Raw genomic sequence first — 72089 nt, forward strand, 5'->3', positions numbered from 1 at the left:
ATAATCAAAAAGTACTGTTACATTCTATCATTTGGTGGAAAATCGAAACATTTCATTAAGAAATGTGGAGGATACAGGCAGTTCTTTATGTATAGTAATTAATGGGACACCCTGTAATATGATATTTCAGGGTATTCAATCGGAAAACCATAATAAATTAAGATCAGGAGCTAATGACGCAATAGTAACTCGTGCCACAGATAATTTGATTAAAAAGATTTATGGAAGCAAATATAAAATTCAATTAGACTTTGAATTGATAAATAATAATGCACCTTTATATAAATATGTAATTCAAGAAGATATTATATTTGAGATAACATTTGCTCCTGTAAATGAAATTGTATTATCTAGCGTTGTTAAAGATATGGGTTATAAATTATCGAATATATGTTTAGAATATGACACAGTAACTAATGAAAATATTGCTAGTACAATTCAAACTCAATACAATCAAGGATTTTCATTATTATATGATTATATTGATAAATTTAAAACTGTAACTATTAATGCAAATGATGAAATTATTAATGAGAATATTAACTTCCCAAGAAGATCGATTAAAGGTATATTAATATTTTTTACCATTGCAACATATTCTAATGGCGCAATAAAGGTAGATAATTATTATAATCCTGAAATAACAAAAGTAGAAATAACTATCGAAGGAATAGCAAATAAAATATTTTGTCAAGGAATGAGAATGATTGATCAATGGCCAGAAATTAGAAAACATTTTATGAATGAAAAAGTAAAATCATTTGAAAATTGTAATATTAATCAAATTGATTATTATACCGGCAATAAATATGCATTATGGTTGGATTTTAGAACAACAGAGGATAATTCATTACATGGTTCTGGGAAAAAACTACAGAACACTAAAGATGGAATACAATTATTTATGAAAAAAAAGGAAGCTTAAATTTCAAAATGCACATTAATATTATATCTGACGCACAATTAAATATTGTAAATTCACAATTAGATAGTTTTCAATATTAGAAATATAAAGTTAAAATTAAGGATATATAAATGGGAGGTAAAAAAAACTCCTAATACTAAAGAACAATATTTAAGAAATTTATATTACAACCCTGAGAGTTCGGTTGCTTATTCTTCTACCAAACATATATGGCGTCAAGTAAAACAAGATAAATTAGATAAGATAATCCCACAAAATTTAGTTAAATATAAAGATATAAATGAATTTATGTTAGAACAACCAACATATACAACACATAAAAAAATTGTTAGAAAATATAAAACTCGTAAAACTATGGTAAGTTATGTAGATCAACAGTGGCAAGGAGATTTAATTGATATGAAAAATGTTAAGAAAGATAATGATGATTATTGGTGGTTATTGAATATAATTGATATTTTTAGTCGTTATGTATGGAGCTTCCCACTTTATAGAAAAGATGCTGTACAAACATCAAATGTTTTAAGAAAATTTCTTTCGGATGATAAACTAAAACCAGAAAAAATACAATTTGATGATGGAAAAGAATTTGATAATTCACTTGTTCATGAACTCTTAGATAATCATAATATTAAATATTTTTCAACAAAATCGGATAAAAAAGCAGCAGTTGTTGAACGATTTAATAGAAAATTAAGAACAAGAATGTGGAAATATTTTACAGCAAATAATACTTTTAAATGGATTGATGTTTTACCAAAATTGATAGAAGGATATAATAATTCTTATCATTCTTCTATTGGAATGAAACCTATTGATGCTAGAAAACCTAAAAATGCTGAAATTGTTTGGAATAATTTATATGGAGCATTTCTTGTAGATGATTTTGGTGAACCTAAATTTAAAGTTGGTCAAAATGTAAGAATTTCTAAGTATAAAAAGATATTTGACAAAGGATACGATCGAAATTTTACTAGGGAAATATATAAAATAAAAAAGGTAATAACAACAAAACCATATGTTTATAAATTCGAAGATTTAGATGGTGAAGAAGTTGATGGGTATTTTTATGAAGAAGAATTGAGTTTAACTACTGAAAATCTAGAACAAGAATATAAAATTGAAAAAGTATTAAAAACAAAAACTATTAAAAGAAAAAAATATTCTTTAGTAAAATGGGTTGGATGACCAGATAAATTCAATGAATGGATATTATCAAGTAAAATTAAAAATATATAAATGAATAAGGAATTATTCATATTTGAGCCTCATAATATGTTAATTTCTGGTGTAACAAATTGTGGAAAAACCTATTTTATATTAAATTTATTAGAAACTGTTTATAAAAACTATTTTGATAATATAGTATTATTTTGTCCAACATATGAATTTAATCAAACTTATGATAGAAATATTACTAGAAATAATAAATTTATTATATTAAATCCTAAAACAGTAAAAGAAAATTTAGAAAATTGTATAAAAATAGCAATTGATACTTATAAAGGATCAAATACATTATTCATTATAGATGATTGTGCAAATTTACATGATTCAAAAGTTAGAGAAAGTGAGTTATGTTATCTAGCTTTTTCTGGTAGACATTTTGGGATAACAACTTGGGTTTTAAATCAAAAATATAATTCAATTGTTAAAGACTTTAGAAAAAACATTAGATTTCTAGTTTTATTCTACAATAAAGATAGAAAATCGATGAAAAATGCATTTGAGGAAAATGATATTATTCCACATGATTTACATAATGAATATATGGATAAGTTGAAAAATATTAAAAGATCAAAAAAACCGAGATCACAGCAAACAAATTGAATGGTCTCGGCAATTAGGAATTAAATCACAAGAATATAAAAAAGCTGTAAAAGAAAAAATAAGAAATAAAAATGTTAATAAAAATGGTGAAAATATTGTTATTTCTACTCCTTCTAATAATAGAATATTTGATAAATGTATATATTTTACAGTTGGATTTGTAACTGTATTCATTTTAATTGGGCGTAATTGGTATAAGAAATCAAATAAAATTCATGGTATTAATAATTCTGAAACAACTGCTATCAAAAATGAAAATACTTCTGAAATTCCAAAATTGACAATAAAAAAAATGGATTAATATTTTAGAAAAAAAGCAAAAAATAATTTTTTTTAATGAATTGAATATCTCACTACTATTGTTTATCTATAGGAGCAGTAATTATAACTGTCCAGATAAGTCATTTCGGATTCTTGATCTCATCTAAATCCTCAAACTGAAAATAAATTCAAAGAAACGACTGGTGGAAATACTATTTCATAAACACATATATTTTATTCTACAATCATTATCGATTTCCACATTCCTCACCGGGCGTTTGAGGCCCGGCAAGTTATGCGTGGAATGCAGGAATCAATAAAGTACAATACAACATCTGTCACTGTGTGTCATTAACAACAGCTTAATGACGCAATTGAAATTCCGGCAAACGTAATGCATTGAAAGTCTATACAGTATGGCTAAACTGCTACAGTCTCATGAATTGAAATATCCGTAATTTCTGATTTTACATCCTTCCATATTCACTTTCTTGATTCAATGGTCTTCATTTTGTTATCTAAAAGATAAATATCTAGCGTAGAATAAAACTAACTTGAAGTTGTAGTTGTAAAATATTAATTACAACACTTAAACATGGCCATTTTGTGGCGCATCTTACCAGGATAAGTTTTACATGTTTAACGTTTCCCGGCGCTTAATAACAACAAAAACAGTACTTACATTTATAACTGTAAACTCCTAAAATTGTTTTTATAGAGAGAATATCCTATGCGTTCCTATGCTCATGTGTGTGTTGTATGTACTGCGTGCTTATTTTATAACTGCTAGTTATCCAATATAACAACAACGTTGTGCAACACCTGTTTGATTGATCAATATTCAAATGAAGCACTCTCTTATAATAAAATGTAACAGATGTTTGACTGTATGATTGTAGTTGTTTATAAAACGACTAAGGTCATTTTGGATTCTAGATATTCATTATTTTTATTTTTTATTTAATCAACAATTTCTAAATCATGATGACCGTCTTCATTTTTCCCATGGTAGATTATTTTAAATCCTTCTAAATCTTTTAATTCCTCTGTACTCAATGAAACCCATTTATCAGATGAAAATACTTTAAATTCTCGTGATGTACTAACATTGCAGTAGCTTAAATTAGCTGATACTTTCCATATTTAGTTTTTATCTTTTCTAATTTCAATATTTTATGTTCAATTTCTTTTGTAACATCAACTAACTTTTTTATTTCAAATTGTTTTTTTGCTGGTTTTATTCTGTTATTTATTGTTGCTAAGAATGGTTTTCTATCTCCCATTTATTAGGGGAAAAAATTACTTGTGGTGATGAGTGGTGTCTCGACCGCTCGACCTCTGATCTGAAACCCACATCTTCCAATTACTGCTATTGTTAAAATTACTGTTTGAAGACCGCGGCTGAATGTGAAGTCTGCGGCAATAAATTAGTTCATTTATACTTGAATTGATAATCGAAGTGACAATCGGCCTGCGGGTTGATATGGGGATGACGACTCGAAAAACATGTCGCCCCATTGAATGGGGCTAAATTTTCGATGTTTACGGCCCGACAGTGCTTTTGTAACGATGATTCGTGAAAAAACACGCGGAGTATTTGTAGATCTCAGTGACCTGAACGATATCATACGGATTGTATCGACAACAGCGGCAAGGTAACAAAGCCTATGTTCTTTTGGTAAAAATAGTGTGGAAGAAAATAATAATAATAAATATAGCTGCAAAGCAGCGATAACGGGTTTTCTGCACAGTCTTAGAATCCTGTTCAACGGTGTATTTCGACAAAGCATTTGATAAGGCACAACATCAGCCATTACTAAACAGGCTATTAGGAAACAGTAACAATGATAGGTCGCCCAAATGGCTCAGCAGTTATCTCTGAACGAAAACTTGTAGCCTAAATCAACGGAACGCCTCATCTTGGAATACGTCGGTAAAACTAGTGGAGTCACGCAAGGTAGTATCCTAAGTTGTCTCCTGTTTAATGTCCTGACAAATGACATACGCAGTAATCCAACATATACCAGACTGAGTAAATTTCCAAATCGACCTTAACACGCTGTTCGACCAAAAACTTAATGTCCAACTTAATGTCCTTAACTCCAAGAAGAAAATCTTGTTCGAATGAAAATAATTCTGTTTGATCGAACAATACGCTTTTTGCTTGAACCAACAATTTTCTTCATTCTGACAAAAAAATGTGTTCGAATAAAAAGCTATGTTATTGTTGAAATGAAAATTTTTTTGTCCCGGCAAAAAAATTTGGTTGAGCGAAAACAATTTTTTCGAACGAATGTTTGAATGAAAACGATTCTGTTCGATTGAACGAAATACTTAATACTTTCGGTTAAGAGAAAAAATTTTTTTCAATATACTTGTTCGAACGAAAAATTTAATGTTCTGACAAGAAAATTCTGTTCAAATTAAAACGATTCTGTTTGATCGAATGATTGTTCGAACGAAAAACCTTTCGTTTGGAAAGAAAAAGTTTGTTCAACTTTGTTCTAACGATTTTTTCAAATTGGTTCAATTGAATAGAATATTATTGGTTCGAACGAAATAAATTTTGTTGCGACGAAAGAATTTTCAAGCAAAAGGTCTTTTGAACGAAAAAAAAGATACTTCTGGTGCTCCGCAGTAACTTAAAGCCGGACGTAGGTTGGTCTTGCGACGCGATGCGATCCTCGTATTGCATTTTAATAAATTTGATTCCTCCTTTACAGTGAACTAAGCTTTAACCTAGTAGAGGCTACTAGCCTATGTAAACCTATGTATATGCGTAGACCTAACATCTGGACAGATTGGTCGTAGGCCTATTGAATAACAACCCACCTAAATATCGTAAATTTTGTTTTGAAGTTCAATCTAATGAGTCCGTTAATAAACGCAACAATTATACTGTCTTTGTTTGAGACGGTAAAGCTCAGTACCGGTAGGGCTAAAGCCGCATAAAACTCGATAAACACTTCAAGCGGCACAGCGAACGATCTCTTTTCCCCCACAGCGAACACTTACTCCGAAGGTCAAGTGTGAGTCCAGCATACGGAAGAGTGTGTTATATACTTGTATTTAATAAATACCTTGTGCATTTGACAATGATCGGTATGTACTGTACGAAATATCGAGTATTGATGGTATTGATATAGAGTTTGAAGCCCGCGGCCGAATGAATAATATGTTCTTTTATTTTGATACCTCTTCGACATAACAGCTTTACTCCGCACTATATATCTCTTCGTCGTGTTTCGTTTAGGCCTTCGACTCCCCGGTAAACTTATGATTATCTTAGTAAATACACGGTTAATTTGGTAAAGAAAAATAGGTATTGTTAAACTAACTGCTTGAAGCCCGCAACCAAATCACTGGTAGTAATAAATTAATTTGTACTCGATTCGATTCTCATGATGAGGTGAAACTCGCAGCTGATCCCCGGAACGACGATGTAGTGACACACGTCGATTCGTCGATGTTTACGGCTCGACAGTGCTTTTAAAATCTAAAGTAGTAAATTTCCAGTATATCGGTAATATGATTTGATGAGGAAAATGGGCTATTGTTAAAATTAGTTTTTAAAAACCGCGACAGAATGTGCAATCTTTGGGTAATAAATTTGTTTATTTATGCCTGAATTGATAATCGACGTGACAAGAAACGTGCGGTAGATTTCGGAAAGACGACATGTCGGCTCATTTGAATGAGGCTAAATTTTCGTTGTTTACGGCCCGACAGTGCTTTTGTAACGTTGATTCTTCAAAATTCGCACGGAGTATTTGAAGATCGAAGTGAGCTGAATGATATCAGACGGATTGTATCGCCAACAGCGGTAATGTAAAAAAACCTATGTACTTTTGACAAAAAAAGTGTGGAAAAAAATAATAATAAATATAGCTGCAAAGCAGCGATAACGGGTTTCTGCCTTGCTGGATGAGGAGCGCCACCTAGGGGTCAGCTGATAACATAGCTATGTTGATTCACATGGGATACTACGCGAAAAGTTCTAATGTACCAAGGTTAGGGGATATGACACCGAGAATAACGAAGATACGGTACTTTTACCATGCCCAAGTGGCCGGGAATTTGCCGGTTAGCATACTACTGAATTACAATCGAAAAAACTGATGCTAGAATGAGTTTTCAACATTAACACCCCCTAGTGGTTAGAATAGGAACTAATTATGTTAGGGATTCGCTGTATCTTATATCCAGGTACATGTATATCAATTTTCAAATGGCTCAGCAGTTATCTCTGAACGAAAACTTGTAGCCGAAATCAACGGAACGCCTCATCTTGGAATAAGTCGGTCAAACTAGTGGAGTCACGCAAGGTAGTAGCCTATGTTGTCTTCTGTTTATTGTCCTGACAAATGGCATACACAGTAATCCAACATATACCAGACCGAGTAAATTTCCAAATCGACCTGAACACCCTGTTCGACCAAAAAACTTAATGTTCCAACAAGAAAATCTTGTTCGAATGAAAATAATTCTGTTTGATCGAACAATACGCTTTTTGCTTGAACCAAAAATTTTCTTCATTCTGACAAAAAATGTGTTCGAATAAAAAGCTATGTTATTGTTGAAATGAAAAATTTTAAATCCCGGCAAAAAAATTTGGTCGAGCGAAAACAATTTTTTCGAACGAATGTTTGAATGAAAACAATTCTGTTCGATTGAACGAAATACTTCATACATTTGGTTCGGAGAAAAAACTTTTTTCAATATACTTGTTCGAACGAAAAATTTAATGTTCTGACAAGAAAATTCTGTTCAAATTAAAAAAGATTCTGTTCAATTGAACGATTGTTCGAACGAAAAACCTTTCGTTTGGACAAAAAAAAGTTTGTTCAACTTTGTTCTTACGATTTTTTCAAATTGGTTCAATCGAATAGAATATTATTGGTTCGAACGAAATAAATTTTGTCTCGACGAAAGAATTTTCAAGCGAAAGGTCTTTTGAACGAAAAAAAAGATATTTCTGGTGCTCCGCAGTAACTTAAAGCCGGACGTAGGTTGGTCTTGTGACACGATGTGATCCTCGCGTTGCATCGCAAGTTTCGGTGCAAGTCGGTTGCAATACGATTGTGTGCGACTAGTTCCTGCCAGTCGCAAGAGCGCGTCGGTTGGTTGTGACAGTCGTGTCGCGTCGCAGAAAGTAGAACACGTACGACTCCATGTGACTGGCGTTGCTGAAAGATGAGGACGCCAGTGATATGACGACTGAGTTTCAAGTCGTCAAAACGTCACGATATGTCGACGTATTCATGTCAACTTGATGCAATATATCGACATAAATATGGCGACTTGTCGAGTTGGAACACGACAACTCGAGGCCCTTTATCGCTTTAATATCACTTTAAAAAAAATAATCTGCCAAAATGACCTCAATATTCGACACTCTATCTACGGAAGCGATAAGCGGCCTTGAGATGTCGCATTCCAACTTGACAAGTCGCCATATTTATGTCGACATACCGCGATATATCGCGTCAAGTCGACATGAATATGTCGATATATCGTGACGTTTTGACGACATATTTCGTTTTCTCGACCATTTTCCTCGCGACAATTTGACATATTCATGACGACTTGAAACTCAGTCATTACTGGCGTCCTCATCTTACATTTAGACATGTCTTCAAATGACAGCTTGTCCCGTGGAAAAAGAGCAAAAAAGCGAAATTTGTTGTGAAAACGTCACGATATGTAGACATATTCATGTGGACTTGACGCGATATATCGCGATATATCGACATAAACATGGCGACTTGTCGAGTTTGAACCCGACAACTCGAGGCCCTTTATCGCTTCCGTACTACCGGTATATCAGATTAATCGACTTCAAAATAGGCGAAAGCATAAGTCTTCATTACGTTATTAATTGGCCTAATTATTCAAAAGCTAATAAAGTGGGCGACAAAACCAAAGAAAATTAATTGTCGCGGGCGATGAAACCAAAATAATCAATTGTCGCGGGCGATAAAACCAATATAATCAATTGTCGCTGGCGATAAAACCAAAATATTGAATTGTCGCGGGCGACAAAACCAAAAAAATGAATTGTCGGGGGCGATAAAACCAAAATAATGAATTGTCGCTGGTGATAAAACCAAAATATTGAATTGTCGCAGGTGATAAAACCAAAATATTGAAGTGTCGCAGGCGATAAAACCGCGACAAAAAAAAATTGTCACGGGCGATAAAACCAAAATAATGAATTGTCGCGTGCGACAAAACCAAAATAATGAACTGTCGCGGTGAAAACCAAAATAATGAATTGTCGCGGGCGATAAAACCAATATAATCAATTGTCGCTGGCGATAAAACCAAAATATAGAATTGTCGCGGGTGATAAAACCAAAATAATGAATTGTCGCGGGCGATAAAACCAAAATAATGAATTGTCGCGGGTGATAAAACCAAAATAATGAATTGTCGCAGGCGATAAAACCGTGACAAAAAAAAAATTGTCGCGGGCGATAAAACCAAAATAATGAATTGTCGCAGGCGATAAAACCAAAATATTGAAGTGTCGCAGGCAAAAAAACCGCGACAAAAAAAAAATTGTCGCGGGCGATAAAACCAAAATAATGAATTGTCGCGTGCGACAAAACCAAAATAATGAATTGTCGCGGCGATAAAACCAAAATAATGAATTGTCGCGGTGATAAAACCAAAATAATGAATTGTCGCGGGCGACAAAACCAAAATATTGAATTGTCGCGGGCGACAAAACCAAACTAATGAATTGTTGCGGGCGATAAAACCAAAATATTGAATTGTCGCGGGCGATAAAACCAAAATATTGAAGTGTCGCAGGCGATAAAACGGCGACAAAAAAAAAATTGTCGCGGGTGATAAAACCAAAATAATGAATTGTCGCGTGCAACAAAACCAAAATAATGAACTGTCGCGGGCGATAAAACCAAAATAATGAATTGTCGCGGGCGATAAAACCAAAATAATGAATTGTCGCGGGCGACAAAACCAAAATTATTGTTTTGTCGTGTTATTTTAGTTTTTTGTCGTTTTGTCATAATGTCGCCCTTTTTTCAATATACTTGTTCGAACGAAAAACTTAATGTTCTGACAAGAAAATTCTGTTCAAATTAAAACGATTCTATTCGATTGAACGATTGTTGAACGAAAAACCTTTCGTTTGGACAAAAAAAAGTTTGTTCAACTTTGTTCTAACGATTTTCTCCAGTTGGTTCAATCGAATAGAATATTATTGGTTCCAACGAAATAAATTTTGTTCTGACGAAAGAATTTTCGAGCGAAAGGTCTTTTGAACGAAAAAAAAAGATATTTCTGGTGCTCCGCAGTAACTTAAAGCCGGACGTAGGTTGGTCTTGTAACACGATGCGATCCTCGCGTTGCATCGCAAGTTTCGGTGCAAGTCGGTTGCAATACGATTGTGTGCGACAAGTTTCTGCCAGTCGCAAGCGCGCGTCGGTTGGTTGTGACAGTCGTGTCGCGTCGCAGAAAGTAGAACACGTACGACTCCATGTGACTGGCGTTGCTGAAAGATGAGGACGCCAGTGATATGACGACTGAGTTTCAAGTCGTCAAAACGTCACGATATGTCGACATATTCATGTCGACTTGATGCGATATATCGACATAAATATGGCGACTTGTCGAGTTGGAACACGACAACTCGAGGCCCTTTATCGCTTCCTTAGATCTTTTATTAAGTAGGATCACTTGACTGATCGCTTTAATATCACTTTAAAAAAAAATAATCTGCCAAAATGACCTCAATATTCGACACTCTATCTACGGAAGCGATAAGGGGCCTTGAGATGTCGCATTCCAACTTGACAAGTCGCCATATTTATGTCGACATACCGCGATATATCGCGTCAAGTCGACATGAATATGTCGATATATCGTGACGTTTTGACGACATATTTCGTTTTCTCGACCATTTTCCTCGCGACAATTTGACATATTCATGACGACTTGAAACTCAGTCGTCATATTACGGGCGTCCTCATCTTACATTTAGACATGTCTTCAAATGACAGCTTGTCTCGTGGAAAATGAGCAAAAAAGCGAAATTTGTTGTGAAAACGTCACGATATGTAGACATATTCATGTGGACTTGACGCGATATATCGCGATATATCGACATAAACATGGCGACTTGTCGAGTTTGAACCCGACAACTCGAGGCCCTTTATCGCTTCCGTACTACCGGTATTTCAGATTAATCGACTTCAAAATAGGCGAAAGCATAAGTCTTTATTACGTTATTAATTGGCCTAATTATTCAAAAGCTAATAAAGTGGGCGACAAAACCAAAAAAATTAATTGTCGCGGGCAATGAAACCAAAATAATCAATTGTCGCGGGCGATAAAACCAATATAATCAATTGTCGCTGGCGATAAAACCAAAATATTGAATTGTCGCGGGCGACAAAACCAAAAAAATGAATTGTCGCGGGCGATAAAACCAAAATCTTGAATTGTTGCGGGCGACAAAACCAAAATATTGAATTGTCGCGGGCGACAAAACCAAACTAATGAATTGTCGCGGGCGATAAAACCAAAATAATGAATTGTCGCTGGCGATAAAACCAAAATATTGAATTGTCGCAGACGATAAAACCAAAATCTTGAATTGTCGCGTGGGACAAAACCAAAATATTGAATTGTCGCCGGCGATAAAACCAAAATAATGAATTGACGCTGGCGATAAAACCAAAATATTGAATTGTCGCCAGCGATAAAACCAAAATAATGAATTGACGCTGGCGATAAAACCAAAATATTGAATTGTCGCAGGCGATAAAACCAAAATATTTAAGTATCGCAGGCGATAAAACCGCGACAAAAAAAAATAATTGTCGCAGGCGATAAAACCAAAATAATGAATTGTCGCGGGCGATAAAACCAAAATATTGAATTGTTGTGGGCCACAAAACCAAAATATTGATTTGTCGAGGGTGACAAAACCAAATTAATGAATTGTCACGGGCAATAAAACCAAAATAATGAATTGTCGCGGGCGATAAAACCATAATAATCAATTGTCGCTGACGATAAAACCAAAATATTGAATTGTCGCGGGCGATAAAACCAAAATCTTGAATTGTCGCGGGCGACAAAGCCAAAATATTGGATTGTCGCGGGCGACAAAAACCAAACTAATGAATTGTTGCGGGCGATAAAACCATAATAATGAATTGTCGCGGGCGATAAAACCAAAATAATGAATTGTCGCGGGCGATAAAACCAAAATATTGAATTGTCGTGGGCGACAAAACCAAAATATTGATTTGTCGCGGGTGACAAAACCAAATTAATGAATTGTCACGGGCGATAAAACCTAAATAATGAATTGTCGCTGGCGATAAAACCAAAATATTGAATTGTCGCAGGCGATAAAACCAAAATATTGAATTGTCGCGTGGGACAAAACCAAAATATTGAAGTGTCCTGGGCGATAGAACCAAAATAATGAATTGTCGCGGGCGATAAAACCAAAATAATGAATTGTCGCTGGCGATAAAACCAAAATATTGAATTGTCGCAGGCGATAAAACCAAAATATTGAAGTGTCGCAGGCGATAAAACCGCGACAAAAAAAAATAATTGTCGCAGGCGATAAAACCAAAAAAATGAATTGTCGCGGGCGATAAAACCAAAATAATGAATTGTCACGGGCGACAAAACCAAAATTATTGTTTTGTCGCGTTATTTCAGTTTTGGCGTTTTGTCATAATGTCGCCCTCATTTGCATATACGTGTTTTTTTTTACGCATGGCCCTTATCAGCCACCATACTAAAGCCTTAAGGTCGCGTAAAACTCGATAAACACTTCAAGCGACACAGCGAACGATCTCCTTTCCCCCACAGTGAACGCTTAACCTAGTAGAGGCTACTAGCCTAGGTAGGCCTATGTATATCCGTAGGCCTAACATCCGGACAGATTGGTCGTAGGCCTATTGAATAACAACCCACCTGAATATCGAAAATTTTGTTTTGAAGTTCAATCCAATGAGTCCGAGTAATAGGGAATATGTTGTTTCAGGCCAAAGGTCGAACGGTCGAGCTCATTAAAAAACAAAACATTAAAAGTAATTAAAAACTATAATATATTTTCATAACCGAGCGCATTTTATATTATAACTAAATATTTATTCTAAGATATCAATAATTTAAATAGCATATTGTATTAAATCAATTGGTCGCTCCACTTCGCTACCGCTCCGCTCCGCGACCAATTGATTTATTTACAATACACAAATTCATATAATCAAATATATTCAAATAATAATAATATTCAACTGAAATACACACGGTTATGAAAATATATTATAGTTTTTAATTACTTTTAATATTTGTTATTAATGAACTCGACCATTCAACCTTTAACCTGAAACAACATATTCCCTATTACTCTTAAAATATTCATATATATGAATAAAATATAAATCATTGAACTTCTAAAATCAATTTTAATAAAAAATTTAGTATTAAAATGGAAGCAAATAAGTACTACTGTCCAACATGTAATATCAATATAGATAAATCCCAAAAGCAAGACACAATAAAACTAAAACACATTTAGAGAATAAATTGAAACTAGATTTACAGTTATATTTAGAACAGTTAACAAAGGCAAAGAAATTTATTGATCAATGGAATAATGATCCAAATAATGAACAATACGTTGAGGAATTTGATATCAAGGATCCGATGTTTATACTAGAACATGATTTTATTTGAACCTATATACATTCAATGTAAAGAGCTATGGAATACATCTATAAATTCACAGCTGTTACAGCTGTTACTATGACGCCGAGACTTATGACTCATTATTACAAACGTGCAGAGAACACTCTAGAACCGGAACCAGATGACGTGGCAAGAAATGAACATACGCTGTAACATTGTGCTCAGGATATTCTATCTCTCGAAACGAAATTAGGAGTTTATAGTTTACAATTCTAAATCTAAATGTAAGTACTGTTTGTTGTAGTTATTAGGGCTATTAAATATGAAACCTTTAGATATATTTAATTGTATTTAGTATATCTTTTAGATGGCTAGAGTTGCCGCTAATATCTTTTAGATTAATAAAACGCCATACGCATCAAGAAGTGATAGAGAAACTCAAGATACTCTTTCTGACTGAGGAATCAACAGCAATGGATATCAAACCAATAGAATCGCCAAAAGATCGTCGAAGAAACTATATAAGAATTTCAAAAACATTATGACTCCAATGATTAAGTTAAACATTTGTTGATGTAGTTAAATATTTACCAACAATTGAAAAAATGTTTGTAATTATAAATTGTATTTATAGAAATCAAATGATGTATTGGAAGAAACGGCCGAACAACTTGTATAATGTATTGTGTAAATCTGTTTGGTGAATTTTTATGTTCGGTCGTTTCTATTCAGAATGAATATATAATTAGGATTAGCGCATGCGCATTAAGCAAAAGCGCGCACGAATGCGCGGTTTGCTCAGTGGTATGATTTAGATATTTCATGTCGGTTGTTTCTATTTACATAATGAATATATAATTATGATTAACGCATGCGCATTAAGCAAAAGCGCGCATGAATGCGCGGTTTGCCTAATGCGAACACGTTTAGATATTTCATGTCGGTTGTTTCTATTTACATAATTATATATTCAATATTATATATTGTAAATATAATTATGATTAACGCATGCGCATTGATCAAAAGCGCGCACGAATGCGCGGTTTGCTCAGTGGTATGATTTAGATATCAAGGAATCGAAACAACTTATCAAAAGCAGCGAGGAATGAAAAAGGATGACGTTGGTCGAAGAAATGGAAGAGGATTCTAAAATATTAACCAATTTAGTAAAAAATACATATAATAAATGGAACCAGAACAACCAGAAATTATCAATATTACAAATAACACTGCTGGTGTTATAAATATATATTACAAGAAGTGTTCTAAGTGTGAATTAGATAAATCATTAACAGAATTTAGTAAGCGTAAGATTAGCAAAGATGGTTTTCAATATTGCTGTAAAACTTGCACTAAACTATATACTAAAAAATATCGAGAAGATAATATAGAACATTATAATTATTATATGGCAGAATATATGAGAGAAAGATATCAAACAGATCTTAATTTTAGATTGAAACCAATGCTTAAGATCTAGATTAACACAATTATTCAACAAAGAAACACATTCAGAAACATTATCTAATTTATTGGGTTGTTCAGATGAATTTCTCAAATCATGGATTATATTTCAATTCGATGATAAAATGAATATAGATAATTATGGGGATTATTACCATATTGATCACGTGTTACCAATATCTAAATTTAACATGAATGATGAATACAATAAAAAACTTATTTGGAATTGGAAGAATTTAAGACCTTTAGAAAAGAAGGAAAACATAATTAAATCTAATAAACTAGATTTACAGTTATATTTAGAACAGTTAACAAAGGCAAAGAAATTTATTGATCAATGGAACAATGATCCAAATAATGAACAATACGTTGAGGAATTTGATATCAAGGATCCGAAATGACTTATCTGGACAGTTATAACTACTGCTCCTAATAGATAAACAAAAGTAGTGAGATATCAAATAGATTTTAAATAAAAAGTATTTAAAAAACAATAACTTCAACTAGCTTGTGAGTTCTATTATATTTTTAATATTTTCTTTTCAAAAAAGAATACTTTATATCACAAATAAAAAATACTAAAAAAACAATAACTAATACTAAAATTCTTTACCTTTAACTAAGCTAGTATTAATGTAAAGAGATACTGGTATCATTTGAAGAATACTTATAATATTTTTTTTTGCTTTTTTCCTCTAATATAAATGTCAAAGAAATCTAATAAGAATAGTATTGATATTGAAAAGACATTAGATGATTTGGGTATAAGTGATAATAAAGATACAGTTGTAACTAATTGTGCTCAAGTTAATTGTAATATTGATTATGAATACTATTTATATTTTAAGCATCATCTAGAACTATTGATTGCCGGTGGAAAAACTAAAGAGTTTTTAACTAAGACTATTACTTTTCAAGAATTAGATGTTATGAAACCAGATAAAGTAATAAAATATTATTATATAAGATTTATGAAGAGGCAAGATTATCCCGAATAAATGATTCTATTTCAGATGGTATTGTCAAATGTTATTCTAAGTTATGTAACCAGTTAATACCAATTGATGATGAAAATAAATTATATAGTGATTTGAAAAATGACTACTTAGTTATGACTGAATTACAAAAATGGGTTGGTTATGCTTCATTTCAATTAGGATCGGTTATGACATTAATTTCTACTGGCGTCATAACATTTTCGAACATCAAACCTATGGAATATAAATCAGGTAAGAACGAAACAGATGTACTACAACCAAACGTCGAAACAGAAAATGAATCAGAACAAAAATTAAAACTAAAATAAATGATCGATGGAGTTAAGAAAAAGGCTAGATCCGAGAAACAAATTAAATGGGCAAGAGAATTAGGTGAAAGATCTTCAGAATTAAAAAAAGCTAAGAAAAAGAAATTAACTGACATAAATGAATTATCTGATATTGATTCAAATAATAATCCATCTGATTCTTCTAATGCTGGAAGTAATTATAAATTATATATTACAATTGGATTAGTAACAGTTATTATATTATCCGGTGTAATATATAAATCTAAATTCAAATCTGATGATAAAGATGATTCCAATGACAATAAACCTATCATACCAGAAAATAAGTCAAATCATAAAGTCATTGAAACTAAATCTAAATTATTATTAATGGATTAAAATAAGATGAAAAAAGAACAATATTTAAGAGATTTATATTATAACCCAGAGAGTGAAGTATCATATTCTAACGTTTCAGAATTATGGAATAAAATTAAATCTGATAATGGTAATATAAAATATGGTGAATTAAAATCATGGTTACAAAATCAACCAACATATCAAATCCACAAGAAAATGGATAAAACTTATTTAACAAGAAAAGTTATGGTTTCATATATCGATCAACAATGGCAAGCAGATTTAATTGACATGAAGAACTTAGAAGAACACAACAAAAGGATATTTCTGGATATTAAATGTTATAGACATATTCAGTAGATACGCATGGTCAATTCCAATCAAAAATAAAACTGGAATAGAAGTAAAAAATGCTTTTAAATCTATATTTAAAGAAGCTATTCCAGATAAGATACAATTTGATGAAGGTAAGGAATTTTATAACAAACATTAAAAAAAACTATTATCTGATAACGATGTAGAATATTTTTCAACACACTCAGATAAAAAAGCATCTATTATAGAAAGATTTAATAAAACATTGAAAACTAGAATGTGGAAATACTTTACTGCTAATGAAACATATAAATATATCGATGTGTTAGATGATTTAGTGAAAGGTTATAATAATTCTAAACATAGTTCTATAAATATGAAACCTATACAAGCTAGAAAAGAAGATAATTCGGAAATAGTTTGGAATAATTTATATGGAGCGTTTGTTACACACGATTTCGGTGAACCTAAATTTAAAATAGGACAACACGTAAGAATATCTAAATATCGAAAAACCTTTTATAAAGGTTATACCCCAAATTTTACAGAAGAAATATTTAAGATTAAAAAGATAATATTAACTAAACCGTTTGTTTATAAATTAGAAGATCTAAAAGATGAAGAAATATTAGGTTATTTCTATGAACAAGAATTATCACTTGTACCAAATCCAGATGAAATAGAATACAAAATAGAAAAAGTATTGAAAACAAAAACTCTTAAAGGAAAAAAGTATTCTTTGGTGAAATATAAAGGATACGATGATAAATTTAATGAATGGATTTTATCTAGTAAAATTAAAAGAATAAATGAATAAAGATTTATTTATATTTGAACCGCATAATATGTTAGTTACTGGTGTAACCAATTGTGGTAAAACACATTTCATATTAGATTTGTTAGAAACTATTTATAAGAATCATTTTGATAATATAATATTATTTTGTCCTACTTATGAAATGAATAAAACATATAATAGAGATATAGTAAAGATGAAAAAGTTTATTATATTAGATCCTAAAACAGTAAAAGAAAATTTAGATAATTGTATAAAAATAGCAATTGATACTTATAAAGGATCAAATACATTATTCATTATAGATGATTGCGCAAATTTACATGATTCAAAAGTTAAAAGTTAAAAGTTAAAAGAGAAAGTGAGTTATGTTATCTAGCTTTCTCTGGAAGACATTTTGGGATAACAACATGGGTTTTAAATCAAAAATATAATTCAATTGTTAAAGACTTTAGGGAGAATATAAGATTTCTAGTTTTATTTTATAACAAAGATAGAAAATCTATGCAACAATCATTGGAAGAAAATCAAATTATACCTACTGAATTACATGATGAATATATGAATAAATTAAAGAATAATAAAGGTTCAAAATTATTACTGAGACTACAATTTCCATATGAATATAAATTTATAAAATAACTATTTATATATCTATGTATTAGATACCCTATTAGATACCTTAAATACTTAAAACCCCCTTTTTTAAAATAAATATTATTTATACAATTTTCAACCAATTTATTTTTATTTTTTCAACTAATATATGAATAAATAATAAAGGTTATTTATTATTACTGAGGTTTCAACATAAATTTAAAAAAGAAATATAATTTAAGGTATTTTCAAATAATATGTATTAGATATGTATTAGATATGTTTTAGATACCTTAAATACCTTAAATACTTAAAACCCCCTTTTTTATTTGCTATTATTTTATACAATTTTCAACTAATATTATTATTTGAGTTAAATATAATTAATATCTTAATCACTTCCACTATCACTCTCCAATTCACTATCAGGCCCTAACAATTTATTCAAATGCTCTACCGAATCTACATCAATAGTTGTTTTATTTTTATACTTATTCTTCACCCTTTTAACCGCATCATCAATAGTTGTTTCATTGTTATGCTTATTCATCCAATCAAATTTATCATTATTTTCTACTTTATGTTTCATAGAATCTTTATTAGTGTTTGCTCCTAATATTTCATTTGCAGTGTTTGATCCTAATATTTCATTAGCATCAGTTAAATCTAATTCATCTTTATTAGGTGTTGCTAATAAAGAATCTTCATATAATTCTTTACCATTTACTTTTTTATTTGAAACAAATTTTGTAACATATCTAAATGGGTGTTCTATAAATTCTCTTAAACCAACACGTTCTATAACATTAGTAATATGTACCTTTGTATTCATATGTTTATTCCAATTTGATGGAGCGTTTGAAAATTCACCTTTACAATAATCACAATAATTTCTATTTTCACTAACGTTTAATATTATTTCATTATTAGATGTAGTAGGTATTACATTATTAGATGTAGTAGGTATTACTGTAGTAGGTAATCCTGTAGTAGGTATTACATTATTATCAATTACATTACTTAAATTATCAACAACACCACTTTTATTATTATCGATTTCTATTAGTTTAGTTTTATAAATTTTGAAAATAGGATCAAATATCAAAGCTATATTACAAGGTATTACATAATATAAACCATCATTATTTTCATGTGTATCGATGTATGGAATATGTTTATATACTTTACCACCTTCCATTTATTATATAAATATTTATTAAAGTTAAAATTTTAATACATAACACTATCTAATTGTGAATTTACAATATTTAATTGCGCGTCAGATATAATATAAATGTGCATTTTAAAATTTTTGATTCCTTTATTCTTTGTCATGAATAATTGTATTCCATCTTTAGTGTTTTGTAGTTTTTTTTCCAGAACCATTTCTGGCCATTGATCAATCATTCTCATTCCTTGACAAAATATTTTATTTGCTATTCCTTCGATAGTTATTACTACTTTTGTTATTTCAGGATTATAATAATTATCAACATTTATTGCGCCATTAGTATATGTTGCAATGGTAAAAAATATTAATATACCTTTAATAGATCTTCTTGGGAAGTTGATATTCTCATTAATTATTTCATCATTTGCATTAATAGTTACGGTTTTAAATTTATCAATATAATCATATAATAATGAAAATCCTTGATTGTATTGAGTTTGAATTATACTTGAAATATTTTCATCAGTTACTGTGTCATATTCTAAACTTATATTCGATAATTTATAACTCATATCTTTAACAACGCTAGATAATACAATTTCATTTACAGGAGCAAATGTTATCCCGAATATAATATCTTCTTGAATTGCGTATTTATATAAAGGTGCATTATTATTTATCAATTCAAAGTCTAATGGAATTTTATATTTGCTTCCATAAAATCTTTTTTATCAAATTATCTGCGGTACGAGTTACTATTGCGTCATTAGCTCCTGATCTTAATTTATTATGGTTTTCCGATTGAATGCCCTGAAATATCATATTATTTCTATTTTCTTTAGTTAACCATAAATCTTTATAATGCATGAATAAATTATAATCATCTAATGAGAAAACTGTTTCTGGACCAATCTTTATTGTTAACTTTTTAATCAAATATCTTCCAACATTATCAACAACATATTTATTATTATTACCGATTACTTTTATATCAGCTGATAAATAAATACTATTTGGAACGTTAAAAGTATTTTGTGTTAATCGATGGATTCTAACATATAAAGTTTCATCAGGATTAATATTAGAAGGGCTATTAGTAATTATATGATGAGATCTTTCTGCTTTAATAGCATTAGATATTCTATGATTCTTAGAAGGATTGATATAACTCCCACTCATTTATTTAACAAAAAAATTAATTATCTATTTTTGATCATGTTTTCTTGATATTTTTTGATATCATATTTACTAACCCAAAAATAATAGCACTTACAACTGTAATTAAAAATAAAATAATATGTTCAGCAGCAAAGTTAATAATGTTTCCTGCAGATTTCAATATAAAACCAACAATTGATGCAATAATTCCTGGCAATGCTGCAGCAGATTTTTTAGATAGTTCCCATAAATATTTTGCTAATTTCTTTAAACCATCCTTAACTTTATCTTGTATAGAATTATTATCTGGGGGTTTATCTGGTTTATTGGGAGTAGGAGTAGATTTTAAAGAATTTGATATTGCTAAACCAATTGTTGTAAATAACATAGTTACAGCTGTTAGAATTGAAAGAATTGTTATTCCTTCAAACTTTAATAATAATTTTATTCTATCTTTCAATGATATTTTAGAATCTGGTTTTATTAGATATCTTTTAAAAACATCTTTTAATCTATTAATATTATAATCATATGATTTTAATAATAATTTAATTTCTTCTTTTTGTAATTCTATGTTATATTCTAAATCATCTTTTTCTTTTTCTAAACGTAATTCTTTTTGCCTATATTCTATTTCATCAATTACTTGATGATCTAAATCAGACTTTAATTGTTCTATTTCTTTATTTTTATCAGTTAATTCTTTTTCCAAATACATGATTTTTTGATCTCTTATACTTTTATTATGTGCAATTTTATCAGATGCAAGTCTTATACTAATAGTTTCTCTAATTGCTTTATCAGAAAATATATCTAAATCTTCTAATTCTTGATCTGTTGCATCAAGTAATCCATTCGGTAAAAGTTTTTCAATTGGAACTTTATTTGATTTAAGTTTACTAGTTTTGGAAGTTTTATTCTGTTCAGAAGTTGTTTCTGTTTCTAAATTATTATCGATTGTTTCAAATAATTTATTGATTCTTTGTTTAAATACTCTTTCATTTTGATTTATTTCTTCTTGTGTTACATCTTCTGGTTCATTACCATTTCTTATTCTCTTAATTCTATCTGGTTTTAAATTAAGCAAAGTTGATTCTGCTAATATTTTGTTTTGTTTTTTATAAGAGATATCAATATAATAATCATCTTTCAAACGATAATAATATTCACCATCTAAAAACTTTAATTCTTGTACTAAAAGTCTAGCGCCTCTATCATTTATATTATATCCAGATTCTTTAAATACATGTTGAAATTCATACATAAATTCATAATTTTCTAAATTTTTTCTTTCTAAACCTGGGTCTAAATTTTCAGTAGGTATTCTCAATCTAATTCTTCTATCATTTTCTTCTGTTGATGGGACTTTAGAACCACTATCTGCTAAATTAGAATTATATGCTGATTCATCATCATTATCAATATTAGTTTCATTAAGATTAGCACCTGCATCATTATAATCATCATCAATATATCCTTCATCATTATTTCCCATGCCATCCAATGGATTATCTTCTACACCTTCTGCCATTTACATAATAAAAAAATTAAAATTTAAAATATAATATTCCTCCGATTACAATTCCTATACAAGTTAAAGCTAATTTAGCATTTTCATGGGATTTATAATCATTATCAGTTTTAATTATATCATGTTGAATAATATCAGTTTTTTATATTTTCTGATGTATTATAATCTTTTATTTTAGAATCATTATTTAATTTAATATTCTTAGTTTTAGTTTCTGTTGATTGAATGTCTTTTTTATTTTTTTCACCTTCCATTAATTTTGGAGCAGTTATAATCTTTTTATTTATATCATTTAATCCAAATGAATTATTTATTGTCGCAGTTTTAATTAGATTATTATAACCAATTATGTTTCCCATCTTTAATACTAAATCATTAGAAATAATTAATAGATTAGGGCCTATACAATAATTTAATCTAATATGTGATTTATCTAAATAATTTTGATATCTTATAATGTTTTCTGGAATCGATCTATTTTTATCATTATGTATGGAATCTTCAAATAAAACTTTAAATTGTTTTTGTGTATCGAATGATGTATTTAAATTTCCAATTATTGGGGATCTTGTTTCAACTTGTGCACCTAAAATACATATCAAATAAGTTCTAATAGATTGATTTATTCTTTGTATACCTGATTTTGTAAAACCTTCATTATTTTCTAAAATGAAATAAACCCAACCATTCTTGTTTTAAATTATCATAAAATGTCGGTAATTTATTGAAATTTAATGTTTCTAAATCCTTAGTTTCTATTTTACCATAACCTAATTTATTACTATAGATATTATACAAACTATTAGATGGTATGGGAAGTGCACAATATTCTGCAATCTTTTTAGGGCAACGAAGTGATCTTATTGTTCCAATTTTTGTTCTAAAATCAGAATTATTTTAAACTTTGATAAATTAATATTATTATCTAATTCTTTAAAATACCTAGATCCTGGTAAAGCGCACTCTAATTCATTTAATATTATTCTTATTTGAAAGTATGTATGAAATCTAAATAAACTTTGAATTAATTTATATTTAGAATTATTCAAATGATCATTCCAACTAATTCCACAACCTGTTGTTGCACAATAAACAGCAAAATTTAATTGGTTCTGCCAATACTTCATATTAGATTTTAATAACCATTGTTTTTCATCTTTCACTTTTTTAAAATTAATCAAATATACATGAAATATATTTTCCATCTTTGCATTAAAATTATTAGTTTCAGTAACATAAATTTCTAAATTAGTTAATGAATCTAAAACTTCATTTCTATATGTAATATCTTTATTAAAATCTATTGCTGGAATATTATATTTAATTGATTTATTATATTGGAAAGCTTTTGGAAAACTATCTACCATTTATATAATTAAAAAATTAATAATTTATTAATTCTTTTAATAATTTATCTTGTTCTTCAACTGTTATATGACCATTTAAACTTATGATATAATCTAGTGTATTCTTTAATTTATTAATTTCTTTTATATTAGTTTTAATTTTTTCTTTATTACTTTTTATATTTAATTTTGAACTTATACCGGTTAAAACACTTGATGATAATCCTAACACACCAATTGATATAGCTAAAGGTGTTAATGGGCTGAATATTGCTAGAAATGTTAATACAGAACTAATTGTAACCGAACCACTTATAATCAAATAATATATAATTTTACTTTTTAAATATTTTTCTTTTTTATCTTTAAGTCACTTTCAAATTCTAATATTTGTCTTTCTAAATATATTTTTAATATAGTTTTATTTATATCATGAGGAATAGTATCAATATTATCAACTTTATCATCCATTTATTTAACAAAAAATAATAAATAATTAATTAGTAAACTTATAAGCAACAAATATAACAATAACAGTTCCGCCTAAAATCCAAATTATTTCATATTTCTTCTGTTCATTACTTGGGGTATAATAATCTGATAATTTAGGTTTGTATAGATGTAATTTTTCTTTATTTGTTACTGCGTTATATAAACTCATTGCATCTTCAACTGATTGAAAATCTCTATGTGAAATCTTCTGATCATATAATTCCTTGTTAATATAATCCATATAGTTTTGCCTCTTTTCTCTATATTCTTCTGCTGCTTTATTGTATTTCTCTAATGCTAAGTTATGTCTTCTTTGTTCTCCTAATGAACTATTTTTATCAATATGTTTAAATAAATAACCACCACCAGTAAATGCTAAAGCGTTAACAATTGCCGATCCTATAATAGTTATAATTGCAGAAGCCATTTATTTAGCAAAAAAAATTATGCATTTATATGGGAGGAATATATTTTTGTTTTTCCAAATAATCAATAGTTAAATTAGATAAAGTAACTGCTAACGTTAATTTTAAAATATCATTTATATCAAATCTATCAACATTAACACTTCCCATTTTAAATACTTTTTTTAATACCATTGAATAACCAACAGTTCCAACTGATAGTAATGCGCAATTATATAATCCAGTTATTATCCACTTATTATCACTCATTTATTTATCAAAAAATTACTATCATCAAAATATTTAGTTATCTTATTTATGATTAATTCAACATTTATTTCATTACTAGTTTCATTTGTATATATTTCAATTATTATTTTTTTAATATCATCGATGATAAAATCTTCATCTAATTCATAAAATCTTAAAGATTCTCTAATTAAATTAGTAATCTTTTCTACATTTAAAGTTTCTTTATCTATTGTTGTTTCATACTCAAATGTTGTTTCATTAGAAAATGCAATATTTTTGATATGTGTAATTACATCATTAATGTTAAATTTCATTTCTTTCTCACGTTTAAAATCAAACCCAAAACATATACTCGGTCCAACAGTTATATTCATTTATATAGGTGAAGAATTACTCTTTACATCTTATAACTAATTCATAAATTACAGGAAAGTTATTCAAATCAATTAAGTATCCATTATGATTTCTAATTTCTAATCTAAAATTATCAAAATGTGGAATACAAGGTTTGAAATCACATTCAGCTAAATTATAATTTATTTGCGTTACGAATTTTTTAACATTTTTTAATGGTAAAATATTTAATAAACCAGAATTACAAATTGTATCTTTAGTTGCTTCGAATGTTTTTGTAGGATCAATTAAATTACAATAAATATAGAAGTGCGTAAAAGGTATTATATTTGGCGTAGTATCAACATTTGAATAAACTTTATTTGGATTAACTCCTAGCATTTTAGCTAATGGTTTTCTTACTATGAATTTATATTGTTCATTAGTTAACTTTATTCTTATTTTATTAGTACTATCAATTTTATTAAATTTAATGTTAAACCCAACAGATTCACCCACTTTTAACCGAGCTCTTCTATTAATTTCTTGAGATAATGTTTCTAAATTATATAATCCTGGTCTTAGAAATAGATGATACCATTTATCCATATTTCTATCATGAATCATAAACAATCTATGATCAAAACTTTTATCCGATACATTATAAAAAGAATTACATAAACTTATATTAACTAATTTTAAATCAACACAATTTTTGAATTCTCTATCTAATTGTACTAATAAATAATGTGATTTATAATTTGTAAGATTTCTAGAATCTAGAATCTGTATTCTTTTAATTCTACCATTTATTTTACATATTTTCTTATTCGAAATCTATTTCATGGTGCCCCTTTTCATTCTTACCTTTGTATACGAAATAGAAATCTCCAGAACATAATTCTTCTAGATCTTCACTTGATAATCTAGGAAATCTATCCGGTAAATATGTTCTGAATTTATATGTATTTCCTTTTAATCCTTCATATTCTAAGTGTATAACTAATTTATCTCCATAGTTATTAGTTACTGTAACAATATCTGTAATTAGATATTTCTTATGGATTGTTAATTCTGTTAACTTTTTGAATTTATAATCTACAGATTTTACATTTGTTATATCTTTAATTCTATCTAGAAATAATTTGTTGTTCTCACTGTGTGTTTGTTTACTCTCCATTTTAATAACATATTTTTATTAAAATTTGATTAACACGTTAGAATTCTTTTCATTATCTCGTTCTCTTTTGTTTCTTCTCTTTTAAATTTTAAGTATTCATCTAAATTGCAACCATAAGCAACTGTATGAATTCCATCATCTAAAATATATCTTTTATCATCAAATGGGTTTAGACTTATCTTTTCAATTTCTTCAATAAACATTTCATGATCTTCAGATCTTAAACATCTCATCTTATGTTTTCTAACTTCTTCATTGAATATACAATTGATGTAATCTTTGAAATGAATATTCTTTTCTACTACACTTTTGGCTATTCCTTTTAACTTTTTAGCTTCATGAGTTTTAGTTTTATATGAATACATTTTAGATCTAATACCTATGAACTCTATCATTTCTTCGCCACCTAATTCATCCTTAAACTTCCCTGGAACTTTTTTATTATCATTGCTAAACAATTCATGATTTTTAGAATAATAACTAAAATCAAAATGGTGTTTTAATGTTTTTAAATCATCAGTTATGTTATCAGTTTTTATCTTTAATATGTAAGAATCGGTATCAAAATATAAGATTTCTATATGTTTTTTTTCCAAAGTGGTTGTAATATGTTATAATAGAATTCATACATTAGTAATTTTGATAATTCTAAAACTGAAGCGCCAACATAGATTGGTTTATTAAATTTCATTGATGTTCTTCTCATCTTAACTGCGGCTAAATTTTCATCAAATATTCTGTTACCAATGAACTTAGGATATGATTGTAAATGTCTAATTCTTTTACCATTACTGACTAACTCAATATCATTTCTATTTCTAATATTTTCACAAGTCTTACCATAGAATGCATTATTCATTAACTTGAAGAAATCTTTTTCGAAATCAGTTTTAGCTTTAGTTCTCTGTTTGGTGTTAAAATCTATATATTTTTTTAACCACTTAGATTGACTAAATGAAATATATCTATGTACTTTTTTTAGAACCATTCCTTGTTTTAGATAAAACTTTAACATTCTATAATGTACTACATAATTATATTTATCTTCTTGAGTTACCATTAACTTTTCTGTATGAATATGATTTTCGGGTTTAATTCTTTTTTGATAATTTGATAATTCTTCATGAGTTACAGTTTTATGTTCTGGGCAGTAAGCTAGATTTCTAGATTTAAATTTTTTATCTTCAGGATATTCTAAATCTACAACAAAGAAGTAACCAGTATCTGAATCATCTGCAATATCTAGGATTCTTTCTTCCAATCAAATTTATCATTATTTTCATTCTGTAAAACTTCAGTTAATTCAAATACTCCATAAGGTTGTGGTTCCATCATTGCCCAACCATACAAATTATTTGCATCTATATATAATAACTTATATCCGGGGTTATCATTTACATTGAAATATCTATCCCCCAATACACCTGAAACTCCTCCTCTTATAGATTTTTCAAATAATAGTAATTGATCTATATTTGTTAACAAATCCATTTTTATATCTGTAAATTTTAATCCACAATCCCATGTTAATCCTGGTGATGAATAACAATGACAAGGATCAATGTTAAAATATTTTAGGTTAACATCTCTAAACCTTTCGAATATATCGGTTAATAATAATACATCTGATTTTAGATATAAATCTACTAATTGTCCATGATTTTCTATTTTGAAATGATTCCAAATATTCAATGTTCTATTATAGACTTCATCTTTAACATATTCATTTTTTAATTCATCATAGAATTGTTCTTTCAATAATTCAGTTATATTGAAATCATTATGTGATTTATAAAATGAAAATGGAATTGCTCCTTTATATCTCATTAATTGAAAATCATCATTATTTGGGTAATGTTGTTTTAATATTTTTAATTCATCATCAACTAATGATTTTGATAAGTTATCTAATGAACTATTTAAAAATCTATATGAATCTATAAATCTTAGACACCCAAATTGGAATGATATATAATTTGCAGATGTTTTAGCTAACATTCTAAATTTATAAGTTGGTATTTTATCTTTTGATCTATTTGAATTTAATATTTCTATTTCATTATTAATTTCTTCTATTTTATGACATAACTGTTTGATGAATAAATGTGCATCATATCCTGATAGATTATGAAATATAACTGGTACAAAGTTAATTTTCTTAGCTTGTAAGTTACAATTCTCATGTGCAGCGCCTCTAAACTTTCCATTCAAATGATCATGGTCTCTTACTTTTTTATCTTTATAATTAAATATCTTTTCACAATAATAACATTTATCTGCAAACGCAAATTCTTCTTTATCTTCTTCTGTCATTATAATTTCTATATTTGTATTCAATAATTTACTAAATCTTATTTCATATTCAATTAATAAGTCACAAAAATGATTGATAACATTTTCATTTCTATAATCATAATATTCACTTTCAATTAGTTCTGGATAATCAGATTTAATATATAACCCGAAAGCAGCAGCTGATTGATGAATCTTTTTAATTGTATTTGTTTTTGGTGGTTCATCTGAAAAATCATTTTCATTAGAATTTAATTTCTTTTTTTTATAATATATTTCTTTTCTATCTTGATCAGTTAATTCTTTATTTAATGATTCAAAATCTCCATATATTACAAATGGTACTTTATTTTTGTAATCATATTTTTTGAATTCTAATATTTTATCTTTTTCATTTGGTAAAACTAATTTACATTAATCATGATTTTCACATAAATGTTTATGATTTAATAATGCACTTTCATTACTGAATCTATGTAAATATTTTCTACATAGATATATTTTACGAGTGTGATCATTTTCTGATTTGAAAAATAAATCGATTTGTTTAATCCACATATAATGATTCTCATAATATAGTATATCTATAACATCATTTGAATCATAATCTTTTGATAGATATAAAGGTTCTAAAGTATAATGTTTTATGTTGTTACCTTTTGTATTTGGTAATTTGATTAAATCAAATACATTTATTCTTAAATTATTATCTCTTTCTATCTTTTGGATGTTTTTAATTATAACAGGATACTTATCTATCTTATAATTATTTTCAAATGGTTTATAATGAGTTAATCTATAAGTATGTTTATTATAATCTTCAACTGGATGTAAACCACTTATTATAGCCCATAGAAAACATTTATCATCTTCATTTTGTACATTTATTACAGCATTAGTTTTAAATGGTAGTTTAATATAACTCGATGCTTCAATATCTGGTTCTTTATAATATGATACATTATTTTCATCAATTGGTTTTGATTTAGTTAACTTATTATATTTTGTGTTATAAACATGTAAAGTCATAAATATTATTTCATCAAATATTAAACCAGATCCTTCAAAATATTTTTCTTCTATTCTAGTTTTTACTTCATTATAACATTTATATAATTTATCATCTATATGTTGTTTAGATATTATATGTTGTGAATGAGAATTTATATTATATATTGGTTTATCTTCAGATTTTATAAATTTAACTTTTGATGAAATACTTATTTTAGGATATTCAACATCAGTAATTATTTTTATTATTTCTTTCATATTTTCTAAATGTTTTTTATTTTCTTCTAATGTTTTTCCTTTATGAAATTTAAACTCGATAGCTGCTGGGCCAATATCACTTTTAAATGCTTCGGTTATCTCTATATCTTTTTTATTATCTAATGAATTAATATATTTTCTTACATCTTCCATGTATGGTCTTTTATTGTTTAATTTATTTTTTATGCTTTTAATTGCCTTCTGTTTCTTATCATTATCTTTATCAAAATAATCTTCACCTAAAATATCATTATTCTTATTTCTAATATGACTTTTAGATTTTAAATGTTCTTTATAATATCTTTTATCACTGAATGATTGATTACATGTATCACATTTATATGTTTCTTTTTCATTCTTAAATTCATCTAATTTAGTTTCTAATACATCATCTTCATATTCTAAATTCAATTTATTCTCTCAATGTGTTTTAGTTTTATTGTGTCTTGCTTTTTGGGATTTATCTATATTGATATTACATGTTGAACAGTAGTACTTATTTGCTTCCATTTTAATACTAAATTTTTTATTAAAATTGATTTTAGAAGTTATTCATTTATATTTTATTCATATATATGAATATTTTAAGAGTAATAGGGAATATGTTGTTTCAGGTTAAAGGTTGAATGGTCGAGTTCATTAATAACAAATATCAAAAGTAATTAAAAACTATAATATATTTTCATAACCGTGTGTATTTCAGTTGAATATTATTATTATTTGAATATATTTGATTATATGAATTTGTGTATTGTAAATAAATCAATTGGTCGCGGAGCGGAGCGGTAGCGAAGTGGAGAAAGTGTGGAAGAAAATAATAATAAATATAGCTGCAAAGCAGTGATAACGGGTTTTCTGCACAGTCTTTGAATCCTGTTCAACGGTGGATTTCAACAAAGCATTTGATAAGGCTCAACATCAGCCATTACTAAACAGGCTATTAGGAAACAGTATCAATGATAGGTCGCCCAAATGGCTCAGCAGTTATCTCTGAACGGAAACGTGTAACCGAAATCAACGGAACGCCTCATCTTGGAATGAGACGGTCTAACTAGTGGAGTCACGCAAGGTAGTATCCTAAGTCGTCTTCTGTTTAATGTCCTGACAAATGACATACACAGTAATCCAAAATATACCAGACCGAGTAAATTTCCAAAACGACCTTAACACACTGTTCGACCAAAAAAATTAATGTTCCGACAAAACCACGGGTGACAAAACCAAAATTATGAATTGTCGCGGGTGACAAAACCAAAATATTGAATTGTCACGGGCGACAAAACAAAAATAATGAATTGTCGCGGGCGATAAAACCAAAATAATGAATTGTCGGGGGCGATAAAACCAAAATATTGAATTGTCGCGGGCGATAAAACCAAAATAATGAATTGTCGCGGACGACAAAAACAAAATATTGAATTGTTGCGTGCGACAAAACCAAAATAATGAATTGTCGCGGGCGACAAAACCAAACTAGGGGTCCAGGGACACCATGCTCACTTGGGAAGTGGTTTCAAATGCTCAACAATCTAACAATTTCAATACATAACGCCCTCTAGTGACCATATACAAAAACCAATGACCTTGAAACCCACCACAATCATAGAACATGTGAGCAGCTATGATTTTGTAATCGATTGTGATAACAAAATATGCCTCGTTACCAATTTAATATGGAAATACTAAGTTATTCTACTATTCAACGCCCCCTGGTGACCATATGCAAAACCCAATGACCTTAAAACTCACCCCAATCGTAGGACATGTCATGAAATACAACTTTGCAATTGAACATAGTAACAAAATATGCCTAGGTACCAATCTAATAAGGAAATACTAAGCCATTCTACTATTTAACGCCCCCTGGTGACTGTATGGAATAACTAATGTCCTTAAAAACTCACCACAATCATAGACGATGTCATGAACTACAAATTTGCAATTGATCATGGTAATAAAATATGCCTTGGTACAAATATAGCAATACTAAGTTATTGTATTATTCAACGCCCCCTGATGGCCACATACAAAAACCAATGACCTTGAAACTCACCAAAATCATAGAACACGTTATGGGCTACAACTTTCCAACTGAATATAGTAACACAATATGCTTAGGTATCAATTTAATGTGGAAAAACTTTTTCCCACCTACGAATGAGTACTGATGACACCAAGATGGCCGCCAATTGCGTCATAATTGGCTGATCAAAGATACCTGTCCCAGGTATAAAACATCCCTCTCTAAAGAATACCCATCAGCAATTGCAATGAGAAATGGCAAACCAGTAGGAAGCCACGTGACCTAGAATTCTGGCCAAAATTGACATTTTTGGGCACTAAAAAGGTCATAGGACGGCCATCTTGAGTCAGATCGACCCAATTTTCTTATGCTGATGGGCCTTTGGTAGATTCAAATATAAACGAAACATCAAGGTAATTGATCAAAGCGTCTTCAAAATTTCCCACGAAAACTTCGAAAATGTTTAAAAAGTGCTGATTTTGGCAAACAACAATGGCTGCCAGTCGGCCATCTTGAATCTGACAGGGCCAGTTTTTGGGCTGACGATGTGTCTAGGGTAGATACATGTTTAAACCAAATATCAAGACATTACCTTGAAGCGTCTTCAAAACTTCCCAAAATAACTGGATTCCGTCTATGGACGGACGGACGGAAGAAAAGTGAACGCAATAGCCCGCTGGGACTAAAGTCCCAAGTGGACTGAAAAATAATTGTCGCGGGCGACAAAACCAAAGTATTGAATTGTCGCGGGCGACAAAACCAAACTAATGAATTGTCGCGGGCGGCAAAACCAAACTAATTAATTGTCGCGGGCGATAAAACCAAACTAATGAATTGTCGCGAGCGATTAAACAAAAATATTGAAATGTCGCGGGCGATAAAACCAAAATAATGAATTGTCTCGGGCGACAAAAACAAAATATTGAATCGTCGCGGGCGACAAAATCAAAAAAATGAATTGTCGCGGGCGACAAAACCAAAATAATGAATTGTCGCGGGCGATAAAACCAAAATAATGAATTGTCTCGGGCGACAAAAACAAGATATTGAATCGTCGCGGGCGACAAAATCAAAATAATGAATTGTCGCGGGCGACAAAACCAAAATAATGAATTGACACGGGCGATAAAACCAAAATAATGAATTGTCGCGGGCGATAAAACCAAAATAATGAATTGTCTCGGGCGACAAAAACTAGATATTGAATCGTCGCGGGCGACAAAATCAAAATAATGAATTGTCGTGGGCGACAAAACCAAAATAATGAATTGTCGCAGGCGATAAAAACAAAATATTGAATTGTCGCGGGCGATAAAACCAAAATAATGAATTGTTGCTGGCGACAAAACCAAAATGGTGAATTGTCGCGGGCGACAAAACCAAAATAATGAATTGTCGCGGGAGATAAAACCGTAATAATGAATTGTCGCGGGCGATAAAACCAAAATAATGAATTGTCTCAGGCGACAAAATCAAATTAATGAATAATCGCGGGCGATAAAACAAAAATATTGAATTGTCGCAGGCGATAAAGCCAAAAAAGAAAATTGTCGCGGGCGACAAAAACAAAATATAAAACCAAAATGAATTGTCGCGGGCGACAAAACCAAAATAATGAATTGTCGGTGGCGATAAAACCTAAGTAATGAATTGTCGCGGGCGATAAAACCAAAATATTGAATTTTCGCGGGCGACAAAACCAAAATATTGAATTGTCGCGGGCGACAAAACCAAACTAATGAATTGTCGCGGGCGACAAAACCAAACTAATGAATTGTCGCGGGCGATAAAACCAAACTAATGAATTGTCGCGGGCGATAAAACCAAAATAATGAATCGTCTCGGGCGACAAAAACAAGATATTGAATCGTCGCGGGCGACAAAATCAAAATAATGAATTGTCGCGGGCGACAAAACCAAAATAATGAATTGAGGCGGGCGATAAAACCAAAATAATGAATGGTCTCGGGCGACAAAACCAAAATAATGAATTGTCGCGGGCGATAAAAACGAAATATTGAATTGTCGCGGGCGATAAAACCAAAATAATGAATTATCGCGGGTGATAAAACCAAAATATTGAATTGTCGCGGGCGATAAAACCAAAATAATGAATTGTCGCGGGCGACAAAACCAAAATATTGAATTGTCGCGGAATGATGCAATCGTGAGTTGAAATAATACCTGAACAAATCGATGCACAGACATTTACTTTATATATCTACTTGAACAATCGAGCCTACTCAGTAATATACTCAGTTTTTACGAAACCTGGAGTTTTTGTTTCAGAGAAATTTGAGTATCAGTATCCGATGCTATATACTAACGTTAACGTTAGTTATCATCGCTCCGTCATGCTAAGTTATACATTTCATGTCAACCAGTATCTACAGGCAGCTGTACAGTGTGTACACACTATATCTGAATACGAGGCTGGAATAACAGGCTCACTTCACGTAGGTTCATGATGACGAGAAACTCGCAGCTGATCCCCGGAACGACGATGTAGTAACACACGTCGATTCGTCGATATTTACGGCTCGACAGTGCTTTTAAAATCTAAAGTAGTAAATTTCCAGTGTATCGGTAATATGATCTGATGAGGAAAATGGGCTATTGTTAAAATCACTGTTTGAAGACCGCGACTGAATGTGAAGTCTGCGACAATAAATTAGTTCATTTATACTTGAATTGATAATCGAAGTGACAGTCGGCCTGCGGGTTGATTTCAGGATGACGACTCGAAAAACATGTCGCCCCATTGAATGGGGCTAAATTTTCGATGTTTACAGCCCGACAGCGCTTTTGTAACGATGATTCGTGAAAAAACACGCGGGCTATTTGTAGATCTCAGTGAGCTGAACGATATTATATGGATTGTATATGAAACAGCGGTAAGGTAACAAAGCCTATGTTCTTTTGGTAAAAATAGTGTGGAAGAAAATAATAATAAATATAGCTGCAAAGCAGCGATAACGGGTTTTCTGCACAGTCTTTGAATCCTGTTCAATGGTTAATACAGTTTTATAAGAGGAAGCTCGACAAACAGTCAATTAGACCTTCTTGAAACCATGGACAACTGAACCAGATGTCCTATTTGACTCTGGAAAATCGACTGTTAGGCGATAATTACTCTTTATGATTTCGACAAAGCATTTAATAAGGTACAACATCAGCCATTACTAAAAAAGGCTTTTAGGAAACAGTATCAATGATAGGTTGCCGAAATTGCTCAGCATTATCTCTCAACGAAAACTTGTAGCCGAAATCAACGGAACGCTTCATCTTGGATTAAGTCGGTCTAACTAGTCGAGTCACGCAAGGTAGTATCCTAAGTTGTCTTCTGTTTAATGTCCTGACAAATGACATACACAGTAATCCAAAATATACAGACCGAGTAAATTTCCAAAACGACCTTAACACGCTGTTCGACCAAAAAACTTAATGATCCGACAAGAAAATCTTGTAGGCTTTTTGTTTGAACCAAAGCTTTTCTTCATTCTGAAAGCTTTGTTATTGTTGAAATGAAAAACTTTTTGTCCCGGCAAAAAAATTTGGTTGAGCGAAAACAATTTTTTCGAACGAATGTTTGAATGAAAACAATTCTGTTCGATTGAACGAAATGCTTAATACTTTTGGTTCGGAGGAAAAACTTTTTACAATATACTCGTTCGAACGAAAAACTTAATGTTCTGAAAAGAAAATTCTGATTAAATTTAAACGATTCTGTTCAATCGAACAATTGTTCGAACAAAAAACCTTTCGTTTGGACAAAAAAAAGTTTGTTCAACTTTGTTCTAACGTTTTTTCGAATTGGTTCAATCGAACAGAATATTATTGGTTGGAACGAAATAAATTTTGTTCCGACAAAAGAATTTTCAAGCGAAAGGTCTTTTGAACGAAAAAAAAGATATTTCTGGGGCTCCGCAGTAACTTAAAGCCGGACGTAGGTCAGCCTTGTGACGCGATGCGATCCTCGCGTTGCATCGCAAGTTTCGGTGCAAGTCGGTTGCGATACGATTGTAAGCGACTGTGTGCGACTAGTTTCTGCCAGTCGCAAGAGCGCGTCGGTTGGTTGTGACAGTCGTGTCGCGTCGCAGAAAGTAGAACACGTGCGACTCCTTGTGACTGGCGTTGCTGAAAGTCGCAACCCGTCGCAAAGGAGCATAGGTCGATGAGTCGTTGCGACACAATCGTCGCTGGCGGTCGCAGTGATAGGCGTCGCAGTGAATCACAAGCCGTCGCAAGGCCGACCTACGCCCTGCTTAAATCATAAGAAATTAATGAAATACCAGTTTCATTTATGATGAAAAAAATCAAATGAAAAGTCTGGCTTATAAAGCTGTCTGCTCAGACGAAATTTTCAAAGAAATCTTCATTTTTGGCAATAAAATTGATATTTGTGATTGATCGTTGCAAGTCACAACCAGTTAATCACTAATTAACATGCATTTTAATAAATCTTTATTCCTCCTTTACAGTGAACTTAGCTTTAACCTAGTAGAGGCTACTAGCCTATGTAGGCCTATATATATGCGTAGGCCTAAAATCTGGACAGATTGGTCGTAGGCCTATTGAATAACAACCCACCTAAATATCGTAAATTTTGTTTTGAAGTTCAATCCAATGAGTCCGTTAATAAACGCAACAATTATACTGTGTTTGTTTAGTAAAGCTCAGTACCGGTAGGCCTAAAGCCGCGTAAAACTCGATAAACACTTCAAGCGACACAGCGAACGATCTCCTTTCCCCCACAGCGAACACTTACTCCGAATGTCAAGTGTGAGTCCAGCATACGGAAAGGAGTGTGTTATATACTTGTTTTTAGTAAATACCTTGTGCATTTGACAATGATCGGTATGTACTGTAGGAAATATAGAGTATTGATGGTATTGATATAGAGGTTGAAGCCCGCGGCCGAATAAAGTAATATATTCTTTTATTTTGATACCTCGTCGACATAACAGCTTTTCTCCGCTATATCTCTTCGGCGTGTTTAGTTTAGGCCTACGATTCCCCGGTACACTAAAGATTTATCTTAGTAAATACACGGTTAATTCGGTAAAGAAAAATAGGTATTGTTATACTAACTCCTTGAAACCCGCAGCCAAATCACTGGTAGTAATAAATTAATTTTTACTAGATTTGATTCTCATGATGAGGAGAAACTCGCAGCTGATCCCCGGAACGAAGATGTAGTAACACACGTCGATTCGTCGATGTTTACGGCTCGACAGTGCTTTTAAAATATAAAGTAGTTAATTTCCAGTGTATCGGTAATATGATTTGATGAGGAAAATGGGCTATTGTTAAAATCACTGTTTGAAGACCGCGACTGAATAAATAAATACGTATGAACTATCGTTGTAAAGAAGGATATATATAGTGTATACCTGAAAGCGCGGCGCGTAAGTCGTGGGTGGCAGCCAGGGTTATGTTTAATAATTGTTGTCGGTTGCCTGCGTTGCAAAAGTATGTTAGAAAAAGCAGTTATAAATTGTTTTTTAGTACATAAAATGAATTAAGAGGTCTTACCGGGCTGCGCTAGAATAAAGCCATACGGCATGTGTAGGACCAGTGAGGCTGATATGAAAAACAAAATATGACAGAATGGGATATATATGTTGTTAATTTTGAGGTTTCTGATTTAATATACTTCATGCTTTGAAGCACGGTATTCGTACGTTGCCGTACAGTACCTTGGTAATGCTGATTAACATATAAAAGCAAAAAAAAGAAAGAAAAAAAAGGATTGTATATATAAAAGTATTGTTGCACAATATAATACAACGGTAATGAAATGGACTGAAGTGCAATTAACGTATTTACAATTAATAATTATAGTTACATGACTAATATTGTTAAAATTCAAGGTTTTTCTGGTATTATATTGTTCACATTTTTAGAAATAACGCATGGGTTAATAGATCTTATCAGGGGCGATGTGACCGTTTAAAATAACAAAGTGCAAGAGTGGCACATAATGTATTATCGCATGTAATGATAAAACTGTACAAAATGGTTGGTGTGTTAGTTTATAAGTATTCAAAATAAGTTGCTTACCGAAAAACTCTATTGGGTTCATTGTAAATGCTAATCCGGATGGTGATGATGGTAAAGTCTATATGGCGGATGGAAGTAGAATGTTTAAGAGATGGGGATTTTACTCAGTATCAAGGGTGACTTTTTGGCCAGGTGTACTGTTATTGTTGCTGGTCAGAGAAAAAAAATAGTGGGTTTTTTTCTCTCTCTACCATCCAGATGTTGAAAATTTATGTGCGTCAGTTACAAGATTGTTATATCATTTATCATAAAGCACCATTTTTATTGCCTTACGGTAAAGTTCAAGAGGTGAAAGTTGTTTAAAAAAAAAGTTGTTCATGGAAGTAAGGGGTACTGATTTTGCACTGTTGCTGGCTGCGGCTCTTTTAAAAAAATCTGTGGACATAAATCTTTGGAAGTGCAAACGGGCTTCAGTATTTTTTTTTGGCGATTGGGGGTCCAATCGTCTGGAGAGGGGGATGGTATTGGAGTAATAAATTACCTATTTAGACAATGGGAAAATAAGCCGGAGTTCGGGGCAGTAGTTCGGGGCAGTAGTTGCGGTTAGCAGGCAACGTGAATACTTACGTCACACATAAGAGAGAAGCATAGGAGATAGGTAAGAGTGATGGGGGTGTCTACGTGAGAAAGCTTGTTATAGCAGCAGCCTTGAGCTCTGGAAAGTTGAGTTATAAATTTAGCGTTCGTAGAAATGATTTACATGGCCAGTAGAACTATAGTAATAGAATAAGACGTCTCTGGCAATGAGGCGAAGGGTGTGGAAATATACGTCACGAGCGAAGGAAGAATAGATATAAAAAGGGAGGGTTTTAAGGCAGTGGGGTCGGGAAAAGCTGGGTCGGTAGAGCTAGGTCGGTTGAGCTAGTGGTTAGAACTAGAGGGGACGTGTTAGGAAGATTGTAAGAAGAGAGTATAAGAATAAAGATCTGGATCGATAGAAGAAGCTAGTTGTAGTTAATTTATGAGAAGAACCCCAAGGAACTACGCTGGTGAAACGCAAACAACGCAGGTGGTCAACACACGTCACCCTGACACTGGAGAAGAGGACCCCCACAACATCTCCTCCACTACGGTTGCATTTGGTGGGTACGCTGGCTGCCACTGTCTACTCCACCTTCTCGTTCGATTTCTTTCCATCCTAGCACCTCCCTCTATTCTCTGCGCTCTCTCCCTTTTTCTTGCTCTCTGTCCCTGCTTCTATCTTCGTCTCTTCCTTGTCTCTTCCTTTGTCTTTCTTCTCTTCTCCCGCACTGCACCTGTAAACTCCACCTTTCTCTTCTTCCCTGCGTAATCGATGCTGATTTCTGGCGGTTTGTCCCCTTCCTCTGTTGTGTTTATCACACAATGCGAGGTGCCATGGCGGCCTCTGGCATGGCGTCGCAGCGTGTCGCCTCTGTCGCCGACTCGACTGCATTTTTTTACATTCGTACTACATCCCATCGTGCGTCACCGCTCCACACTTGCCTTTGCATTATTTTAAATTCTCTTCCTTCAGAAGTGGTCCTGTCAACCGTGACATTTAAAATTTGACTACCATAAATTGAAAATTAACTAGAGCGATTGAGTGATTTTAAAGCACGCGTATTGTTGATATCGCGCGTTGTTGGTAACGAAGATCTTTAAGAAATAGCTTTTCAACTGGAAATTTCCAGTTCAAAATGCAAAATGATCTATGTATTCTCAAGTACGTGCTTATCACCTGGCCATCTAAGCCGTTGTGTCCTGCTAGTATCGGAGCGCTGTCCACACCACTGCCATTGCAGTTGGTTTCAGTTGCGTCGGAAGTAGTCGGTAGGAGTCGATAGGGCTCCCGCCATTTGTCGAGATAAGTCAGGCTTTAGACTTGGTCCAGTTCTGATCACACTGTCTGATACATAGGAATAAATTTACTCTACGTAGTTGCAGTCAAATAAATGCTCAGTAGATAGAAGTGTTGGCCGTTCCGCGTATCGCCTCTTTTTGCCTCTCACGTTTTGCCTCTGTATCGTTATGTTGCTTTTCGACTGTTTCAACAACCAGATTGTTGATAATGCATATAATACGATATGATACGAAATGCCATACGACACGATACCAGATGGTATGGATTATTGTCAAAGCAGATTTTCCAACTGCCATATGGTATGATGAAATAGTAACTTTAAGGTATGATGGATGCATTACCAGTGCAAATCATAATGCAAAATCCAACAATTGATCTTCCTGTCCGAACAATGAACACTAAATAACATCATTTGTAGGATTGATAAACGTATTTTGAATAAAATCCGAAGCTAAATCCGTATTCAAGTAGCTTTAGATAATATTCGAATTTTGAATAGAAACCTGTTGTTTTATCAGTCAGTAGTTTAGCTCCAGCAGTGGCACTTACCGCAGGCTACGAGACCGACTTGTAAACATGTGAGTTTTACAAGAGGCCTTTCCGCATGGTTTCGACCAACATATGAAAATTGAGTCTATTTCGACAAAATCATCAATATTTTCGATTACTTAAAGGTTTCTCCATTTTTAGTACATGAAAACAAAGTGATTTTTGGGGTATAATTTCATTGCTAGTTCTCTTATTTTACAGGGATGTCTCAACACTACTCTACCAGTTCCTATACATTTCTTTGATATGCGCATCATGGAAATTCGGTAAGGCACAATTTATCAAATATTTTGTTTGTTCATCTTGCTTGACATCGTTCGATTCTCGGTTTCCCAAGACGTTGACCCTATTGGATTAATCATTTAAACTTACGACGTGACCGCGGTCTTTGAAGCGTAGTTTGCAGAGCAGCCGGCATGACTCGAACTCACTTGCCACTCAAGCAGTGACATGATTTTCTATTCAAACTTATATGTAGCTATTAACCTTGTGTCTGTACATAGCCCTCAGACGTTCGACAAACATTCACCCTTTTCCCAAATCATGCTCACCCAGGCGTTGTCGTCCCAATAGCAGTTACCATGACAATTTTCTTTTTAAATGAAATTGGGTTTCGTGTCGGAACCATGAACAATGAATGTCCGAACATTCACAATTTGGGAAAATGGGTTGGGTCCAGATATTGCCATCTTCAAAAGATGATTGGCTGAGGGGTTGGTACTAACAGGCATCAGATTGACAGTTGAATAATGTTTTAAGAGATGATATACGAACGGGACTCTTAACTCTCATTGCAGATTCCGTTGTCAGCGTTGAGGAAAGAAGTTTGGACCAGTTTGGCCATATGATGAAAGAATTGACGAAACGTCCGGTTGCAGATTTTAACAGATATGGCAACTATTGTGGAAAGGGGGGCAGTGGTCGTGTCCTTGATCAGATTGACAGGTATTCAGCACCCAACAATTACGATTACATCACATTTTGTATGATCCTGCGATGGACAGGTCTACGCTTATTTTCTCAGTTTTTTAAGCCATTGAATTGCTACAAAAATCTACTTCATGCCAATAGACAGAATCTTCGGCGTTTCGCAGGAATTTACTTTTTTGAGCGGGACGTTCTTTATCTAACACGAACTCAATTTTCGTTGTTAATTAGATTGTTTATAGAACCAAAATGTAGTTTGACTGGTCATAAGTTGTTAGATTGGTTAAAGGACCAAACCCTCAGTGTAAACAAAATATGTCTTCATGTGGAATTGTTTTATTATCTGATGTTGTAATGGGTCCAAAAATCAAATTTTTGCAACAAATGAGGTTCGGTTATAACTTTGACACGAAGTCATGCAATCTACTATGTTTATGTGCAAAATGTAGCTTCATCATGTGGCTAAAATCTGTTGAAAATGGAATTTGAATATCGCGTTCATTTAAGAGAAATCGACGAATTTGTTGCGATTTTTAAAGAAACTTCAAGGAGCATTTTGTTTCATAAAACGGCTAGAAGGCCGATGTACAACGTTACATTGAAGTAAAATTACTGCTCCCTGCAGATGGCCGAGCTCCCGCTGTCAATCAATGTAAAAGGGCATATTCAATTGACGCAGACAAACCGGTCTACTCATCTATTAATCTGCTCGGTTCTAGTTTCTCGTTTCCCACTTATGGGAGAGTGTCTTATATGTTTATTTTTAATTTGATATCCGTAGTATCGATTCCGTCCCCCCATATCTATTTCATTATGCAAATAACCGAAGATTCACTCGATAGGCTACTTCACGGAAGATTATACGCGCACAATCGAATAGGCCCAAACCTCGTGTATATCGGTAACTAAAAACTTGAAGCGAGAGTTTCTTTATTGCAAATGAACTAGAACATGGCGGATTTAGGTTCCAATTTCCGGTTCTGACTAGCGCCATCAAACGAGTAATTCAAGAACATGAATTTGTCGATATCCCGTATTGCCGCGATGATTGCTGATTAGATTTCGATGATAGAAATATAACCACACTCAAACGTGGTGAACGGATAATAAGATAAAATCCCACTATTTACAGATTAAAAGAATTTAAAAACCAGAATTTAACCAGAACTCACCTGACGATGATCTCTAGGGTGAGATCGAAACGTCGTGTCTTTTATATTTTTGATTGAATAAATAAATTCTGGTTTTTAAACTTTTTAAATCTGTAAATAGTGGGATTTTATCTTAGATTTCGATGATGTTGTTCACCGAAATCAGTACATTTTACACATCCATGAAGTGTTCAAGGAAAACCTTAAAGATGCATCAATCAGATGGCACCTATACATTACAAAGATAACATTCTGCGCCCGAGATATTAAGATCCGTGGATCTCTTGTTCAATATGTATATTTCATTTTATTCACTAGTTGGTTTCCTAAATAAGAAGTCCCTTGCTAAAAATTTTCAATATATTTTTCTTAAGGTGCTGTAAAGTGCACGATGATTGTTATGGTCGTATTGGCAAGAACGAATGTAAAAGCAAGAGTTTTTTCGATTTTCTGTCTACTTCGGTTTATGTGAATAAATACGCGTGGAAAATGCAGAATGGTGCCATCGTGTGCGGTACGTATCCAACGAGAAATATGCTTTATCCTGATAAAACATCATATTAACCCTTACGTTGCGTTTTGCGTTTTGAAAATTAGTTTCCTTAAATTCAATACAAAATGTGTGCCTCCGTTTTGAGGGTACAATGAAGCAAACCATTGATGAAACATTTTTGAGTCATTGTTGTAAAAATACATTTAATATAAAATCCCACAATTCGAATAAGAGAGTCCTGAATGTTATCATTTAGTTTTGTTTTATTTGGGCTTTTATAATATAAATCTTTGCACTTGAGAATTAAAAGAGTCTGAACTATTTCCTTGAGGTAGTTTATTCCACATTTCGACTAGATCGTAATAATCATCGTAATTATAGCCACATCCAACTGCATACGCTGCAAAAGGGTTAAACTAATCAATAATAGCCATATCTATCGTATTCTCTTTACATCTATTAGAATCAAGTAATTCGAAATGTGATATGGTGTTGTGTGAATGCGACAAGGCTGCTGCCGAGTGCTTCAAGAAAAATTTGCGTTTTTACAACCCGGCCAGGAAAGCGACGAGTTTGTTGGATCCATTCATCCACGCATACTACTAAAACAACGTAATAGATGTGACCCGCCGCAATAAATACACGTTGAGTCTTCGTCACTGAGTTGATCATTATATATTTTGAAAAAATGTTTCGGGACCTGTAGTTCTTCACTCTCACTCTTCATGGTGACTTAAACTCTGGTCTAGGGTTAGGGTTAGGGGTAACCAACTTGAGCTTTAGATTGGTCCTTTTGTTAGATTGGTTTTTGAATTTAGATGAGTTAGATTCGTTATCGAATCAGAGCGAGCTGGTCTTAAGCTGTTCTATTAGCTTTTAGGCCCTGCAAAGTTGATACCTTATTGTTTCTCATCAAATCGCGAGCAGCGTCACCTCCGAAAGCCATGATAAAAAGAAAAAAAGAATGTCCGAAACCCGCATCAGATTGTTTATGGTCGGTTCTTTCTTTTTAAAATAAAAACACCTGACGCCCGCGCGATGATGCGTTGTGCAGTTTTCGTTTTGATGCAGTTCGCTTTTATCGATAGTTAGTATTGTATATCAGTAATGAACCAGTCAATCAAGAGAAAAATCGGCTCAGTGTTATTTAGTCTATTCAGAGTTTAGATAAGAATGACATTCCCAGCCATTCAGAAAATGATTGGGCATGTGACCCTGGAGATAAATTGCCATTGTGGACTGCATTTGAAATTTTGTAGTTTCGATGTTTTAGATAAGAAAATGAGCAAATGAACGCGTGTCTTGGTTCTGCCCACTTGACCTTCTATGGATCGGGATTCTCGTATAAATGTATTGCACAGTCAATAATTTTTCGGATTTAAAAAGAAAAAACCTCCCGCCCTCGTCTCCTTGGAAAATACGAGTTTATTTCCACTTTTTTTCTGAACAGCTCGTAACTAAAAAATCCGCCCGCCCTCGCCTTGTCTAGAAAAGAGGTTTTAAGGTATCAACTTTGAAGGGCCTTAAACCAGAAAGAGCTTTGAATGATCGCAAGTTGTTAGATTGATAATACGTACATTGTAGAACCAATATGAGCGAAGACTGCTCTAAAGTTGTTGAATTGAACCGAAACCGAAATGAGCTTAGAATGGTTTTAAGAAAATAACAAGAGGCACATGGGTGCTGTTGGGTCTAGAAGATTTGTTGTGTCCTCTGACTTTCCTCTATTGCTGTTCTTACTAATGCTGCACCACTGGGTCTTCCTTTTTTCTCATGAAGATATACAGTGCACTAAAGTATTTCACACTGATCACACTGTTTCTTTTATTCTTCTTCCTACTCTTACATTACTTTCTGTTTTCTCTTCCTCCCCCTCTACCTCAAGAACCTTAGACTTATATACTTATATGTACATTTTTCACATTCCCAAATCATGACCTCACCCCAAACCATGACCTCACCCGCTTCTAACCTTACCCTATTTGGTATGTTCAATCCCTGCTACTTCCGTTCTACTGCCTCCTAAACTACGCTCACCATACCTTGTTAGTCCTTTTATTTTATCAAATATAGCATCTAAATGCACTTCCGTCTTTCTCACAAACTCCCACCTTGTAATCCTTCAGTGTGAGCATCAGCACACATCTAATGTGCGCTATATGCACATACACTATCTACTCATATACAATATTGAATTGAATTGAAATATATCTCTATAACTATTAGCCCTACGTACAGAAGCATTGGTAGATTATATACTGTGGTAAAGCATAAATGGTTAATGTTTTACATTTGCCGGAACATGTTCAATTACGACGATGTTGTTTTGTAGGACCGCAGACTTAAGGTCAATTTGTCGAAAATGAATTTCATTTTTTTGCCGAACGATTGAGCCTACGCTAATTGTATAGTTAAAACCCCCATTTGGGCGATTCTGTTAACAGACGAAACTTGTTTACTCCGAAGTTTTCCTGCGTGTCCCAACTGAGATATATATATCAATCAAGATAAGAAAATACGAAAACCCATTCAATACAACAATATCGGCAATGCATACAAGATTCGTATGAACGACGTACAACTGCAAGGGTAATCTCGACGACTGTTTTTCTTGCAGGAATTCATACTATTAGGCCACAATTGCCGATTAATGAAAACAAAAATAGAACGATTTTTCTGAATGCAAAATCCTTAGTGATGCACAATAGGTGTACGTAGATCATCCGACCATAAACAAACGTACGCATCAAAACGTCGCACAAAGAGCATGCCGGCGTATAGTAATGTCGAGGCAGGCTGGTGAATAATTCAATTCAAAAATATTACTGCGGCGGCAAATAACCATCGCGATATTGCACATAGGGCCAAATCTACGATAAATAACGTATGGATAAGATCTTTGTAGTGTTCGTAAGTGTTCGTTTTTTCCCAACGCGATATTTACGAAGCAAATCTATCTGCCGAGTGCGTAGGGGCCACCGCCTCGCGCGTTTGCAGGAGGCTGGCTGGGAATTTCAATGAAAACTTATCTTAGAATATAGCCGAACCCATGACATTCTGCGAACCAAACAATCCTGGCTTTCAGCGGATATACTGCCGATAGCGTGATGAGAAAAATGGATAACAATAAACAAGAAAAAAAACAGCGCCTGAGAGCGATGGATACTAATCACGAGTCTGTTTAAGCAGTTCTTAACACGGATTTTCGTCCTTACAATAAACTGTCAGTCCGCTGATTGATGATACAACATGGCGCACTTAACAACGATATTTTCCTCTGATAAACAACTCCGGTTAAATTGAATAACATTATCTATCTTTATTGGTGATATGATAATTTTTTTGCGCAGGAATGTGCCCTTTTCTGGCAAATATAATACCTGTCCTGTGAAAATCCTGGCTACGGGGCGTTGAAAGTCACAGAAAAATTGGACCCAAGATCCGCGACAATGCGGACATATCACTACGCGAGTGCTTAATCCCCACTCATCCATCACATAACTAACGAGCAAAATGCGATAGAATAACTTTTTGGACCATTGAATATTTAAAAAAAATCTGACGATGCTATGTTGTGGGAATAATCGAAACATTATGTTTGAGTCATTTTCTGCTATATCTACTTGAGATGATTTTATACCTTGGGTTTGGCCTTTAGAGAAACAACAATGTCAACAGACTGATAGGTACCATAATCAACCATATTCGATCGCAAAAATCGGATGCATTTAAAACGCCACTGTTATGAAATGTTCCATGGTTCGGATACATCTCGGTCATACAATTCGACCAATGTTTACTTGAAGTAACGCAACCAATCAAAATGAAATAGTAATCGAAAACAGGCTAGCAATATTGTCACGCCATCCTATCTTAATCATTGTATTAATATTTGTAGAGAAAAAAACAATTCAAATTGAGTAATTAGTTGTACTTAATCAGATAATTGTGATTGGCCATTGGCACGCCATACAAATTTTGATGCAAAATCTGTAATCGCAGTCATTGGGCAAATAAATTTGATCAGTGTGAACCCTGTTTAACCTGCAAGATGATCGACAATGGCAAGCTCTGGAAATCTTACTTTATCACTTGTTTCGATGGCTTCTTGCAAATTTCTCCATCAGTAGTACTCAGGTCAGAACTCTCCAGTGCTCGTTGCAGCTTTTTGCTAGCTTCTTGATAATTTTCTGTAAATATAAGTACAGCATATAATTTCAAAGTCGTATATAAAGTTGACTATAAAATTAAGTGCTTACCACATCTACGTAGCAAGCGGTATGGAAACACATCTACCCAACTTTCTTCGGGAACAATTGGTTGCCTCACAGCGTCGTTGAATTTCTTGAAGCCAGTTTATATGGAGGCCAGTGGCAAAGACTTCTTCCCGACTCTTCGAAACGCCAGCATTCCGGAATAACCTCGCTTTCCAGGCAATTAGGTCCGTGAAACTCAACTACCAAAAAACCCATAACCTAGAATAAAATTTTGCACAATAAAACATGTGCATCTGTGATCTGGATTCACCACATAATTTAAAGTAAAGAAATCATAGCTTGGCAAATGTGTATAGGGAAGGAAGTGGGTCGAAGCAGGCCTAGTACGTACACACCGTTTGATGCCTTTTTTGTTACAGCATTTAAAACCAACTTGCTTCAACACAATAAACCAGATACAATCTTATCATGAGGCTTTAACAATCACGATGATTGTGGCCATTGTGATTGTGGCCACATGGGCTGAATTAAGAAGGTATAATGACTTCTTTAGGTTGTCCAGATAAGCTTATCTAAGTATCGAAGCTGAAAATTTGCCTCGATTGAGTAGGTTTCACTGATAAAACGGTAGTTACCATTAATACATATATCACCGAAAATCATAACACATACGTACAGGGGTAGGGTAAATTTGAATTTTAAAGCAAAACCTGTAGACGATACCATGGTTTTACATAAACACATGCTGATTTTTTGGCTAAGCCAATCATAGAAAAGACTTAGCTTTCTGATAGGCTGTTTAAGATTGATAATTTGCGTTCAGATTTTTGCAAAAAAAAACTCCTGTTAATTTTACTAAGACCCTGTTTTTCAAAATTCAGCTTCTGTTAATATAATGTTTGAATGCAAATAAACGTTCAGTTGCACGGTGAAAAAGCCTTTTCGTAAACCATTTCATTCAAATTAGCTCTAATTGTATACAGTCAACCCCGTACAAGTCTTAGCCCTCGGGACTGACGACTTTTCTACGACTTACGTGACGTACGAGTAACATGTAAGTCGTATTTTTACGAGTTATCTATAACAGGGATGAAAATCTGGACGAGAAAAAGTGAACGCAATGACCTGCTGGACTAATGTCTCAAGTGAGATGAAATTAAAATTATAACTGATGCAACAAAGGTAATGCAACAAATCTGTCTTTGTGTGGAAGAAGTACGCACTTCGTTGTTTCTATTGGAGAGACTGCAATAAATCTTCTACTAAGCTGAGAACCCTGCCGTATTCCCAAAGATTTCATCGGATATGCGAAGACATTATCTTGCTGGGTGAATTTTTCAATTAAAACTTTAACCTCAATGCCTTCTTGGTACGATAGGATGTTTCGCACAAGAGCAATTTCATCAGAAAGCAGCACACGGTTGACTGGATGATCCACTTTGATCACAGATTTGTTGTCAACGAATTTTTCAAACTGTTTACAACTTGATGTTGCATAGCGCACTGGCAATGGGCCATTGTGATGCTCCCCCAAGGTTGAATAACCACAATCTAAACTAGAGGTGGGTCTGATCAAATTCTGTTTTCCACTTAATCGGCGAATTAGTTGCTGCAAAGGCAGCCGAGCATTTCTAACCTGGCCTTTTAATCTTCCCCAAATAATTTTCAAAAGGAAATGCTGAGAAATCATCGAGGGGTCCATGCATTCTTACCTATGCCTCTAAATGTACTAAATTATGTACATTGTAAACAACAGCGTCAGGTCCATTAAGTTCAGAAAAATGTGCAACAAAGAGATCATGTGCATATTGGATAAAATGTTCATCAATGCAACATTGAGGACTACACAAAATATTAATGGCCGTTGATAATAATAAAAAATTTCCTGTACAAGTTGATGCAGGACAACAATACCAGTATACAATAGAAACTGTCTGTACTCAGTGGCTTTCTAATATACCAACTCATAAATGGCCTTAATCAGTTCGTAAAGGGACATTAAAATTGGGAAAAAGTCACGCGATTGCTTGAATATACACCTTTAGTTGTACACTTTTCACAGCCATGATAACATGTGTGCGATTTGATGCATTTTACAAATGCCCTAGCTGGGGCATCACAAATGAATGAGTTGATTCAAAGAAAAACAATTATTTCATTGTACTGAAAACCATAATTACAAAGATGTGTCATTTCTGCGATGAACTTTAGTCTTAAATTCTGTATCACTGGGTTTGGAAGATCATGAAAAACTCCGACTGCAAAAGGTGACCCGAAGACCGAATAATTCCTATCGAATGATAAAACTCAAACGAGAATGGGCCAAAACTGATCATTTTTGCTTTTGTGCAATGGTAGCACTTCTACGTTAATTTGGATTTCACAAAATGTATCAACATCGAATATAATGTTTTGCTCTTGGAAAAAGGATATTCGCTGATTTTGTACACCAAAATGGTAAAAAGAACCACCAGAAATACTATCAATATTGTATGAAACTTGGGTTTCAAGCAATATCCTTGGGTCTTTGGGCAAGGATAGATTATGTTCATTTAACAGCGATAATAAATCTTTCATTGCTATAACCGTAACGTTATTTTCCTGTGCCCACTGGCGTAACGATTATTTTAATGGTAATGTTTACCTGGAAGTATTGTTGAACTAGACATAGCTGCCTGTAATTACAACACCAGATAAATCACTTCATACAGCGATTCAATACTATAATAGCTAGGTTATTCGAGTTGGAAATTGTATTGTCATGCGATAAATGCTTACTGAACAATGAACGAATGAAGTTAACAGAGGATTGAAAGCGATTTCCACACAAAGAAGGCACACAGAAAATGAACAATGAAAATGGCGATTAGCGTGACCTCTTGACGGCGAGATAGATGGCGAAGGTCGATACATCAATTCAATTCAATTGATCCCGCGAAGTGTTCCAATGGAATTCACTCACTTTTCAGATATAGACGTTTTGTGGAAGTCGGGCCAACAGCAGTAACTGTATATATCTTGTTTCAGATCAAGGTCGCACGCTCGTATTTATTTTCATTTTTTATTCACTCAACCCTTCAACCTTTAATCTGAAACAAGATATAAACAATTACTCTAATATTTATATATGTGATATTTATATATATTATTTCAATTTATATATGATAATTTTAATTTTAGTAAAAAATTGTTATTGATATGGAGAGTAAACAAATACACAATGAGAACAAATCATTTCTAACAAAAATTAAAGATACTACAAATGCTAAATCAGTAGACTATAGATTTAAAACGTAAACAGAATTAACAATTCATGAGAAATATTTAATTTAAAAATATTGAAACAATTACTAATAAATATGGATATAAATTAGTAATTCATTTAGAATATGAAGGATTAAAAGGAAATAATTATAAATGCAGAACATATTTACCAGATAGATTTCATAGATTATCTAGTGAAGATATTGAAGAATTATGTTCTGATGATTTCCATTTCATATATAAAGGTAATAACGAAAAAGGGCACCATGATATATATTTCGAATAGAAAACATGTAAAATAAATGCAAGATAAATTAAAAGAATACAGATTATATGTTGATTCTAGAAGCCTTACAAATTATAAATCTCATAATACAATTAGATAGAGAATTTAAAAATTGCGTTGATTTAAAATTAGTAAATGTAAGTTTATGTTACTCTTGTAACGCCCGATAGGCTCTATGTGATTAGCCAGTGCTGCCACCTGTGGTGTGCGCCGGAAGTGAGAAGTTTTTCAGTTGGAGTGGCAGATTTAATAATTTGTTATACTACAAATGCTAAATCAGTAGACTATAGATTTAAAACGTAAACATAATTAACAATTCATGAGAAATATTTAATTCAAAAATATTGAAACAATTACTAATAAATATGGATATAAATTAGTAATTCATTAAGAATATGAAGGATTAAAAGGAAATAATTATAAATGCAGAACATATTTACCAGATAGATTTCATAGATTATCTAGTGAAGATATTGAAGAATTATGTTCTGATGATTTCTATTTCATATATGAAGGTAAGAACGAAAAAGGGCACCATGATATATATTTCGAATAGAAAATATGTAAAATAAATGCAAGATAAATTAAAAGAATACAGATTATATGTTGATTCTAGAAGACTTACAAATTATAAATCTCATAATACAATTAGATAGAGAATTTAAAAATTGCGTTGATTTAAAATTAGTAAATGTAAGTTTATGTTACTCTTGTAAAGCCCGATAGGCTCTATGTGATTAGCCAGTGCTGCCACCTGTGGTGTGCGCCGGAAGTGAGAAGCTTTTCAGTTGGAGTGGCAGATTTAATAATTTGTTCGGTAGTTATTTGGAGAAAACACGACGGTAAGCATTTCTATGCATTTAAAGTTTGTTTGTTAAAGATAATGGTTTTTTGGTGTATCATTTAAGCGTAAATATTGCTTTGTAAGATGTTTCACGTAGCCAGGAAGGGTGATTTTGCGAGATATTCATATGACCTTGACCTTCCATTTTAGGTGAAATGTTTTTTGGACAAACCATTTACTATTGTAATTTTTGTATTTTCAGTCAATCGTAATCGTACTCGTATTCGTATGCGTACTCGTATTCGCATTCGTATATTTCATTAGAACGAATTGACGCTGTTTGACATAATGAAAATTAGAATCATGGAAAATAAACTTGAATACCGTAACTGAATTTTATGGACTTATTCGTTAATCATATGGCAATATCTATCCCTACAACTCTTTTTATAATATATCGGATAAAACTATTGAACATCGTCTTTTTAATTCATGATAGAAGTAAAAATAAATGGTTTCATCTATATCTAAAAGCAGGATTATATAATTTAGATACATTATCTCAAGAAATCAATAGAAGAGCTCGGTCAAAAATGGGTGCATCTGCTGGATTTGGACAAAGACTTATTAAAAGCGATAGCTCATATAAAATAAGACTAAAGTTTTAGTCAAAAACATTAGCTAAAATTTTAGGAATAACCCCAGATGTAAGGATACGTAACAATGATACTACACACCAAATTTAATACCTTTTACGCATTTTTATATTTATCGCAATTTAATTGACCCTTCAAAAACATTTGAAGCAAATGAAAGTACAACTGTTAATTCTAACTTGCAGCTTTCAGATGCTAAAAATAACAAAATATGAGTCAATTTTTAAAGGGATATTTGTAATACTATTATAAGCGTATTTCGAGTACGTTTTATCGAATCGTATTCAAATGCTTTGTCTTCGTATAAAGCGTAGCTATTCATAAAACTGTATTACTTATCTCGTTTTCGAACAGCGGTGCAAAAGCATTTTTTGAAGAGAGAATAGTCCAAACGTCTTTACTCTCTAACCCTTGAAAATGACCATAGAATTGAACACCACTAACTCGAAACCAAAACCATCTTTCCCCTTAGCAATTTCTCGAAATAGAATTTAAGTGCAAACACCATTTTTTTTCTATTTCAATTTATTGTATCCATGTGTTCTGCTCATAAATCGATGGGTTGACAGTATCCAGAAGTGTTCATGCAGTTCTTCTTGAAATGTTCAGTGTAGGAATTGAAATCGCAGTATGTTTTCATAACGTTACGGTTAGGCTGGAAATAAACAAAATCAGGTTCGGATTAAGTTTGAGTTAGGTCTCTGGATCCGGTTGAACAATGTTTCAGTAAGATCTACTGATCCAGTTCCAAGTGAGTTGGTTAAAAGAAAAATGTGAGATAAAATCAGTCATTTTCAATGAGCTAACTCCGAGTCAAATCATTTCCCGGAACAGTCAAACTGGGTCCTTGATGCAAAGTTCATGACAAGTAAACGTTAATAAGATATTTTCAATACAAATTATGAATAATCCCGATTCCGATGAAGTATGTGAGACAAAGAATCGCTGCACGCCATACAGGGCACTGTTAGCGGGTTCGTTGGTTCTGTATTTCAAAATAACGAGGAAACAGAAAAATCTGGTTGTGAGCCAAACCCCGATATCTGGGTTTACTGGTGTTCGAATCGACCGCCTCGGTTGTTATACGTCAATCGCTATATCAACCTGACTGGAAAAAATAATATGTCATCGCTTACTCGTCTTAGTCCCGACAAATGATTTTATCTACTCACATGGCACAATTGTATCGCCAACACTAAGAATATCCAGAAAAGGAGACTGTGTATATCATTCGTAGATAGTATCACACGTGCTCAGTCTGATCGAATCGAACTTACCCACAAAGGAAGCACGTCCTTTTACAAAGGACGTGCTCTTTAAAAAAAGCTTTTGCGCCGCTGTAAAAGTTTTCCTTTTTTTGACATAGCTATGGGTTGCACAATATGAACTCCATCCGCCACATCTTAAGTCATTGTCGACGCACGCTACACAATTAAACGAAACATCATCCAGTATTTAATATGTTTGTAGCAAAATGATATCGTCATTTATTAATTCCCTAGCTACGAGAGTGATTCCTGTCGAATAACTTCCGAATAATTTGTCAAATACAACGAGGTCGTAATAAGATTCAATATAGCTATAAAATGCAAATAGTATGTGGTTGTCTACGGCTTTCTTATGTATTTGGATAACTGAGTTTTTTCACGAAGATAAAGGCAGGCAAAAATAATGAACGTAAAACTTTATTTTATTAATTGCAGTTTGATAATGGAAGGGAAACGGAAATAATTGAAAATATTTGTTTCAATTACTTGTGAATAAGAAATAAAAGAAATAATAAGAAATAAAACTTTGGCAGGAATGTGAGAGAAGGAGTGGAAATTATGATGAACTTGATTCAAATGATTGAAAAATAAATGAAGAAACCTCTTTGCAAATGATGAGATTAGAAATTGAGAGATGAAAATCACTTTTACAAGTTACTAGATTGAAAATAAATACGGACATTACAAAACAATTTTTTTTCTAATTGAAAAATTGTGATGACTAATTTTTTCAATTTTATATTTTTCCTCTAAGTAATTGAAAAAGGCCTTTACAGCTATGTGTTATATTCACATGTACACGTACGCCATATAGGTTAGTAAACACAATATGTGATTACATGACAGAACTTCGAATTTTTTATCAGGAGCGGATCCAGAACAATTTTCACTGTTTTTCGAATTTTATCAAGACAATTAAATACTTTGCACGGGGGACCTTTTGTTGACCTTTTAACGGTCACCAACTAATCAACAGGTCCCCATGCATTACATTAAGCCCCTTCACTGAAAATGTGGTATAGACACTTATTCAAGTTGACGAAATAGATACTTATTCAAGTTGTCACCGGCAGAACTCGTTTGAAGTTATTATCAAAATTGCACAAAAATTTATAAGGCCTTAGAGGAAAAAACATCATTTTCAAGATACTTATTCAAGTTGTCACCGGCAGAACTCGTTTGAGTTTATTATCAAAATTTAACAAAAATTCATAAGGCCTTAGAGGAAAAAACATCATTTTCAAGCATCATTGTATTCAAGAAAAACATTGAATGCGGTCTTGGTCCGTTCTCAAACTCCTGGTTACCTTATTTCGTCAAACACTAATGATTTGCATGACCGACTCTCTAAGTTTTTTAAAGGGTAACTGACACTTTGTTTTTAATTTCAAAATATGATGTATTCTATTGATCTATACACTCATCTTCAACCGTTCTGTTCCAAAATGTTTAGTTAACGCGCAATTTGTGATTTTGTAACAAGATTTTTGACCTCATTTCGTTGTTTACATCACTTACTGTTCAGCGTCGGCTAAATCAGCAGGTGCGCGCTGTAACGTCATAACAGGCAGAGCTGAGAAATAGCGTCTATAGAAATGCGTTGAATTTTGAGGAAACTGCGTGTATTTTCTGTTATATCTCAATGCCAGATTGTTTTACAGCTTTGAAACTGGCCAGGGAGGTAAAGGGATCTATTGTCTATTGCATAAACCTATTTCAAAGAATCAATGAGTAATTTGAATAGGCTAAATCGATCAAATTGAAGATGCAAATTTCAATCCGCTGCTATGAAGCTATTTTAAAGTACACTATGAGTTTTAGGGGTAATGGGCTTTCAGATCAAAGGTCGAACGGTCGAGCTCATTAAAAAACAAAACATTAAAAGTAATTAAAAACTATAATATATTTTCATAACCGTGTGTATTTTATATTAAAACTAAATATTTATTCTAAGATATCAATAATTTAAAAAGCATATTGTATTAAATCAATTGGTCGCTCCACTTCGCTACCGCTCCGCTCCGCGACCAATTGATTTATTTACAATACACAAATTCATATAATATTATCTGATACATTTCAAAAAACTATTATCTGATAACGATGTAGATTATTTTTCAACACACTCAGATAAAAAAGCATCTATTATAGAAAGATTTAATAAAACATTGAAAACTAGAATGTGGAAATATTTTACTGCTAATGAAACATATATTTATATCGATGTATTAGATGATTTAGTGATAGGTTATAATAATTCTAAACATAGTTCTATAAATATGAAACCTATACAAGCTAGAAAAGAAGATAATTCGGAAATAGTTTGGAATAATTTATATGGAGCGTTTGTTACACATGATTTCGGTGAACCTAGATTCAAAATTGGACAACACGTAGAATATCTAAATATAGAAAAACATTTTATAAAGGTTATACCCCAAATTTTACTGAAGAAATATTCAAGATTAAAAAGATAATATTAACTAAACCTTTTGTTTATAAATTAGAAGATCTAAAAGATGAAGAAATATTAGGTTATTTCTATGAACAAGAATTATCACTTGTACCAAATCCAGATGAAATAGAATACAAAATAGAAAAAGTATTGAAAACAAAATCTCTGAAAGGGAAAAAGTATTCTTTGGTGAAATATAAAGGATACGATGATAAATTTAATGAATGGATTTTATCTAGTAAAATTAAAAGAATAAATGAATAAAGATTTATTTATATTTGAACCGCATAATATGTTAATAACTGGAGTAACCAATTGTGGTAAAACACATTTCATATTAGATTTGTTAGAAACTATTTATAAGAATCATTTTGATAATATAATATTATTCTGTCCTACTTATGAAATGAATAAAACATATAATAGAGATATAGTTAAGATAAAAAAGTTTATTATATTAAATCCTAAAACAGTAAAAGAAAATTTAGATAATTGTATAAAAATAGCAATTGATACTTATAAAGGATCAAATACATTATTCATTGTAGATGATTGCGCAAATTTACATGATTCAAAAGTTAGAGAAAGTGAGTTATGTTATTTAGCTTTTTCTGGTAGACATTTCGGGATAACAACATGGGTTTTAAATCAAAAATATAATTCAATTGTTAAAGACTTTAGGGAGAATATAAGATTTCTAGTTTTATTTTATAACAAAGATAAAAAATCTATGCAACAATCATTGGAAGAAAATCAAATTATACCTACTGAATTACATGATGAATATATGAATAAATTAAAGAATAATAAAGGTTCAAAATTATTAATGAGATTACAATTTCCATATGAATATAAATTTATAAAATAAAATCCTAATTTGGCATATTAAAGAAACTAATTTATATATCTATGTATTAGACGTACGAGTAAGAAAGTAAGATTCTTACCTTTTTACTTTCTTGGCAAGAATCTTGGATTCTTACGTACGTCTAGTCCATAGAAACATGAATTATTAAATGAAATATATAATAATGAATAAATCATATATTAAAACTATATTTATAATTTATGTTTATAATTTATATTTATAATTTATGTTTATAATTTATGTTTATAATTTATGTTTATAATTTATGTTTATAATTTATGTTTATAATTTATGTTTATAATTTATGTTTGTAATTTATGTTTATAATTTATATTTCTTGGCAAGGATTCTTGGATTCTTACTTTCTTACTCATACGTCTAGTGCATAGATATATAAATATTTTTATAGATATATAAATAGTTTTATAATAATTATTCTAATTTTGTTTCCAATATATTTATAAAATCATCTTTGTTTATATCAAATTCATCAGAAGTATTTGGCATATTTATTAATTCTATTTCACCCTGAGAAAATACTCGTCATTTTTTCTCGGTATATGTTTTATAATAATTTATTCGAAATCACCTTATGAAGCTACCCCGGCTATGCACTTGAAGTGAAAGCTCGTAACTTCAGATGGAATCGTTCAACATCTCGGAATCTCTCAAACTCTGAAAAAGTGAAAAGTTGATTGCAAAAAAGACGAGTTAGAATTTATCAAATTTCCATTTTTTCACTGTAAACGATTTTCCTTCAGTACATTTGTATAATTTGGGAATTCCTCTTGGATATTTTGCCCCGTTGTTGACGATATTTCAAGGTTATCGTGAAGAGTTTGCCCACTATGCTTAATTCATCATTTTTCAATAGATTCAGTTTATCTACCGCTGAGAAAATCCATCCTTGCCAAAAGCAGTTACATTTCCTGTATAGCGTGAAGGCTAAATACGTGTTGTTTCTGTCTTTTTAGACAAATCCAGAATTCGAGGAATACAAAAGTAACTACTATTTTGTCCGTCTTTTGTTTGCTAATTATATATAAAGATAAACCTAAAAATGTATAGCTAAAAATAAATGTTTTCTCGCAGGGACGCATATGGGAGAGTTTTCAGGAAACTTCGAAGGGGATGTGGCTGGAATTTTTGACAAGCGTAATTCAATTATCTGATTGATGCTTGTTAAACTTGTTATCGATGTGAATTTCACTTCAGAAACGCGGCCAGCAGTTTTAGAAAATTGACCGACGGATAAGTCTACTACGATATGTCGGCTGTGAGTACGTATTCAAAGTTATGGCTTGGACATCATCCAAGAGAAAACATCCCCTTACTCGCGCAAACTGGGAACGCGGAAAATTTGTTCTCGGCTAAGCGAAAACCAAAGTTAAGAAAAGGAAAATGCGTCAGGAGGTCTGAAAATAATTTATTTTCTGTACTGAGACGGTCACGATTGAATCTTAAAAGATTTGGCACATAATTTCGACCCCCAAAATAGATTCTTAAGTACAGGGCTCACTTGCACTTTCATTAAGTCCAAAAATCGAAAATCGTAAGACTTGTCTTAGATTGGTAATAGAACAAATAGGTAATTTTATCCTCGTCATTAGTTATTAGATTGGTTATGGAACAAATATGATCTTAGACTTGTCTATAGTTGTTGACTAATCAGTTGGGTATCAAAATATCCGTGATAAGATAGTGAGCAAAAAGCCAACAATGAATGAATGAATCTAAGGCCTCTCCAAAAGAAAACCCTTTTTCTCGCGCCCGACCGACCCGATATTTCGTCGTTTCAAATAATCATATTCCGAATAAAATTTTGATTGCCTATCGACTCCTATTAAAAATTTTGGGTGATATAGAACGATAACCACACTCAAACGTGGTGAACGGATAATAAGATAAAAGAAAACCCTATCTACAGATTAAAAGAATGGGTGATATAACTTTTTTGGGTGATATAACTTTTTTCCAAAAATGTATATGTGGCCGACCGACTACCAAACTCTCGATTCTCGTAAATATTTTTTTTCTTTTTAATCAAATCGCGAAGTCGGCACTGAGATCCACATCATAGAAATATTTTATTACATCGGATTTTACAATTTGATTCTGGAAATGGTGCAGCCATGCTCAGACTAATATGGCATTGATGGCAAGACCTTAGATAGTAAAATTCCAGCAATTCCTTGAAATATGTTCAAAATAAAGTTTTTTTATAGGTAATTGCACAAACATTTCAATTTCCTTTTATTATTGTGGTCTAGTAGCTGTTAATCATATTCCTGGCTACAAATTTGGTCCAGTAAAAAGTATTTACGGCGACCTATACCCACTGTAAGAAGAAAAACCGAAATTTTTTTTCTATAAAAAGAAAAAAAGAATCCCTGCCTACTGGGCCATTTTGGTGATTGCTCCGCCCGAGGAACAGGATTTTTTTTGGCGTGGCCTAACCTGTATATTTTGAAAATATTTCGGATAATAGCTCGTATTTATATGATAAGTCATTTTAGTCGGAAGAAGAGTTGTAGCACCCACCAGAAATATTTATGATTTTTAAAATAAAAACTTTTTAGATTCATTCATTTATTGTATTTGTTGATTGGTTCAATGAGCATAAAATTCTAATACTGGTCTTAACTTGTAAGATTGGCTTTATAACCAAGATAATCTTATAACTAAGCCATGTTTAAGCAACTGGCCCCCATATAGAGTGGGGCCCACGAAGACTGCGTGCAAGTTAATGGGCACTATCCCTAATACAAACTTCAATAATCCAATCCAGTTTTGTTTTTATTCAAGGCTCTTATGCTCAATCGAATATTCGCGCTGCTTTGAAAGAATTACAAGATAAAGTTGGCTCATGCCTGCAATTTATAGAAAAAACATACCAAGCGAACTACATCTCAATATCAAGCTCAAGCGGGTAAGTTAGTACGAAAAAGCAGATATCGTACGGTATATTAAGCTTTTAACCTTTATATGTATTAAACATATAATTATAAGACAATCTACAATTGATGATTTGAAAATAAGGACCATTCAACTGACTGTTCAGTGCTGTACTTGTACTAGAAAAGTTTCACGTGATATCATCATAGTTTTTTTTCACAAATTAGCGACAGGGACTTATATACGTAGCCAACGAAAACAAATAATCAGGGCCATCAGCACTGTCATGCCTTCGATTTTATATCAGCTGAAGCATGTCTTAGTTCCATGGTCAGAAAATATATAAGTTACGACGGGTCTCAAGACTTGCACATAATCACACTTGATAATCAGGGGATTTATAAACTCCGAAAGTCTGCCATGTAAATCAATCATCATTGGACTATTTATACAGTTTTCGAAAAAGAAAAGCCCGTTAGACCTCGGTATATTTCGACCTGACATTCCGTTCATTTTCTCAGATGATTCAAAGGATCTGTCTATTTTCAGATGTTGGTCGTACGTTGGTATGATTGGTGGTCGCGTCATCGATGTCACTGCAAGAAAACGGATGTCTCGGAATAGGAACGATCCAGCACGAGTTTCTGCACGGCCTCGGATTCCAGCAAGAGCAGTGTAGATCAGACCGTGACACTTATCTGACCATCAATTGGGAAAACATATCACCAGGTATATATGACTTCATTCATAATACCACCGATTAAGCAAAATTTGAATTGTTTTCAGGACCGTATACAGCCAGAAAATGAGATGTTTCAACCCATCTAAATCAGTTCAGTACCCTCCAGTGTACCTATATCCATTAGATGCACCATATGTAGCCGACCTGAATGCTACTGCTGTTGGTACTAACTTGTCGGTCATACTCAGTATACATTCCTATAACAATCGCCTCAAACGATTTCCGGATTCGTAGAATGTTATTTGCCCATTCGGTCGTGTTTTGAATTTTGCAATTTTGACACAGCTATTGGATATCAAATTATCTTTTAACCACCTCTGTTTAAGTTCTAGGAAAGTGGTTGAGCTCAATGGCCCATTCAGTCATACCATGTGTTATTTATCCCGTGACGTATCTCCAGGATTTTTCATCCCATATAGCTATTAGCCACATGGAAGATAGGTTTCAGACCAGATTTATCGGGAATCAATTCAATTTCTGATTATTGAGTCCTGACTGGCTAAAATGGAATTCAATGGCTGGCTTTATACAAATATCTTGAACTGTTGAACTGGATCATCGATTCCACAACAATTTACTTACGCATAACTCAAAAGGTTATAGGGTCTTAGATTGGTCTTAAGTCTAAGCCATGACTATGAAACTGGCCCCAGGTATAAGACCGCAGTCAAGGGCGAGGTTGTTTATAAGCAGAAGAGAAATGTCTAGAGTGCTGAATAACGTATAACAGCGCCACCTAGCGAATAGACAACAAAACGAATCAGACAATTCTGAATAAGAAAATTTCAATTCTGCAACAGAGGAGAGGGTACAATAGTTTATAATAGATAATCAATTTTGAACTGTACTTTTGAATTTTCTAATTGGCAATTTACTGAAAAAATCAGAAAAAAAACACAACATTTTAGTAAAGTTTTGTAATTCGGAAGTCAATTTGTAGATAATTCTAATAAGTTAATTCTTCGCTAATAAGCGTAGGTTTAACAGATTTCATCGTCGTATTAACTAACCAGAATTAATTAAGCATTTTCAATTTCGAATTATCACCTAAATTGGGCCCAGGGCATTAACCCAATTGGCTGTGTGAAAAACTAGCAACATATCACAAGTCACGCCTTTACAATCTATCTCGTTGCTTCATATACTCAAGTCGGAATGATGACGTAGTAGCAGCTTGCAGTTTTTAACAAGAAAGAAATTTCTGAGGATTCAATGAATGAAAGAAGACATAAATGAGTTTAACCCCTGTAGTGACGAATATATTCCTGAATATTCAATGAAAACATTGGAATAATCCACCTTAAGAAAGTACTAAAAAATAGAAACGGCACAACCCGATAAAACAAGAACTGGAAAATGTAGGAACGTACACACTGAATTATAAAATAAACATCCAAGAGTGGAATATTCAAGAAATACCCTAGTGCACAGGTCAATGCTCCGGGCAAAGCTCGCTGTCAGCAGACATGGTTACGCAATTGTGTTTAGACGTCTCGATTGGCCTCGTCTCGACTGTTGGCCAAGGTGGACTTCGTTTTAGAGTCCACGGTCAAGGTTGCGGTTAACCCTTTTCAGCAGACATATTTACGCAATCATCACATTTACCTGCTGTCTGCCATATAGTCGAATCGAATAAGTTTCTCGATAAGTTGCCAGCTTCACATTTTGAACCGGGAACCGGGAACGGGCTACTGGTTTAAAATGAATTTGCAAATGGCATTCTGAATAAGAAGATGAAACGGGAACATTTGCATTGCGACTGTGAAACTATTGAAATCGGCACAGACATGATGGTAATTTAGACGTCTCGATTAGCCAGGTGGCCGAAGTCAAGGTCGCGGGTAGCTCTTAATAGCGGACATCATGGTTACGCAATTATGTTTAACTGCTGTAAGTTTCTCAATAAGTAGCCAGCTTCACATTTTGAACCGGGAACCATGAACCGGGAACTGGGAAGGGGCTACTGGTTCAGCTCAAAATAAGTTTCTCAATAAGTAGCCAGCTTCACATTTTGAACTGGGAACCACAACCGTAGAGTAGATACAGAATTTGTCAACAATTAATATTGATTTTCTGAGCCTCTTTTGAAAACCGATTGATGGCAGCACAATAAGCGCGCGCACCTGCTTTGTTCATTCTCATAGAAAACTAACCGAATACGACCAGCTGTACGCGCGCAGTTCCGTAGAGAAAACGGATAACGGGATTCGAGCCCACTTCGTTCTAATGTATTCTCAACCAGGTTTTGAAGATCTATATGTAGTCACAAGTTGAAATTTGTCAGTCGTCTGCGCCTGGTTGGCTGCTGAAAATCGGATAGGCCAAAACTAACGACTTTCGAGGTACATATTCGCTAATTATTTCTTAGGGGTTTGGGAAAACGAAATTATCTCAACATACCGATGTAGATGGTGCCATAAGCTTTCCGATGATATATGATACATATGGTTAGATACCTCATGAGTGGCTAGCGAATGTCATTCGTTTTTGCGTTTTAAGGACTTTTTTAAGTTTGGCGTTTTTCAGCGCCTACAACCTACGTAGCGCTAGCTGCCCAGGCCTTGCCCCTCCTTCGAACAAGAACTAGTCACTCTTGCACATCCAAAAAATAAGTCTGGTCTCTTAATATCGTTAAAGTTAAGACCTGAATGAAGCCCAGGGGCTGAAGTCAGGTCTAGCCTGACAGGCCTAGTCCTATTAGGGTACGACATGCCTAGTCCTACTACAATAAATAGTGAAAAAAACAAAATGATTGATGTTGGAAGTTGAGAAATTATCAAGTTAGTTAGGCCAGTTATATAATTGTTTCGTTTACATCCTAAAATAGGTTTGGCGGCAGGATTTTATGTAGATTCGGATGGAGTCTCGAACCCCGAGTTAGTTGGACCAACTATTTCAAATCTCGGGTCGGAATCTGGTCAGTATTTCAAGTCTCGTGAATTAGTCATACATTTGATGGTAAAAAAGTCTGATAATTGTTTGTTTACTTTTTAAAACAGGTTTTTCAGCAGCGTTTTTTGTAATTAAGGCGACCTACATTTGTACGGAGTCTCGAACCCCGAGTTAGTTGGACCAACTATTTCAAATCTCGGGTCGGAATCTGGTCAGTATTTCAAGTCTCGTGAATTAGTCATACATTTGATAGTAAAAAAGCCTAATAATTCTTTTACTTTTTAAAACAGGTTTTTCGGCAGCGTTTTTTGTAATTAAGGCGACCTACATTTTGTACGGAGTCTCGAACCATGAGTTAGTTGGACCAACTATTTCAAATCTCGGGTCGGAATCTGGTCAGTATTTCAAGTCTCGTGAATTAGTCATACATTTGATAGTAAAAAAGTCTAATAATTGTTTGTTTACTTTTTAAAACAGGTTTTTCGGCAGCGTTTTTTTGTAAGACGATGGATAGTGATAAAAGTCTTTCCTCAAAGTCTGGTTCCAGCAAAAGAAAAAAATATTTCCAGGGAAGCAGTTCGAGAAAAAATTTAAAAAAATTGTTCAAATGGTTTTATCTAGTAAGTTATTGATACAAATATTGTGATTTTTAGTACAATTAAATTTATTCAAAAGTTACTAATTTGTTCTTGTAATTATTGTTAGAGGATTCTATGTTCTGTCTCATTTTCGTTCAATTCCCGTATCCAGAAGGTATCGTATACTCCATTCTTTGCAAATGACATTTCATCTATACTTGGAGCAATCATTTAATGGTCAAATCGTTACTCCAAGATCACTTGTTATTAACTTGTGGTACATAAGTCAAACGTTCTTCGACTTCAGCTGAAAATTGTTGTTCATTCGCAGTAAATTTTTGGAAGTTGCATTTGGATTTGTGCCTAATAACTTTAAACAAATTGGGATCACAAATTTCTTCAGAGTCAAATGAAACAGTATGAATTCGATGAATCATAGTAATTAGGCATAGTTTAAAAACCTAATTTTACTCGTTAACTTAATTTCATCGATGCTTGTCAGACCGTCATTTCATTACAATAAAAATGAATCTCTACAAATGAATACAGGCAATGAAAATATTCTGAATTTCATTAGGACAAGGCAATAAACTACACGACACAGAAAACCTTCTTGCGAGTGAAGATGCCACAACACCAGTACATGAACAAACGATACAGACAGACATATCTGAAGATTATCTGGAACAACTGAATTTATTAAAAGAACAGCTGAAAAATGTCGAAAAGGAAAATGGCAATTTAAAAATCATTAATAGTCGCTTGGAAAAATTAATGACGGATAATAATGTTTTTACTGTATCGGAAGGTTCTCTAGATCATATATTCAAAGCTATTATTCTATCAGGTTCTCGAACAAATGAACATCATTTTTGCAAACTTGAAAAACCAAACACATCCATTTCAGAGTCAAGTCGACAGACTGTTGAGAAGAGAGCTTCCAAAGCAAAATCAATACTACAATTTATTTCATCCAAAGACCAAAGTATCACTGAGGCTGCTAAATTAGTTGCACATATGTTGGAGAAAGATGAAAATCTAAAAAATCTTGTAATCAATGAATTTCCAGAAATGAAAGGAACTAAGCTCACTCCTGAACAGTCAGTTGACTTGAAACTGAATTTGCGTCTTACAATGACCAAAATGCTAGAATTAGACCGTAACTTGAAAAGTCAAAAAATGTAAAGGTGTTTCCCTCATCAGATATGATTCGAGCAGAATTAAAAAAACGCAGTGATCACATCGATCAGAATATATTCACTTGCGAAATGAATTTAGTGATCAATGCTCGAACTCTAGAAGAAAAACTTGTCCCCTATGTATACATAGTGAATTTAAAATCACATCTTGAATACGTTGTTAACAATTTGATAGTCACCGGAAAATTTGTGACTGATGAGCATTTTCATGATGAAATTTGGGTAAAGATCGGAGCCGATAAAGGTGGTGGCTCTTCGAAGCTAGTACTGTCTGTACTAAATAGTACACTAGTAAACAGTACCGATCACACCGAGTTGATCTCATATTTCGAAGCTGTCGATAAGATCATATTTGGCAAAATCTTTGATCAACTGCCACAAATTAGATATGTCGAATGTAGTAGAGGAACTTTGGCTATAAGATTTTTTCTGATCGGCGATTTAGCTTTTCTGTGTACATGTATGGGCCACCAGGGTTCATCGGCTTCTTATCCATGCCTTTGGTGTGAAATTAGATTGGAACAGCTGAGAAAACGTGATGGTAAACCACACACACCTGATCATATAGTAGTGCAGTGTAGAACTGTAGCCGATTATAATGTTAATGCTGAAAAGCAGCAACCAGGGCAAAACACAAAAAGCATTTGCAATGAAATGCTAGTGAGGATTGACGATTTGGACCATTTAGTTCCTCCTCCACTGCACATATCTTTGGGGTTAGGTCTATTATTCTTTGAGATGTTGGAGCAGAAATGTCAGGAAGTCGACAATGAATGATTAAAAGATCGGGATATCGATTTGTACAGAAACTGGAAAGAAAAATCCCTAGATGTATGCGCAGTGCAGGAGGAATTAAATCAGTACAAGGAAATGATTGTCACTCTTAATCAAACTGTTGACCTTCTAAAACAATCCAAAAAAGGGTCGTTGTGTTATTAGTTGTTCAGCAAAGATTTGTTTGATTAGAAACATTCCGAATGCCAAACAAAATGATTTTGTTGAGTGCATTGATTGCGATTCCCCCTATCACAAGCAATGTATATTTGGACCTACAGCTAATTTCAAATGTATGGAATGTTGTACGGGGAAAACTATGTCAGCGGATAGTATTATCAAGCTGAAAATTCAAGAAATATCGGAAAAGAAATCTGAGTTAGCTGATCTAAAATCGAGATTGTCTGAAGCTCAAAACCAATTACAGGAAATATTCAAAGTTGTTAATTCATCAATGGGGCCGGTTACAAAACGGCTAAATGAAATTCTTGCCGAAATAGGTATTGATCGGCAAGCGTACTATGGTGGTTGCATTGTTGGAAACCATATAAATAAAATGCTCAAAAATGATGACAAATCCAACAATCCACAGAAACTATGTAGTGTTCTCTCAGGTCATGCTGATGATGATTACACGAAATTTCTCGAGCTATTCGAGAGACTTAGTAACTTATATGCACTATACACGGCATGTAGATTTCTCACAGCAGATGAAAAGTCCTTATTCCGTAAACTGTGTCATGATTTCGGACGATTTTACACCGACGCATTTCCTAGTTCCACTATCACGCCAAAACTCCATATACTTATTTACCACGCTCCTGATTTTGTTGATATGTGGGGTTCTCTGGGGCTCTTCGGTGAGCAAGGACTTGAAGGTAAACACGCAAGCGTGAACAGAGACAACAGAATCTACTGTACAGTCCGTGATCAAGTTCTGCGAACTAAATATCTATTCATCAATCAAGGTCTTTACGCGACAGAACCACCAAAATCCGAAGCAACGAAACGAAAATGCGAGTGTGGTGGCTTATACATCAGTCAAGATAACACTCGACAGTGTAAAAAGTGTAAAAGGCTTGTTTGAATGTATGTACCGTTACCTGAAAAGAAAACGGAAAATTATTGTAAATGTATACCGCACGCATGTATATATCTTATATTTCACTTTTATTCGTTAAAATCACACAGATCGGTGAAATAAGGCAGAGTATTTCTTGTTTGCTCTTAATATAATTGAGAGAAAAAAATTATGAGATTTTATTTACTCACCTTTTTACTTCACACGAACAGTTGTCGGTTTCAAGATTCACGATATATATACAATTGTCTTCTCTGCATAAAAAATATTAATTACTGTAAAATATTAAATTGAAAATTTGGAATTCTAATACAAGTAGATTATGAGATTTTGTCTGGTTAGCTAATGATAGCTTATTGGTTAATGTTGTGCAGTGATAAATGGAATAACAAATAAATTAATATATTTGGAACAAAAATACTGACAATCATTTTCATGTGCACAATCTTAAGTATCATGTTGGTTCTGCCAGAATGGGTTAGCTGCGTGAATTGACTTGGAAACTTAACCAAACAGCACAGACTACAGCCTCGAATCAACATTAAATGTTTCCCATGGACCCGAGTCGACCCAGTTTCCCAAATGAATATTAGACCCAAATCGAACAAATCAACTAGCCACCAGAAACAAACATGGAAGTGGTTCAAAACTACTTACTTTATTCTAAAATATTCCTGGGTTCAATCGCCATATTAGTTTAGGGTTCATTTCATTTTCGGTAGCCAAGGCTAAGTTTTGAGTACGTTGTGAGAAACTTTTTGATTTTCAATCACTGAAATCAAAAGATGAAAGAAACTAAGCCCCCAATACTTAACCTCACTGCCATATATACGGCAATCAGTGGGTCTTTAGGCCTACTATTAGCTTAGTCTTCATCAAATAAAAAGGAAGGACAAAAAGGCCTACCAGGTACACTGGACCAGGAGACCTAATCAGCCTGTAATTTGCCTTACAAAAGATCCTATAAATACTTACACGCTTATTTGGCAGCACACATTTCCTAAATAGACTTAATTACTCTCTGCTGTTAAGGGAGAACTCTTTTAAGCTTTTTTCTTCGTTGAAAAATCGCATTCATCATCGATTCAATAAACCCGGAAGTAAAAGTAAACGTCAATATCAAGTAACTAACAAACTGCATCTTCTCAAGAATTGTCTTAAGCTCAAATATGAACCGATTGAGGTATAAATATGTTGCGATAGTCCGTGTTTAAACTGATACAGACATCTAAAATACGCGTGAAACGGCAATAATCCGCGGTCGTGTCGCTAGCGAAAAGGCGGCCATTGTTATTTCTCGGAACCTATGTATCGGCTTGCTGTCACCGATTCAATTCAATTAAATATTGATACATGGCTGAAGCCCGCGGCCGAATCACTGGTGGTAATGAATTTATTTATTTCGATACCTCGTCAACACTACAGCTTTTCTCCGCTGCATCTTTTCGATGTGTTTAGTTTAGGCCTACGACTCGCCGGTACTTTAATGGTACTTAAATGATATATCGTACAATATCCGGTTAATTTTGTAAAGGAAAATAGAATATTGTTAAACTAACTGTTTGAAGGCCAAAACACTGGGTGTAATACATTTATGTGTACTTGATTTGATTCCCATGGCGAGGAGAACTTGCAGCGGATCCGTGGAACGACGATGTAAAAACACACGTTGATTCATCGATCTTTACAGCTCGAAAGTGCGTATAATATTCTGAGCAGCAAATATCCTGTGGATCGGTTAAGTGTACTGATGAAGAAAATGCTCAATTGTTAAAATTACTGTTTGAAGACCGCGGCTGAATGTGAAGTCATGCGGCAATAAATTTGTTTATTTATACTTGAATTGATAATCGAAGTGACGAGCACCTGTGGTGGATTTCGGCATGACGACTCAGGAAAGGTTGAGCCCCATTCGATGAGGCTCAACCTTCGATGTTTACAGTGATTTGTAACGTCGATTCATCAAAATTCCCATGGAGTATTTGTAGATCGAAGTGAGCACAAGGCAATCAAACGGATTGTATCGGAAACAGTGGTAAGGTAAAAAGCCCATGTACTGTCGACGAAAATAGTGTGGAAAATGGAAAAAAAGAATAAATCACGTGAATTTCAATAGGGTTTTCTATGGAGAAACAGAAAATGCTAATAACTTATCAAGCAGTTTTGTTTTATGTCATAACATTTCATTGATGTGGGCCTACACTGTAAACTAAACAAGACTTATGATCTCCAGTCAAAAGAAAATCTAGATTTCCTTCAAAAAGCTACGTTTATTGATTTATGTATATCATTTAATGTAACGTCGCGAAACAGTAAGCGTAAAAGTAAGTGGTAAACTTTTCCAATTCAGAGTGCTCTATTCTATCCATGGGTACACCGGTATCAATTCCGTAAACCTACTTCAACCGAAAGTCAAATGAGACCCGGGACTAGTAAGATGAATAATCTAAACTAAAAGGTATGTGATGTATTGGATCGGTTTATCTCGTGAATTTTAGACGAGAGAAATTTGATACGTAACTTACAACAAAGTCAAAGCCCGACTCAACGTGCAGCGATACTGCGCCACGCGTAGCGTGTATTAATTTAATTAGGTCAATTTCTGGCATTATACATGAAGAGGCGGGGCTAACTGCCAATCATTGAGTGCGTCTTGGAAACAATAACAACTTTGACAGGCGTTCCCCAAACCTATATTCGATCATGCCAAACTGAATTTCATAATAATACAGAATGATATGAATTCAATACCTGCACCCCATACGTGGTCAAGGTGTGATCTAGTGCGCTACCATAGAGCTTAGACTTGTATCTATATGACTTACCACCAACGGGAAACTATCATGCAGTACATTTCTTTGTTTTAATTTAGATTTTTATCGGAGTGTATATTAACGTTTCTTGTGGATGTAATATTGTGTAATAATGCTAAATATAATTCTCTTGTAAATTGATCAGCCTGATATTGTGCAATCTCCGGCATGTTGAAATCGCTAGAACTAGATGAAAAACCTGTTTCAAGTGATCAACTCCGTACACAATACATTTATCTGGCTAGGAAATACCACCCGGATAAAAATCCAAATGAGGACTCGACAACAAAGTTCCAACAGGTAAACAAAGCCTATATTAACTTACGAGATATCCTGAAAAATGAATCGGAAGGCAAAATTCGCAGGTCGTCGTCGTCTTCATCTACCCCGGTAACAATCAATGAGAAAACCATGTCGGTTGTAGTTGAGTTAAAAACTGATCATGTCCTGCCACTGTTGCGATTATTCAGAGAAAGTTATGGTGACCCGATCGATCGTGGGAACCATGGATTACACTTCAAAACGACGTATGATGACAGCTTCTATATTATACACATAATCGTATACAAAGGCTCGAAAAACAAAACCCCTAAAGTGCATGTTCAGGGAAATTCTTTTCTGCTTTGGGTCAGTGAGCAGCTGCCGGGTATACTCAATAAACTTGCGCAGAAAATCGACAAACCTTTATCACCAACTGAAGCAAAGAAGAAACCGAAGAGCAGTTGTATAATTTGCACAAAGTCAGATGACGACGACATGCTGCAATGTTCCCTTTGTGACTCCTGGACTCATAACTGCTGCTCTGCGCTGAATTGCGATTATGTACAGAAGCTCTCAGCTAACCTAGATGAAGTGTAGACCTACCATCTGTGATCCTGAACTACCTTCCTCTCCGGAAGGAAATGATCCTGCGGTGCCTACATCCACTACCTCTACAGGTACACAATGTGATGGCGGTGCCGTTGTTTTGGATGCAAGCCTGCTGTTGGAAGTGTTCCAATCGCTACAGTCCTCAGTCGTCCAGTTATGCCAACAAGTAGAAAAATGTGCGAAAAAATGTGACCTCAAATTCATTTCGGATAAAGTGAATAACTCGATAGAGCGAATTGACAACTTAGCGCAGAATTGTAAACTTTTTCCTGAGCTTATAAACTACGAAAAAAGTATAAAGACAAACAGTGACCGCAACGAATCACACGTTAAAGAAATCCTGAAATGTACCAAAGCGTTCACCAAATCAAGTGACCTTCAATCGGAACTGTGCTCGGTTAAGGAAGCCCTGGAAGAGAGAGATGCTACTATTGTGGAACTGATCGAAAATATCGAAATGTATCGCGTAGCCAACTCAGAAAAAGTTGATAAATCATCATCTCCGCAGCGTGTTAATAAGACAAAACAAAAGCGTTGCCCCCGTGTGGCTCCGGACGATAACATGGTTAGGGTCACGGTACCCTATGATACTAACAATAACGAAACACCCGCCAAGTATAATGATGCGCATGAGACTCGCGGCGAATCCATTAACTCTGTATTCAACGATCAGGACTCCGCATGTTCTGACAACCACAAGCGAGATCGTCAGCGAAACAATAGGCGTAAACATATAATTATTGTAGGTGATTCAAACCTTAGGTATGTGGATGAAAGTCGTTTCATCAGAGACCAATGTTTCGTAGAAAAGTATGCGGCGTACACCATGGCAGAAGCGCGTGATGTGATAAGGGAATTGTGTGATGAACCCGATTGTATCGTTTTGCATGTCGGTACCAATGATATAAAGAACACAGGTTGCGCTGACAAATGCGTTTTGGAAAGGACCGATCTTGCGAATTTTTTAAAAAGCAAATTCCCATGTTCAAAGCTTGTTGTGGCTCTAGTTCCGCCCCGATTCGATCACCACCATCTGGATGTCAAGTCCCGACTATTCAACGCTGCAGTTGAATCAATAGCTGCTGATGACAAATCAACTCTAACATGTCGTGATGATAATCTTAACAACAGAAGACTCTTTGCGGACCGTATCCATCTAAGTCGAAATGATGGTGTAAGACTCTTTGCCAGGAACCTGGTAGTCGCAGCTCGAAAATCGTTGGACCTTTTTACACCGTAACGTGTCGCGAAATAACATGACCGAATCATCGAACATGCTTCAGATATGTAAATGGAATGTGCATGGTCTGATTAATCAGCTTGGAAACAAGCTGATGGACAGCTTCTTCCAAAGACAAATAAAACCGTATGATATAATCTGTCTTACGGAAACACACACAGATCATGATGCTGTTCTACAGCTCCCTGGTTATTTTATTTATCACTCAGTAAGGGAACGTTCCAAAAACGCCAGACGTAACTCAGGAGGA

General features: G+C 33.1%; 1 protein-coding gene and 4 long non-coding RNA genes across 5 annotated transcripts in view; 2 read left to right on the forward strand and 3 right to left on the reverse strand.

Annotated features, from left to right (window-relative positions):
• Positions 1–3518: 3518 nt before the first annotated feature.
• LOC141910229 (uncharacterized) lies at positions 3519–50315 on the reverse strand. Its single transcript, XR_012619877.1, has 4 exons — positions 50137–50315; positions 47217–47432; positions 47042–47147; positions 3519–3534 (listed from the first exon to the last, which is right to left on the reverse strand). It is a non-coding gene; the product is annotated as an uncharacterized LOC141910229 (long non-coding RNA).
• LOC141910096 (acidic phospholipase A2-like) lies at positions 40308–43623 on the forward strand. The gene is made up of 5 exons (XM_074800810.1): positions 40308–40415; positions 40588–40652; positions 41184–41331; positions 42839–42978; positions 43421–43623. Coding segments are annotated over exons 1-5 (498 nt in total). The 5' UTR covers positions 40308–40413; the 3' UTR covers positions 43564–43623.
• Positions 50316–57382: 7067 nt separating the features above from the next.
• Positions 57383–72089, reverse strand: part of LOC141909688 (uncharacterized) — a 25359-nt gene continuing 10652 nt past the window's right edge. Inside the window, exon 3 of the long non-coding RNA XR_012619768.1 lies at positions 57383–57430. This is a non-coding gene — a long non-coding RNA (uncharacterized LOC141909688). The remainder of the gene's footprint in view (positions 57431–72089) is intronic.
• LOC141910201 (uncharacterized) lies at positions 62632–63922 on the forward strand. Its single transcript, XR_012619863.1, has 5 exons — positions 62632–62734; positions 63220–63309; positions 63392–63495; positions 63575–63679; positions 63762–63922. It is a non-coding gene; the product is annotated as an uncharacterized LOC141910201 (long non-coding RNA).
• On the reverse strand, positions 64594–67653 carry LOC141909873 (uncharacterized). The gene is made up of 3 exons (XR_012619793.1): positions 67574–67653; positions 67108–67170; positions 64594–66938 (listed from the first exon to the last, which is right to left on the reverse strand). It is a non-coding gene; the product is annotated as an uncharacterized LOC141909873 (long non-coding RNA).

The sequence above is a fragment of the Tubulanus polymorphus genome, chromosome 8, assembly GCF_964204645.1.
Source record: "Tubulanus polymorphus chromosome 8, tnTubPoly1.2, whole genome shotgun sequence".
Taxonomy (NCBI): Eukaryota; Metazoa; Nemertea; class Palaeonemertea; order Tubulaniformes; family Tubulanidae; genus Tubulanus; species Tubulanus polymorphus.

What these genes read in the sequence shown, in the direction of transcription:
- LOC141910096 (XM_074800810.1), top strand. An exon ending in GTCCTTGATCAGATTGACAG is followed by an intron (nt 41,332 to 42,838) that starts GTATTCAGCACC and finishes ATTTTTCTTAAG; the next exon opens with GTGCTGTAAAGTGCACGATG. An exon ending in GAATGGTGCCATCGTGTGCG is followed by an intron (nt 42,979 to 43,420) that starts GTACGTATCCAA and finishes TACATCTATTAG; the next exon opens with AATCAAGTAATTCGAAATGT.